The sequence below is a fragment of the Cryptomeria japonica genome, chromosome 4 (genome assembly GCF_030272615.1).
Source record: "Cryptomeria japonica chromosome 4, Sugi_1.0, whole genome shotgun sequence".
NCBI classification, from domain to species: domain Eukaryota; kingdom Viridiplantae; phylum Streptophyta; class Pinopsida; order Cupressales; family Cupressaceae; genus Cryptomeria; species Cryptomeria japonica.
The window spans coordinates 722,750,481-722,822,569 of record NC_081408.1 but is presented as its reverse complement, the minus strand read 5'-3'; the positions used below and the strand labels follow the sequence as shown (position 1 = coordinate 722,822,569).

Sequence of the window (72,089 nt, the reverse complement as noted above, 5' to 3'; positions counted from 1 at the left end):
ATTTAATATAGTTGAGAAGTAATGCTGGTAAATGATATTATAATCATTGGATATTTATTATTTATTAGATAATGGTTTTATTAATATTGCTTTGTAATAATAAGACTTTGATATCTAATCATTTATATAGCCTTTCATTATGTATTGTGGCTTTAATTTATTTATAGCTCTTGGTTTTTTATATTTAATTATTTGTTGGGATTTATAGTTAATTTTTCCCATGAGTGTTATCATATTGATTGATTTATTATTTACCTTTTTGGGTTGATTAAATATTATTCTACCTACCCTTTCTTGTGATTGGTGGAGTTATTGGGTAAGTAAATTTACTATTATTTTATTCACATTTACCTTAGATTTTGTGATGAGTTGGTAAGAAATATTATTTATCCTAATATTTTGATTGACTAACATATTCTATGGTTTTGGGTTTAGATTTCTATTTATTTTCCTTCCTATGAGTTCATGGGTGTTGGCTTCTCAGATGCACTTTCTAGAGGTAGATTTTGATTTCTTGTTGGAGTTGGATTGCTTGGACTTGTTTGGATTTCAATCTTCTTCATCAATTTTCCATTCAACATTTACCAAGTTGGAGGATTCTTCCCCTTGCATTTTGAGTTTTGAAAAGATTGTCTTCTCTACCTATTCTTGAGATTTTTCAGGAAAATATTCATATAGTTTTGTACAATTAAATTTTTTAATTTATGTTATATGCATTATATACTATAGTTGAAACTATATTAGATTGGGGGAAAATTTGTATTATGTTGTGTGCAGTCGTGAATGGACAACACTGCATATATTCTTTGTGTATCATTGTCTTGTATCTTTGGCTTCCTGTAAGTTTGGATTGTGATTGTAGGAATTTTGTATGTTATTTCTTGCATTAGTTCAAAGATTTGATCCTTGTGTTGAGTCACTTGTTATAATATGGATTGTCGGGAGTCTCTGTGTTTTGTCTGAGAGTGCTCATGCTTTACCGAGAGTTGTTTCTTATAATCATTTACATGCCTTGTATATTTACCTTTGAGCCTTATAACCTTATTGATCAGCTCTATTTGGTGATTGCATTCCTCATCATTGTATTTTTGAAACATTAAATTATTTCTATGATTTTATTTTACTGCCATAAATTTATTTTTCCGTTTGTGTATTCAAGTATTTTCACTAAAACAACATATGCGCCACTTTACTGGTCTTATGTGTTGTTTAACATGTTAAATGCATTGTTCTGTATGGCATTTCTGATACAAAGTAATGATGATGCATTGAATCCTTTTGTATGCACAAAAACATTATGTATATGGGCCGAATCCCTTGGAAAATACACTGCAGGAATCTGCAATGACTTGTATATGCACTAACCAGATAAGTAAATGCACTATTCATTCTATTTTATGTGTTTGAGTCTTTCTTCTAGTTTTTTGAGTATCAGTCTAGGTTTTACGATTTCTTAGTTGTTCCAATAGTCTGTCCAGAGGCTATGTTGTGTTCTTGATTGCTCTTGGATGTCCAAAGTAATATTTTGATGCATTACTTGATCATTTGTATTTTTGCAAGAGAAGTAGTACCTTGTTATGTTAATGAATTCTTCTCTCTATGATGTTGTGTGGTCTATGTGACCTATGTGGTATACATTGTTGGTTCATTTGTATTTATGATGCGCTATCTTCATTAGCCAGATTATATTTTGTGAGCTTTATTGTTTGAGTTCATGTGTTGTTGAGGCCTAGGTGCATGATTAGGGGGAGTGGGCTTATATGAGTTTGTCGAGGTCATGAGGAATAGACTACTAGGATAGAGTTGGGGTCTAGACCGTTTGGATATCTCATTGGAGGTTTTCCATTGTAATTGATAAGTGATAACATAATAATTAATATTGGATGGGCTGGGTAGAGTAACTCATCTAATCAAGATAATAAATGTGTTTTGTAATACCTATCTCATGGATCAGAGACCAAAGTGAGGTGGTAGATCTAGTAACTGGGTAAACTATACTACCTTGATTTCCTCAAAGATTGAGATTGTTTCGCATGTGTATCATAGATGTGGTATCATGTGATGACACTCTTTCCCTACATGTTGGTACTAGTTCCTTATGTCTTGTTGTTGAGTAACCTCAGGAGGTCTCTTGGTTGTTTGATATCTTTTCCTTGGTTTGTGTTAAAGCTGTTTCCTCTTGTTCGGAGTTATCTTAGATCTAGAGTGTGTGTGGGATGTTGTGCTATCTCCTATCATGAGGGTTGGTTCCTTTAGTTCCACATGGTCGGGTGGTTGGTGCCTTTCTTCCATTGTGATGTTCTTTAGTGGATGCTTTTCTTGGATACTTTGTGTGGATGTGGATCTCTTATCTCTTTAGCTCGTGGATGGATATTCTTAGCAGCTTATTGATCATGATTCATTAGACATGTATATGTAATTGTATTTGAGAGCTATGTTCATTGCTATGAAAGACATTGTATTCATGTATCTAGTAGATGTTATTAGGGAAAATGATGTATCATGTGTATTTTGAGAATGTTTAATAATGGGATTAATGGATATTGAATCTATGGATGTGTACTTAGTGCTATGCTTGAGATGACATAATTAGTTCATATTTCTATGATTTAATAATGTGGTAATTGGTATTGAAATGGTTATTTGATGTCAAAAGAAATGAATGGTTGGGATTAGGAACATTTGGTATTGGTTCTTGAAATGAACCTTATGGGATATTTGAGTATTCATAAATTGATATAATTTTTCTTGGATTAAGTAATGAATCATATATGGTTGTGTGAAAGGAATTGATGATGGTAAGTTAGATTGCACTTGGATTCTAGAAGTAAAATGCTATCATGATTAGGAATTTTTTCGTGTGCAGTTTAAGTAATGGCGTTGAGATACCCTAGGGAAGATAGATGATTATTGATGTATTGTATTTCATTTCCGCTTGCGTAACATGATTGGTGATTATATTCGTGATGAGTAGTTGTGTATCAAGTTAATAGATGTAATAGATGAGTGTTGATTCTATGACCCAATAGGTTCACATTATGCTTGATAGTTCATACAATGCATGCCCATTCCATTTAATCCAAGTAAAATTCTCTCACATGGTTCACATGTTAATGCAGATTGTTACAACAAATGATAAAGAAGATGAGAAAATTGAGCAATTACACTTACCATCCCAACATGTGAACACTATCATTTCTCAATGGATGAGAAATTTCCTTCTCTTTGACAACATGTTGAACACTGTTTCATTTTCTTATCTTAAATGATTGGTAAGTGATTCAACATCCCTGTGCAAACTGCATGGAGTATAATTTGACACAAATTTACTACCACCAATGAAGGGACAAACTCTGGAACAAATACAAACAACAAAAAATGATTTACTTATGACAACATCTAATCTTATGCAATGATTGATTCCTTTCTCATAGATTAATCTTCACACTGACTATCATGAAGAGATTATGAGAAAAACAATTTTCAAAACCTATCTTCAATATCAATTATATTGGCTTACTTATTTGCCAAATTTTGATACATTATTAATTTACACAATTCTAAATCTTATTTGTATTAGTATTATGTTGGGGGTGATTGAAATAGCATGATATTTTTAATATCCATAATTGCAAAATCTACAAGGCCTTATTTGTAAATATATATAATCTTTTGTGTTGGAAATCTAATTGAATGTTTAGATAACTGCAACATGATTAAAGATGGCAAGGATGAGCCATGCTTAATCTGTTAATAATATGTTCTACAAAATCTTTAGAAGTGTACAAAATGAGATGCTCATACAAATTTTTACTTGTAACATATGTTCTACAAAAGCTTAACATGTGTACAAAATGAGATGTTCACACAAATGTTTACTTGTAACATATGTTCTACAAAATCTTTAGAAGTGTACAAAATGAGATGTTCATACAAATTTTAACTTTTTGGAGAGATATTCCAAGTTAGGAATGCATATGTTTTCTCTTACATAGATATTATCTCTTATACAATTATTTTATTTTACATCATGTTGGGTCAAAATCATCCTATTTTATTTTATTAATGAAAGAAACTTTAAACATTTCTCCATTTCTCTTGTCTTATTGATACAATAATCCATTTTCCAAAACTTTTCCAGCAACAACTTCTAGATGGTTCTCCTTGCCTTTTATATTCTTCAATTATTTCTATCATATATTCTAGTAGACTGACAATATCTTCATTTTCTCTTTATGCAGATCTCACACTGAATGAATTTTTCACTTTCTTCATTTTCAACATCTCCATAAGCAGCAACTATCCACATGCTTCACTCTTAAGCACAATGTACTTTCAACGTTACTTCTTCCGTTATAACCTTTCCTTCCTATGTTCTTGTAGGTTCATAGCCACAACTATGTTCAAACAATGTCTGCAATTGCTATATTCTTGTGGATCATATCGTTTACTCCAATTAACTAAATATCTACAATACATTAACTATTCCAAACAATGGTTGGAGTAGATTAAAATTTGGATTACATTTAGAATATTAGACCTAAGGTTAGAATTAGGGCTAGTGTTAGAATTAGCATTATGATTACAATTAGGGATAAAGTTATTTATTTAGCATTGGATTAAGGTAATGATGGAGCTAAAGGTTATAAATAGAGTTAGTGTTATGATTAATCGGAGAGTTTGAAGTAAATTTACTATTAGGGTTATAATTGTACTTGGAATTATGATTAGAGTTAGGGCTGTAGATAGAGTTAGGGTAAGTCTTATAATTAAAAGTATGGTTAGGGTTAGAATTATGTTTAATTTAAGGATCAGAATTGCGGATATAGTAAGGGTTAAGGTTAGAATTAGGATAAGGGTAAAGTTTAGGGTTAGAGGGTAAGAGTTGACTGGAGGGAAAGTCATGCCATGGATGACAAATTAAATAGGCACATCGAGATAAGAAATGTTGAAACACTAGAAAGGGCTTATAAGGGAAATTAGAGTTGTAGTGAGAGGCATGCCAAACCAACACAAGAAATTATAATATCCTGGATAAATTTGCATTCATTTGTATTTATATTTTTTATATTTTAAAATCGATTTGATTACATTAAATAAAAAATTATCATTAATAAATGCAATTTTAACATTATGTAATTTTGTACCCTCCAATATATCATTGAAAGTATACATTGCTATCGGCGTAACCCTCGCACCTTGTTTTGGTGCAAGTGCTAGTGTTAGATTTTGTGTACTAATGTCTTTCTTTTTTCTAAAGGGAGTGATTTAATAATGGATAAAATATTATATTATGTGGATGGGTGAGTATTACATACAATGTAATATTAATGTTAGAAATTTAAAAAAAGATTATTGTCAAATAAAATTTTTTCTATATAATTTGTATTAAATATATGATTGCGACGCATAATTTTATCATGCTATGATAAATCTATCTTTGTGTGTATGGAAAATATCGTGACCTTACATTTATTATATTTAAAAATAATCATATTACTTCTTGTCTAGAATAATTGCAATGGTGTTGTACTCATGTCCCCATAATGTCATCTCTTTATGTTGTTGCTCCAATGCATTTTATACTTAAATTTAAGCTGCTTGACTATTTCCACATAAATATTTAATTAAAGGAAAATGATAAATTGGAATCTTCTTCTATTTTAGTGCACCCACTAATGTTTAAGAATTGAAAATAAGCTTTGATAAAATAAATTAACTTTAAAAATTATTATTGTACAATTTAAAATGAGTATAAGAACATTGAAACCACTCGCTCTCAAGTTACTGCTTAAAAAGTTGAACAAAAGTTGAACAGTGACTACTTCTCGAATAATTATTAAATCATTTTTTCTTTTAATAAAGCATCACAATTAAATACTATAATTATACCCGCCCACCAAATGGTCGCTGTCCAGCTATCAGTTTTCACGAAATAGTTAAAAAAACGTTTGACCGCTCAGTGGACTGTGTGAGATGTCAACATCCAAGAAACTGCGTTTGAAGTAGAGCCTCGAAACTGGGAAGCACCCACAGTTCTGGAATACAGCTCTACGGTGTCATAATGCGCATGCCTTTGCCAGCTGTACTCAACAATAAAATCCCACGCTGGAACTCCGCGTTCAATAAAATCCCACGCCTTATCTCGCTGTAAATACAGAGCGCGGTCCAACTCATCCACTTTGACAACTCTATGTGAAACTTCTCGCTACTTTCCATTCCTTACCTCACCCTGCTTATATATCAATCCCATTCACTTCTTCACCCATCACCATTCAACATTCGCATACCTCTATCACTACTACAACTTCTCTTCAACTGAGTTTCCAATGGATCTCTTACCATGTTTCCTCCTCTTAAGCCTTGGACTCTCATTCTCCCACCTTGCTTCTGCAAATTTTTTCAATGACTTCGACATCACATGGGGAAACGATCGTGCTAAGATACTCGACAATGGCCAACGCTTGCAGCTCACTCTCGATCAGTCCTCAGGTACTTTATCTCATTTTCTTACTGCATATATATGTGATTTCAACAGTATGCTTAACCGATCCTTATCTCCCCTGCCTCTGCCGTATTGAAACAGGTTCAGGGTTCCAATCCAAGAATGAATATCTCTTTGGCAAAATTGATATGCAAATCAAGCTGGTGCCCGGTAACTCGGCCGGAACTGTTACTGCATATTATGTAAGTCTGTCGCTTCGATTCATTGTTTTGGTACTGAAATTATTAGTGGGTGGTATTAGTATTGTTGTGGGATGTTGAGTATGGTCTAATAATGCTTCGGTGCAGCTGTCATCACAAGGGGATAAGCACGACGAAATAGACTTTGAGTTCTTGGGAAATCTGTCTGGAGACCCCTATATTATGCACACCAATGTTTTCTCTCAAGGAAAAGGCAGTCGTGAGCAGCAATTCTACCTCTGGTTCGATCCCACTGCAGACTTCCACACTTACTCCCTGCTCTGGAATCCCCATCAAATTATGTAAGTTATTAATCTCCATGCGACTTCAAATTAACTAGTGAATGTCCTCTTTAACCTAGCCCTCCAGTTTTAACAACATTATTGTAGTTATAATATGTATTTCTGATATTGTGCAGGTTTTCTGTGGATGGAACTCCGGTGAGAGTGTTCAAGAATAGCGAGGATTTGGGCGTTGCATATCCCAAGAATCAAGCGATGAGAATATATTCGAGCCTGTGGAACGCAGATGATTGGGCAACCAGAGGCGGTGCAGTGAAGATCGATTGGAGCAAATCCCCATTTGTGGCATCTTATGGAAATTTCAAAGCAGAGACATGCTCTGCCTCCTCCGATTGCTCTGTGAATTCATGGTATGGTGCACAGGCATTGGAGTTAAGTGAGCAGGAGAAACTTGAATGGGTGCGCAAGAACTACATGATTTACAATTATTGTACAGACAGTAAAAGGTTTCCGCAGGGCTTTCCTGCTGAATGCACTCGCCAGACGTCCAACTGAGCTCAAAGGATCAACATGCGCCAAGTCTCATCAAATTCCTTAATTCAAATTCTTTTATTCTTTCATGTTTTTTGTAGCGATTTCCAAGCCCAAGAGGCTATATTTGTAACAAATGTGATCCAAGACAATTTAATATATATCTCAAATTTGACTTGTTATCAGAGTTTCGAATTTCTTTTTTACTGTACACGGCTGCGTTAGTTTCCGTAATATCTCGGGGAAGTCGGACTTGTTGAAGTTTCTTGTCGTCCACGTCTGAGGTGTCATATTTTGGTCATTGAAGACACTCGTAATCATCATTCCATTAGAAAACAGAATTGCTTAATGACACTCGAATTTCCTGTTAGTGTTTTGTACGGGAGAGTCAATATTTACTCCAAACTGCCTGGAATGAATCTGCACCTTACACCTCTGTTAGTTTGAGCTCATTTAATGAACGCCAAAGGGAACTGGCTGTTAAATTTGTTCTTGATAAATTTTATGCTACGGTGAAGAATACGAATATTGAAGAAGATTGCAGGTCTTAAATGTTTGACTTAATTCAGTTTCAGTTCTGTAATTTCTATATCCTAGTTATTATCAATTAATAAACTAAAGGGAACTCACAACACTTGCTGAAAGTTTATCAAATAGGATAGCAAGTTAAGTGCAATTAATTTTGGGAATTTCTATTGTTAAACACATTTCAGTTGGAGTAGGAGTACATTTCAGATGGGTGACATCTTGGAAAAGATCCAATACTAAAATTTTATCTTAATGCAATAAGTGCTAAGTGTACCATTCATTCTTATGAGAGATGGGTTCTTGTGAACCACTACCCATGAAATATGGGTCAATGAGTTTGACTCGAAAAACTACACTTGAATTTTGATAAATATCTCAATTACACCAAAAACTACGACTTTATACTTTAATTGTGATTGTTGTTCTTTGCTAAGGATTGTTGCATTGTTTCAAGCATCTAGATAACTAATGCAACTAAATATTGATTACGTCAAAAATCCTTTAAATACTTTCAATGATAGTTGTATAAATCATCGAGATAGTGAAAACTAGACTATAAACAATCCTCTAGGCTTTTAATAATCAAAGATCACCATAAAATTAATAGAAATTTTCAACAATAGGTTGTATAATCAAAGTAAAGGAAGTGTAAAAACTTTAAAAGTTTGCAAGATTTCTTGATTTATGAGAATGAATGGTTGACCTTCTAGACTAATTGATGCCTAATCTTGCAACATAGAGTCTACCCTAGGTGGAAACCCTAATGATAGTGTAAGAAATTACTTTTCAAGTGAAATTGATTTACTTGGCTTTACCTTGCAAAGATCAAACTCGCAAATGCACCTTATCTTCATTAATGCAAATCTCTACTTAATAATCCCCGAATAATTTTAAAGATCCACATAATAGTTTGAATTTGGTGCAAGAGCACGTAAGTAGACAAGCAATCCACATTGACCAAAAACATTTTTTAATTTGTTGCGCTTAGTTTTGGTTTGTTTTGAATTGTCTTGGTATCTCTCCATGTTGATCTTTGCAAAGTTTCATTGTTGACTTTGGCCCATGAGAAGGATTGCAAGAGGTTATAGATTGGAAAAAAATATGAAGAAATCTCTATTCCTCTTGTTGAAGATTTTATTCACATTATCTAGACAAAGCTTACACAAAAGCTGGACTTTTGCACACAGAGATATCCATTCTTAGTAATTTGCAATGTTTTTCTAGCATTCCAACTCCTTATGTGTTTATGAGGAGATTTCTTAGGGTAGTTAGATTAGATAAAAATTAGGGGATGGTGTACTTCTTTCTCATGGAATTGTCCTTGATGGAGTACACTATGTTGAACTACCCACCTTCATTCTAGCAACTAAATTTGAACCATTGTAAATATCATAATGATCACCTTTGCAACCACACTTTGAAAAAAAGGCGCCACAAATTCACTTGCTCTAAGATAAGTCAAAATGTGATGTTATATACCATGTTAACTTTATTAAATTGACCATAAACTAAAGGAAACTACCAATGATCTTATTTAACTTTTTAATCTTAGGAGTATCCAACAACAAATGAGAAGAGAAATAAATGGCATAGGAAGAAATTATTCTTTGGCACATTTGAAATTACCATGTTAAAGAGAGAAGCATAGTTTACAATTTCAAAATAATAAAAAATAAAATTAGCCATCATCCAATTCTACAAGTAACTCAAGGAAGTGATTAAGAAAATTATATAACTAAATATCTCATTATACATTAGGGCTGAAGAATTTTGATCCTTTACTCACAATCAATCAAGAAAAGAACCATTCTAGTATTATGTAGTTAAGCAAGAACTTAAGCAAATAATCAAATTCTTTATATCTATTTTTCTCTGTCTCCTTATATCTCCCCCTTCCTCTATTTCTCTTGATCACACTGTCACATATGATCAATGCTTGATAAAATTGGGTGACTAATCTGTGAGTCAAAGTTTGTTTCATAATTATTTCTAAGTTAAAATTTTATGCAACCCAAACATGATACATGACCTTTGTAAAGCACAGTATGCATGACCAATCTAAACACAAAATTGATATTGTATGTGGAATAAATTGGTGATGTCTAGATCACTAGGAAATATATGTGATTAAAGGAATATTTATATCTAACCTTGTTTATATGTATTGATAGATAAAGTGTTCTTGCAGGAATTTGGGACTTGCCTTGTAAACTTGATAGTTGATTTTGGAATTATGATTCTATTATCACCATGTGTTGAAGTATCATTGATTGATATTGTCTTGGAATGAGAGGGATTATAAAAGAAATAAATGAGAAACAAATCTAAGCATTCTTGATTATGAAATAGAACCGAAATTACTGGACGGAATCAGGTGGGCACTCGTGTGCATTTGTTCATATAAGATTTTACATCCACATAATCTACCAAAGGTGTGAAGCCCTCTTTTATTCCATGTTGAAAGAAATAATACATTGAAATTGTGGGAAAGTTAAAAGAATGAAAGAGTGTGAATATTGTACAATTAAAGAGGAGGGAAAAATTTCCTGTTCGAAGGTAGAGTTGATTGACTCAGCGTTTGATGTCTAACGGGTGCATTCAGTAGGAAGGCCCAGTGGAAACCTTTTGGTGTCAGAACAGTAATCATATACCATATAGTTCTTGCGCACCCATTCAAGTTGCTGCTGCTCACCCGAATCCAATGCTGCTTGATTGTACCATGCATTTGCAGAGCAGTCAGAGGAAGAAGTACTGCACACCTGTGCATTAAAACTCTGGTATGAGGCGACGAAGAGGGCTTTGCTCCAGTCTATCTTCACAAGCCCACCTCTAGTTGCCCAATCGTCTGTGTTCCACAGACTCGAATATATTCTCATGCCTTGATTCTTTGGATACGTCACACCCACATTCTCGTTGTTCTTAAACACTCTCACGGGAGTTCCATCCAAAGAAAATCTGCTCAATACCATCACATCAAAATAATTTATGTTATTGAAACGGGCACGGTAATACTTCAGAGCCTTAGCCCGGAGGGATGTTAAGCACTTAAATTGAAGGGGTAAGGGTAAATTTAGTATTACTTACAAAATTTGTAAATAACAATAATTCACAAAAATATTACATTGGATTTATCCATTCCAAATTATTTGTCAAATTAAGATTACAATTTATAAATTTTTTAAGTTAATGTAACCAAGAACTCTATTTTTGTTAGTTTTGTGTCCTCTCAATTGTCGAAAACTATAGAAGGGTTAAAATAGGAGCAATTAATTATTATTTTTTATCTAAGCAACAATAGAATGAGGGAAAGCTTCTATATCAAGGAATGTATAGCCTTTTATTTAAAATAGAGGCAAACTGGATAGATTTTCCACTGTGAAAGGGGATGAAATTGGGCTTTTAACACCCAAAGGAAAAACCCCATTTCTAGAAATTGTAGTCTTCTTGCTTCTATGCTAAACCACATAGTGTAAACCTCCCCTTGTTTGATTGACAATCATAATGGAGTCAATATCTATCACATTGCAAATATATCTCTAAGTATGTGCTAAAAGTAGATTGGCTCAATGACAAGTTGGTGAATCAAATATTTTATAATCAAAATTTAATTCTCATCATTACAATGAGAAACATAATAGTATTTATAAGAAATGAACTAGTACACCCAGATTCAATGGAGCAAGGAGGAGCGAGGAGTGTTAGGGTTTCTAGAGGTGTAGGTTCTTCAAGGTACGATGTAGAGGATGGAGGTGAGGGCGATGATGAGGATGGTTAGGGGATTTAGGTGGCTAGTAGCTTGGTTTTTTCTTGGATAGTGGTTGTAGCTCTTTCAGTGCTCCTTGTTTGGTTTTCTGCTTGGAGAGACATTATGTCCCTTTCGCTTTCTGGGGTCTCGATATCTACTCATATCGTGCCTCCCTTATGCTTATTTCATGTTGGGTCATTGGTTAGGAAGTGGCCCCTAATAGATGATGGTTTTCTTCCCTATTGGATTGGGCCCTTGTCTTTCCTTTTCCAATAATCAGTGAATCTTTCTTGACAGTATGCAAGGAGAGTCATTGGTGGGTGCAGGGTTTCTGTTCATCTCTTTGCTTTGCTTCCTATGTTTGGTGGGTGTCGAGAGTCTCTGGTGGTTGGGCCTACTTTGTAGGGTCTATTTTTGGTGACAACCCTCCATTTTATGGTGTTTAATGTGTGCCCCTATGTGGTCTTCTCTTTGCTTTTGTTGATTGGGGATTTTAGATTCTATTCAGGGCTGAGTGTGCCTAATTTTCTCTCACTCATTGGTGGAGCAACTTCGTTTGGGGTTGGTTCTTGTTGGTGGGTTGCGTGCTGCATTGGGCTCCCCTGCTCAGTACTGATCGTATGGAGGTGGGATTTTGTGCTAGGATGGATGGTTTCTGTAGCGTCCTAAAATTGCAACACTTGCAATTTCGACTGCATTTGGGTCTTCATGATGGCGACGCAACGTTGAACCTGAATGGAGACCCCGAAACCTGTTTGCGACATCAAAAACTGCATATTTCTGCACCTTGGTCTGATCCTCCTTGCACCTTGCTGTCCCGGGAGGTGGGACCATGGCGCCCAGCGCCCTGGTCCCTGGCCCTATTTTGGGCCCTGTCTCTTATTGGGCATCGGGTCTTTAAGTTTGCAATTTGGAAAATAATGTTCCTATGTCGGCCTAGGGTCAGAAAAATCAGTCTCCTAACCCTAATTGACAAGTATATAAACTACATTTCCCCTCCCGGAAAAGAGGAGGAAAAACATATGTGTGCAAGAGGTGGAAGTGATATTCAAACATTCAAACATTCAAGCATTCAAACATTCCTTCAAGCAATTGAGCATTCTAGGTCTCCATTCAAGGCTAGGTGTTGCATTCAAGGCAAGGATTCAACCATTGAAGAGGAGATCACCTACAACATACAACATACAACATCATTACAACTTTGCATGTAAGAATACAAACATTCTTACAACAAGGTATCAGTACTTGTTTACATTACAAACATTTACATTTACAGCATTCTCATTTCTTGGTTAATTCCAAAACTGGGGTTTGACCTGAAGGCAAACCCCTAATCCCTAACCCCCCAATCTTCCTCTCTTTTCTGTGTGTAGCTTGCAGGTATGCGGCTGTAATTGAAGATCTGGAATCCTTGTGCAGAGACGAATAGATCCCCCTTCGTTTCGCGGATTTTTCGGAGGACCATGTGCACTCCAGGCGCCATCGTCCTGTCAACTTTTGCTCAAATTTGCAGGACATCATCGTCTCGACATTTTACTACTAATTTTAGGTCCGTAGCTTCATCCTGTGTCCCTATCTCCGTCTACAAGCGAATCTTTCTTACTTTACATGCACTCCTAGTTCAATCCTTCTATCTACATCCTTTACAAAAGAGGGTATCCTTACTGTCTCAACCCTTGAAACTCATTTAGAATTCAATCTTGCATTGTGTGGGATTGGATCTTGTGAGTTTCAACCCCTCTTTTGAATGTAAAGTCTCTCCTAAGTGAAAACCGTCAACCCTAGTGACCTCCTTTCTCTCTCCTTGGAGTGGGGGAACACCTAGGGTTCGATTTTCCGCTTTACATTTTGGTAAACCCGACGTGAACATCCTAATTCTGATTATTCATGGTTAGATCTGAAAAAAAAACTTTGCTTCCTTAATTACATTTTTGATCTTTTGCAAATTTTAGAGGTTAATTGCATAAAAACCCTAAAATTTTCTTTTTAGTAATTGAGCTTGTAAAATGTTTAATTGTTAATGCTTGTTTCAGATCTACCCTTCTATTGCAAATTGTCAATTCATATTTGTTCTTTAATTCTGAAAATTAAGTGGTTAAGCGTCAAAACCCTAATTTTTAAAACCCTCTTGATTCAACCTTTGACCAATGATTTCACTAATCAAAACACCTCCAAATCGGCTGTAAGTTTGGATTCCGCAACAAAATCATAAAATCTCTCATCCCTGAAAATTTTGAAAAAAGTTGCGAGGACCGTGTGCACCCCGAGCGCCATTGTCCCTGACATTTTTTCAGAAATTTCGGGAGCTAGATCTTACTATATTTTTCTGCTAAAATCCAGAATCTTGGCTGATTTCATCAATTCTAACACTTTCAAAATTAAAGTCAAAGTTGGTCTAGTGATTGCTTGGATTAAGGCTTTTAATCATTCAAAAATTGTTGAAGTTGAAATTTGTGTTAAAATTGTGTTTCTTACTGTCCTAAATCTGAAAAGTGTGTTGGCATTCATTCGAAGTTTTAGTGCTTTATTCAATTTTTTTGCAATTTGTGACTTTTGAAATTAAGTGTTTAATTGCAACAACTTTGATTTTCGCTTTCAAAATTGAATTTTGCGTGAAATTGAGTCAACTTTTAAATTTCAAAGCTTGCATTGCTTTTAGTATTCCCTCTAAAATCCTAAAATTCAAAATTTCAGTTTCCCTCTCTTTTTCAAAATTCAAATTTTGCATTTTTCAACAATCTTGGTAGGGTTCAATTTTGAGATTGCAACTTTAATTTGGCCTATCTACAGATCTTAAAATCACTCAATTTTTTCAGATTAGCTTTAAAATCATCATAACTTTCATCCCTGAAAATTTTTGAAAAAAGTTGCGAGGACCGTGTGCACTCCGTTCGCCATGGTCCCCGACATTTTTTTCGAAATTTCAGGAGATTGTCATGATTGCATTTAACAGCTTAAATCTAGGAGATTGGCTGATTTTATTGAAATTTGCTACCTCTAAATTCAAAATCTTCTCTCTCTCTCTCTAGTGCATGAGTTTTACAACAATAAGCCCTACTTACACTATTCCCATTAGACGAAGTCTTAGAATTAAGTCTTTCCAAGGTTTAATTACCGAGGAGATGGAACCTAATTTGAATGGCCTTTTTAATGAGGACATGGGTAATTCCTCTAATCCTCTTAATGATGAAGAAGCTCTCCATGAGGTTTCTGTAGAACAACTTTCGAAATTGGATAACCAATTCGATGATTTTCAGCAATGGATGTCTCAAGAATACCTCGATAGTGAAGCTCTTTCATTGATTAAGGGTCTAAAATGTATGGTTCAAAGTGATAAGAATGGAATTGATATTTTGTGTAGTATTGCACACATTGTGGATTCAAATGTGATGCCTATGAAGAGTTGCACACATTGCATGAAGGTTATACACAACCTCCTACTCAAGTCAATCATTCTATTCCTTTGACAACTTCTATTGCTAGTATACCTACTTTTACATCAAACATAATGACTACTTCAATACAAAACTTTCCACCTATGATCACCAATCATGGGGGCAATCCTTCTTCTTCAATCAACCCTCTTCCTTCATTCAATCCGACTTCTTCATTCATTCCTTCAATGAGTGTCCCTATTACATCTCCACAAATGAACATGATGTAAGGGGGCAATTCGTTTAATCATTCCATTCCTCCTTGTAGTGTTCCTCCTTTCCAATCATCTCCTATGACTAACTATCATAGTGTCCTGCCACCTTACTCTCAATCAATACCTGCTTTCAATAACATAATACCTCCATCACAATCTAACACGTCTAGTATGAACTCTTCGACTGAAGCGACCATTAATAATCTTGCACAAACTGTCTCTTCTTTACAACAACAAATTGCCTCTATGAATCAATCTAAGTTTAGTGTGCCCACATTTGACGTTGCGAGCCCACTTTCTCTTGACATTGTTCGAGCTATCCCCCCTAAGAATGTTGAAGTCCCGCAATTGGAGCTTTATAATGGTAAAGGTGATCCTCTAGCACATGTTAAGACCTTTCAAACAATATGTACCGATTTTGCTCATGACCAGAGGTTGCTTGCAAAACTGTTTACTAGGACATTAAGAGATAAGGCTCTACAATGGTATTGCTCGTTGCCTTCCTATTCTATTACTTCTTTCCAACAATTTGCAAATGCTTTTAATCAACAATTTCAAAACAATATAAGTCCTAAAGTTACTTTGATTGATTTAATGCATTGTAAACAAGGTGTTAAAGAAAAAGTGACTAATTTCATTGGTAGATATAAGCATTTGTGTGCTCAAATTTCTTTTCCAGTACCTGACAATGATATTCAAAGAATCTTTATTTCTAATTTACAAAAAGATATTAGAGAAAAACTTTTGTTTTCTGAGTTTACTTCTTTCCAATAGTTGTGCGCAACTCTTCACAATTATCAACTGACTGTGAGTCAAATGGAACAAGCAAATCCTATGGCTCCTAGTGATAAGGGTGAGAGTAGTCAACAACCATTTGGGAAGTTTAAACCGAACAGAGAGTTCATTAAGTTCAATGAAAACATCATTAACAACAATGTGAATGCAGCATCAAGTGTGCCTCCTATTTCTAAGTTTTTCAAGAAAGAAAGAAAGTTTACTCCTTTGAATGAATCATTGCATAGTATTATGAATAAGTTATTGGAACAAAATGTGCTTACTCTCCCTCCTATAAAGCAAATAGATCCTGCAAAGATTAATTCACCCTATTTTGATAATAAATCTTTTTGTCAATTTCATCGTCAACCTGGGTATGATACTGAAAAATGTTTTGCTTTAAAGGGTAAAATTCAAGATTTGATTGATAATAATACTATCTCTGTTTCAAGTGTGAATGATAAAGGCAACACATCTGTAGCTCCTCCTAACCAAAATCTTAAGATTTTTACTGATCCATTACCTTCCCATACCTCTAATGTGATTGAGACTAATGATTCCTCTTTCTCACCTGATAGTCTTGTGTCTATGACTCCGAATGTGATTAACTTTGTAGAGCAGCAGAAAATCCTTAAAGAACCTTCCATCACATTTGATTCCAGTGAAGCTATCAGGGCACTTGATGGTCCTTTATATATAGTTGCAAAAGTCAAGAATACACCTTGCTGTGGAGTGCTTATTGATCCTTCTTGCATGGTTAATATCATTACTGAAGAATTTCTTTTTACTTTGCAATTGAATCAAGTGATCTATGACGAAATAAATGTGGTTGTGAAACTATTTGATGCATTTTCTTCTCCTGCAATTGGTTCTATTACATTACCTATTGAGGTCCATAACAAATCCCTTGATGTGAGCTTTGCTATTATTCCATCATCCGAACAATTTTGTGTGAAGCTAGGCTATCCTTGGCTATCTTCCATGGAAGCTATTGCTTCTCCTATTCACAAGTGTTTGAAATTTCCCCATAATGGTGAAGTTGTTACTGTCAATCATAGTCTCTTTAAACCAGCTGAAAGAACTTCTAGCATTCCTATTGATTATTTTTGGCCTAAACAATTTCAATCTCTTCCACCGCGAAGTGATCATCTTTTCAAATCTTATCAAAAGTGGAAAAAAGATATGATCCTATCTCTAAGTGAACCTAGAACACCCAAACTTGATATTCCTATCATTCTTGAGAAGGAAGTTCTTCCTTTGAAAGATAAAACTAATGTCTTTCCTCAAGAAGATTCCCAGCCCATCCCTGTGGATGTGACTATGTCTATGTCTAATAAACTCCCTAAAGGTAGACCTATACCTCCTCGTCATGATGGACTTGGTCTCCTTCCTAAACTAGATATTCCTCCTTTATACGGAGTAGTTCCTCCTCCTTCCTCTTATAAAGAGAAGAGACCTTCCTCTTCTCCTATTATTCAGCCTAAGAGACCACAACCTAAACACCCAAGTGATAAGGATGAGAACATTCCTCCTCCTCAATCTTCTCAACTTCCTACTAAGACTAGATGAAATTGTTCTGCGCGTGAACGCCGACGAAAGCGTTGTCTTAGAGCTCGTACAGCTGCTTCTCAAACTTTGCAATCCCCAAAGACACCTTCAGCTAGTATTATTCCATTTTCTCCTCAGCCGAAAATTGAGCGAAAATCTCCTAAACATAAGATGCATGATGGTTTTGATCCTGTGCGAGTTAAAGATCCTATTTTTATAAATCTTGATGATGATATAGATGAAAATGTTATTCATGATGAAAATGTTACTCCTCTTACTTCTAATAGTGAATATGAATATGTTGATGTTGATAACCATTTATCTAACGAATTTTCTAAAGCACTTATCCTAGCTCCTAGACAAGAACAACGTGGCTTGGAACATGAACATAGCCCTTGTTTGGATCTTGTGATAGCTCCATTTGCTGTGTTGGATGTTCCTCCTCTAGCGTGTTCCCTACCTTCCCGAATTATTGATCAGGAAGATCGGGGGGTGGATGACGTGCTAGACTAGTTTCATCAGCATAGCAGACTCTCTCCTCCTCTCTTGATCTCTTTTGTTACTTCTTCTATGTGTTATTCTCATTCTTCTATTTGTTGTCCTTAGTGTTGTCTACTTGAGGATGATGCAAAGCATTGAGATCTCTTTTGGTCTCTCTCATGTTGACTCGAAAGACGCATGTGTTCCCTTCTTCTAGGTGACCTTCCTTGATTGGGGAATGAAGAAAAATTATGCATACATACATATGATATACATGAATTATCATACAGCATACTGACCCCAAGGAAAGCGAAGTCACCTTGTGCTTTGTGTTTTGTGTCTATTATTCTTGGGCTTATCTCACACTTGGGGGCTAAATCCTTGTGATAACGTGCTCCTTTCCCTTCTCATTTCCTATATGTATCACTACCTTAAAGCAATCACCCCCGATGAGGCGTGTGCGATCGCTTTAACGTAGGGGGGCATACACCCCGTTCATATCTCTTCAAGATACTTGAAAATTTCTTGGCAAATTTAGCTTTGCCTTGAAAATTTTTGATATTTTTCTTGCATGACTCATAGTGAGGGAACCTTACTACTGACAGTCATGGTTCTCCCTCTTGATCTTCCCTTTTACTTTCTCAATCGAAGTCATAAGATCCTTAGTCCACTGGGGGCTTGGTGTATCTTGCCTCCTTGACTTGGTGAAAGTCTTTCAATGTTGTTTCCTTGTACTTTACCGGAAGTATGGGCGTATGCTTATACTCCCGCTAAAGTGGGGGCTAAATGTAGCGTCCTAAAATTGTGACACTTGCAATTTTGACTGCATTTGGGTCTTCACGATGGTAGCGCAACGTTGAACTTGAATGGAGACCCTGAAACCTATTTGCAACATCAAAAACTGCATATTTCTGCACCTTGGCTTGATCCTCCTTGCACCCTGCTGTCCCGGGAGGTGGGACCAGGGCGCTGGTGCTGTCCCGGGAGGTGGGACAATGGCGCCCAGCGCCCTGGTCCTTGGCCCTATTTTGGGCCCGGTCTCTTGTTGGGCATCGGGTCTTTAAGTTTGCAATTCAGAAAATAATGTTCCTATGTCGGCCTAAGGTCGGAAAAATCAGTCTCCTAACCCTAATTGACAAGTATATAAACTACATTTCCCCTCCCGGAAAAGAGGAGGAAAAACATATGTGTGCAAGAGGCGGAAGCGATATTCAAACATTCAAATATTCAAGCATTCAAACATTCCTTCAAGCAATTGAGCATTCTAGGTTTCCATTCAAGGCTAGGTGTTGCATTCAAGACAAGGATTCAACCATTGAAGAGGAGATCACCTACAACATACAACATACAACATACAACATCATTACACCTTCGCATGTAAGAATACAAACATTCTTACAACAAGGTATCAGTACTTGTTTACATTACAAACATTTACATTTACAACATTCTCATTTCTTGGTTAATTCCAAAACCGGGGTTTGACTTGAAGGCAAACCCCTAATCCCTAACCCCCCAATCGTCCTCTCTTTTCTGTGTGTAGGTTGTAGGTATGTGGTTGTAATTGAAAATCTAGAATCCTTGTGCAGAGACAAACAGATCCCCCTTCGTTTCGCGGATTTTTCGGAGGACCGTGTGCACTCCGGGTGCCATCGTCTCGTCAACTTTCGCTCAAATTTGTAGGACAGCATCGTCTCGACATTTTACTACTAATTTCAAGTCCGTAGCTTCATTCCGTGTCCCTATCTCCGTCTACAAGTGAATCTTTCTTACTTTACATGCACTCCTAGTTCAATCCTTCTATCTACATCCTTTACAAAAGAGGGTATCCTTGCTATCTCAACCCTTGAAACTGATTTAGAATTCAATCTTGCATTGTGTGGGATTGGATCTTGTGAGTTTCAACCCCTCTTTTGAATGTAAAGTCTCTCCTAAGTGAAAACCGTGAACCCTAGTGACCTCCTTTCTCTCTCCTTGGAGTGGGGGAACACCTAGGGTTCGATTTTCCGCTTTACAGTTTCCTGTGGTGTTGAGGTTCTTTGGAGTGGGGTAGCTTTTCCTTCCTCTCTCTGAGACTTCCTCTTGGGACTCCTCTCCTAGTTGGGAAGGGTAATTGAAATGATGTTTACTCTACTTCTTTTAGTGTTCCTATGGAGATGGACCTTGAAGGTGTTTTGTTATTTAAATATTATTTTGCTGATGGCTTTTTTTGGGGGTCGGATTTGGTATTTTTTGAGAATGATAGTGTTCTTCTTGGAGGCAATTCTTCCCATGTTGTGGCGGGTGGTTTCCAGAGGAGTGCTGAGGGTTGGTTACCCTATGGGCGTTTAACCAGGGAGGGCTTTGTTTTTTTCATCCTCGTGATGGCACTAGACTCTTTCTTATTTCAGAAGATGTTATTTTTGACAATTTTTGCTTTTGTCTTCTACTACCCCTGTCATGTAGTGGGCATGTTTGGATCAATTAGCTTAGAACTTCTAGATTGGTGATTGAGTTGGGATCTTCTTGTCACTGAGTTGAAGGCTAGGGTCTCTACCCTATATTTTTTCTATTTGGGGATTTGTCTGCCAATATTTTTGTTGACAGCTGGTCTATTGAGGTGACCCTTGATGTTTTGTTAGCAGGCTACTCATCATGAAAAAGGTTCTGGGGTGCCTTTCGAAACCCCTTGTGTTTGTTTGTGCTAGTCCATTCCATGATGTCTTATCTTGTTACTACTATAGAATGGCTAGGAGTTTCTATTTTAACTAGGTTCATGGGTGTCCCCAGATCAGTGTTCTCTAGTATCCCTAATCATAAAAGGTTGTAGAATGTCTTTCAAATTTGCTTTTGATTTTTTTATCCCTTGGCTAGTTTTCTCTTAGTTTAACGGGGTTTTTCAAGAGGATGGTTTGGGGCACACTCCTAAACCCCTCCATTTTCATTAGGTGATTTCCTGTGTTTGGGATATTGTTTCCACTAGTTGGGGTTATGGTCAAAAGCCTCTTTTCGAAAAAGGTTTTGCCTCTTTTGTGTTTTTGCTTGGTGTGCATGTCTCATGTGCCCTACGTAGCACTTTTAGCATTTATGTAATGGTGCAGGCCTATCTTGCTTTTTATTAATCAAAACATAATAATATTTTTTAGATGTAGAGTTAGGTTTTTGGTAGAGACATCATTGTGAGAAATTAATAATAGGAATATAGTCATCGATAGAATGCACTCCATTTTAATGTAATCCATACAGAACAAAATTGAAGGAGAACATAAAATCAAAATTAAAGGGACCACAAAAGACAAAAGTATTAAAAAAATGATCTATTTCTCAAAATGTAACCCTAATGTACACATGTTATTATTTTCATAATATGATATTTTTTATTAATTTTTAAATATTATTTATTTTAATTGGTAAACTAAGAAGTTTAGCATTAAAGAAGCACATTATAAATTAAATTGAACAAACATTATAAAAGTTCCAAACTCAGCCCATGCCTAATTAATTTTTTGTTTTACCTATAATATAATTGTAATTTTTGATAGCTTAATTTAATATTACCTATTTAAAAGACTAAATATTAATATAAATGCTATACTATATCACTACATAAGGTAATCATTAAGAATAGCACAACTTTTATAAGGTTTATTATTCTAATTAAAATTTGATAGCCTCTTGAAGAATTTTAGATTTTCTTTAAAAATATATTATTTGACATTGTTGATTATAGCTATCAAAACAACATTTGATTTAAGTATAGTTAAAAATATTATAGTGGAAAGAAAAATCTTCAAGGTATTATCGAAAATGGATTAAAACTATTACTGTTTTTCACTTAATTTTTTTGTTATTGTTATGTTTTATTTTGAATTCTATTTTTTAACCCTAGAGTATAATCTTGTATCCATCCACCCCCTCTCTCTATATAAATAATTTTTAATTAATAAAATACTTACAGTTAAATTCATAAAATAGATAGAATTAAATTGCTGGTAAAATTTTTAGATACCAACTTGCCACCTCAGAAAGAAGGAAAATAACTTATATGTATAACGAAAACCCCAAGCCCCTTCCCCACCCTACAGGGAAAAGGAAAATAACTTTTAGTGTTGTAGGTATAACGAAAGCCCCATGCCCCTTCCCTTTCCCTTCTCAAATAGGAGCGTGTTGTTCAAAATAGACCTTTGACCAAATCAACTGCAACTTGTTTCTGATCGCTCAAATCTATTGCAAGTTGTTCTCCATTAATCAATTCTCGTGGTAATCATGAGACTACAACGTGCCATGGAGTTGTGTGTCTTTAACAACCTGGAATTTACATGAAGCAGCTAAAATACAACTAGAAAACACTTTCTCTTACAATTATCATGGGATGTGAGCTCTGGTATCAAAACGTTGAAAAGATGAGGATAAAAGGGAGCTTCCAGACAAATGAACCGGCCACAGAAAAAAAATCCAGATTGTTATCCCTGTAAAGCCAAACCTTGCACGTACCCAAATAAACCCCAAGGCGTGACAACTCATTCATACAAGCGATTGGTAGCTTTCAGCCATCACAAATCCACTATCTTCTTAACACCTTACCTATATTCGATTTTCTCATTTCAACTCTGTTATCAATGGCCCTCCTAGTGCTTTTCCTCATATTTATGGTCTCAATCTCCCACCATGTTTCAGCAGATTTTTATAGCAATTTTGATATCACATGGGGTAGTGATCGCGCTAAAATACTCAACAAAGGGCAACAGTTGTAGCTTACTCTTGACCGATCCTCAGGTATAACGAAAAACCATATTTTTCTACTCATATCATCCTTTCCTTATTGTATATAATTCAAATTCTATGTCGAACCTTAATTTAGATGTTATATGATACGCTCGGGATTTCAATCCAAGAAGGAATACCTGTTCGGAAACATTGATATGCAAATCAAGTTGGTTCCTGGTAACTCGGCAGGCACTGTAACGGCATACTATGTAAGTCCGCTTAATATATCATAGTATTCGTATTAGTAATGACATAGGACATATTATCCTTCTTAGCTGAGCATGGCAAATAAATTCATGTGTTGAAATATTTGGTGCAGCTTTCGTCCCAAGGCAATAACCACGATGAAATTCACTTCGAGTTTTTGGGAAACCTGTCTGGAGATCCCTACGTTATGCACACAAATGTTTACTCTCAAGGCCAGGGCAATCGGGAACAACAATTTAACCTCTGGTTTGATCCCACCGCCGATTTTCACACTTACTCTCTGCTCTGGAATCCTCAACAAATTATGTATGTAATACAAGCATTACTCGTAATTTTATGGATATAATTATCTATAGTTCTAATATATCATGGTGGTCGTATTGTGCAGATTCTCTATGGATGGAACACCCGTGAGAGTGTTCGAGAACAACGAGAAGTTGGGCGTTGCATATCCGAAGAATCAAGCAATGAGAATATATTCGAGCCTGTGGAACGCAGACGATTGGGCAACCAGAGGCGGGGCAATGAAGACCGATTGGAGCAAAGCACCCTTCGATGCCTCTTTCCTCAATTTTAATGCATAGGTGTGCACAAAGTCTTCTGTTTGCTCTGCAAATTCATGGTGGAGTCAGGCGGCCTTGGATTTCAGTCAGGAACAGAAACTGAAATGGGTGCTCAAGAATTACATGTTTTATGATTACTGCTTGGACAGAAAAAGGTTTCCGCAGGGCCTTCCTGCAGAATGCACCATCCAGAGAGTTAATTGAACAAAAAAACTAAATAAAGTCTTAGTCGACAGAGCATATCATTGAGATCTATCAAATATTCTTTAATTTTTCTGTCATTGAATTCTATCAATTCGTTTGAGATTGCAATAACTAGACTGGGATATCACGAATTGTGATCACTTGAAATCAAATAAAACGTACCCACTTTGTGTAAGAATCCCATGTGTACTCATTACAAAGGAATGAATATTAAGGTTGCGATGTAGTTGTGATTGCTACTTAAAATTGTGTCGTCATCCTTATTTTTAGAGGAAGAGGTTACCTTTAAATTATAATTGGAAAAAAGTTGACAAAATGTCATTTTTATTTGTATATAAATGAGTGTGTGTAAAACAGTCACCAAAGCTGTTGGTTTGTGAGAGATTTAGGTTCGAATACCAATAGCTACTTTCCTCTAGGTCTGTATAATAATTACATACGTTAATAATGATTCCAAAATTAAATATATATAATAATAACAGAAAGTTTATATCTTTAAATGATATGAAAGTGAATACATAAAAAATATATTATAGGAAATTTTCTTGATCTATTATATAAATATATTAAATAAATTTTTTGATCAATTAAGGTAGTAAGATTTTAATCCTAGCCCTATTTCTAGGTGAGGTCACAAATGAGGGGCCTCAACTTGACATTAACACGCCCACCTATGCCTTGGCCATCCATTTCTCCTCCTTGTTTCTCCTCCACCATCAACACTAGCCCTAGCTCTAGGTGGGGCCACAAATGAGGGGCCTCATCCTTGACATTAACACTTGATTGTCCACCTTTTCCCTAGCCGTCTATCTTTCCTCCTTGTCTCTCCTCCATCAATAGAACTGGCCCCAGCTCTAAGTGAGGCCACAAATGAGAGGCCTCATCCCTAACATTAACACTGACCGTCCATCTTTGCCCTAGCCATCCATTTCTCTGCCTTGTCTCTTCTCCACCACCAACACACACCTCCTCCTACACATCTACATTTGGCATTAATGGCTAGCTGATATACCTCCACATCCTCCATCTTGTTTCATGTCTACCTTAATTCTCCTATCACTAGCAAGACATCCACATTGATAGCCCATCAAAGGCATAAGTTGCACCATTAACAATGCAACCACTTAACCATCACACTATAGGATGAACCACGAAAGCTAATACATAAATGATTAGTATAATATTTATCTAATCAAATATGAAAAAAAGGGAGAATTCATATCTACAAGTGGTATTAAACTAGCAATTGCACCCTAGTGTGCAATGGGTACATCAAAAAGGTGTGGAAAGCTAATCATAAATTTTTTGGTCTATGTTTTGCATACTAAGATGGGAAGCATCTCAAAAGAGAGAGAGAGAGAGAGAGAGAGAGAGAGAGAGAGAGAGAGAGAGAGAGAGAGAGAGAGAGAGAGAGAGAGAGAGAGAGAGAGAGAGAGAGAGAGAGAGAGAGGTAAGGAGATAGAGATTGGGGATATAGATAGAGAGGGAGATAGAGATAAAGATAGGGGATAAAGAGAAAGAGGAGACATGGATATAGACAGATGAAGAGATTGATATATAAATAGGGGTTTAGTGAGGGAGATGTAGAAAGATAAAGATAGGGATAGTAAGTGATATATAGAGAGAGAAATATAGGGGTATAGATAATGATATGGAGATAGGGGGAGAGATTAAAGAAGAAAAATGGAGAGATGGAGATAGAAGGGAAAATATATATAGATATAGAGATCTAGGAAAAGGGAGAGGGAGAGAGAGAGGGAGGGAGATGGATTTATAGATAGAGGGAGACATGTCTAGCGATAGAGGAGGGAATAGGAAGATAGAGGTAGAGATGAAGAGGGACATAAATAAATAGAGAGATAGAGAGGGTTGGAGAGATAAAGATAGATACGGGAAGATAGATTGGGTGAGATAAAGAGATATAGAGGAAGAGGGAGAGGTAGAGATATATATAGATATGCCTATGATGAGATTGAGTGATTTAGAGCTCAAGATATAGGGAGATATAGGGGGGGGAAAGAAAGACAAAGAGACAAATAGAGTGGGGAGATGGAGAGGGAGATAGAGATAAGGAAGGAAAAATAGGGAGTGCTCATGCATATGTGTGGGTGAGAGAGAGATATAGAGATAGAGATAGGAAGGAATAAATAGGGTGTGTGTGTGTAAGAGTGTGCGAGAGAGATATGGAGATAGGGATATAGAGATCCAACGATGATTGAAACAAAATTTATAAATTACGAAATGTGGCTCGGAGAGGGAGAGACATTTAGGCAGAGAGAGATGGATAGATAATGCGACACAGATAGAAGAAGACATGGACAAAGAAATAAGGAGATATAGAAGTAGAGAGGAAAGAGATGTAGATATAGAAGTCTAGGAAGAGGAGAGAGAAAAAGAGAAATAATGGGAGATAGAGAGAATGAGAGAGGAAAAGGGAGAGGCAGAGATAAATGGGAGGGTACAAAGAGAGATATATGGGAAGAGAAAAGTAGAGAGACAAAGAGATAGTTAGGGGATAGAGAGGGAGAGAAGAAGGGAGATGTGTAGAGAAATATAGCGATAAAGAAAGAGTGATAAGTAGAAGAGGGAGGTAGAAGAGGTGGGAGAGAGGAAGAGAGATGGGTAGAGGAGAGCAAGAGGGAGAGAGAGATAGAGGAAGGAGGGAGGGGGTGAGAAATGGGAAAGGAAGAGGGGGAGAGATGTAGATAGAGGGTAATATATAGAGAAAGAGAGGGATAGGAAAAATATAAAGAGTAGTGAATGATATGGATAGTGAATATATAGAGTACTGAGAGGGAGATAGAGAGAAATTGAGATATATAGAGTAGTGAGAGGGAGATAGAGAGAAATTGAGATATATAGATATAGAGTATGAGAGATGGACATAGAAATGGAGTAATGATAGAGGAAGAAAGGGAGGGAGAGAGATGAAGAGATGGAGAAATAGATATGGGTTTAGGGAGGGAGTAAGGAAGGGAGATATGGGGATAGATAAGAGATACATGGATATAGACATGCAAAAGAGCAAGAGAGAAGAGGAGAGAGAGAGGGAAGTGGGAGAGAGATGGGTAGAGAGAGAGATATAGAGAAAGAAAAGGGGGGAGAGAGGTAGAGAGAGAGAGAGAGAGAGAGAGAGAGAGAGAGAGAGAGAGAGAGAGAGAGAGAGAGAGAGAGAGAGAGAGAGAGAGAGAGAGATAACTCAATATAGAGAGGGAGTGGGAGAGGAATAGATGAAAAGATATAGATAGAGGGAAATGCATAGAGATAGAGAAGGGTATAAAATGAGATAGTGGGATAGGGAGATAGAGGTACAAAAGGATATAGATAGAAAGATATATAGATGAGTGAGGGGAAGATAGATAGAATTAGCGATATAGAGATATAGAGTTTGAGAGATGGAGGGAAAAATAGAGTGATTGAGAGAGGAGGAGAGGGAGGAGGAGAGAGGAAAGGGGGAGAGAGGGAGAGATAGCTGAATAGATAGAATGGTAGAAATGACCCATAAAATGCCTATAAATTTATGTTTGTAGTCACAAGATTTATAGTTTGGAAGTAAACTTGAATTATAGACATGTAGTTATTGATTGGATATATAGATAAAAAGGGAGAGGGAGAGATGGGAAGATAGAGATAGAGGGGGCAAGAATGAGAAATAAAGGAGGTGCATTAAATTTTGAAAATATAAAGAAAAATTGAAATGCAAGAAAGAGCCTAAGTAAGTCCAACAATTGGAGAGTGAATTATCCAAATTATTATTAAAATAGAGTGTACACATCCTTAAAAGTAATAAGAAAATATTATATAATATATTAATATTACTATTATTCTAAAAAATATGTAGATATTATATATATTATATTATATTTATGTTTAATTTTAATATTATTATTTAATAAAATATTATGTAATAAAATTTTAAAGTAATGGCATGTATTATATTTCATATAATATGTAATAATGAACATAATTTTATTATATATTTCATTAGATTTAATAATATATTTAAAAATAAATATATGTTTGCAGCCCTTTCTTAGCATCACAGTTTCCATATATATTTAATAATATATTTCATTAGATTTATATATGTTTGCGGCTCTTTCTTAGCATAATGGTTTCCATCTTATTGTGGTTTCGGCTTCAAATGCCCTTGACCAATAGTGGGTTTGCATGGTTTTGACCTTTTGTGCCCTAGAGAGGCCATGGTTTTGCTCGTGGAGGTGGGGGGTTCCTCTCTTTGCCCTTTCCCTGAGTTGGGATCTCTCTGTCAAATCTTTCGATGCTAATTGTGGGCATGACTTTCATGGTTCATTTTTGGACTATCTTGTCCGTCCTTGGAGGTATATTTTGGAGGCTATGACCCCATTCTTCCTATCTTCTGTGTTTACCCTATCTTTTGTGGTATTCAATTTTAGAGGCTGGTTAGGAGATATTTCCCCCCTTTTTTTTCTTTGTTTATTTTATTTGGGTGGTGTTGTCTCTATTTTTGTGAAAGGGTTTTTTGTGTTTTCCCTTTTGGCTGAAAAATGTGGCCATTTTTAGTCTTGGCCCAGTTTTAGTTTTTCAATTTTTTGTTAGTGGTGAATATGGGGGGAGTGAGATTCTTTGGCTCTTCTTTTAGCTATTCCCATTGAGATGGACTTCTCTATGAGCAATATATCTTTTGATCCCCATGTTGGTTGGCTTTGGCCGGATGGCTTGGACATCCTTGCTTTTATCTTTTGGTGTTGTTGCAAGAAGGTTCTTTTACTTGGTGGTGATCTCACCCTTGCATTGATGTTCAACAACTAATTGATGGTTTTTATTCTAATTTTCCTATAGAGGTGGTTTTGTTTCCTATAGTGGAGACAAGTATTGTAGGAGAAGACATGTTTTGTGATAAGGGGGTTGTTGTCACCCTTTGTTCAAGAGATGCCTTTAGTTTTGTCTTTGAGCTCACATTGAGGTGGAGCCTTGGGACGTTGGAGGTTTCTTGCTTCTACATCGAGAAAAAGTGGTGATTAAAAGGAAATGCTATTTAATGATTTTCTCATTATTTTTTGGGCTTGAGATGGTTGTATTCTTGAACTATTTGGTTTAATGGTTAGAGTCTTGTTGCTAGAACAATTATTTTCTGTTGTTGTTTGGCTGCTATTTATCCAATAACCATTTTTGGCAGCATTCTATTAATGGCTACTATTTACCTATGATCTACCTTCTTGCAGATTTATGTTTGTGACTTTTGGATCCCACCAAAATCCGTTTGTAAAGAGTTTTGGATCCCTTCAAAACCTATTTGACCACTAATCAAAAACAAAATAATTAGATAATAGACATTTACAAAATACAATAAAACTAGATATATTAAAAATAATTACAAATAAATATCAAATAATAATACTTAAATATAAAAAAATGGGAGAGTACGCAACTTTCACATTGTTCCCCAAACTATATGGCACTTTGTATGCATATGGAAATTTCACCATTAGTAATAGATAACCGCAATAACTTGCGGTTACATTTAATTCTTTGCAAAGCATGACCAAAATTAAAGGGAAGAGAGGCCATTAAAAAAAAGTAAAACTATAAAAATGTGGAAGACTTAGGAGCCATTCCCAATGCCTGGCCAGCCAGCACCCAAAAATAACTTCAAAACGTGGAAGCTATGAATATTCCTAATTTACAGCCATGTCTGGTGTTCCCGTGCCTTTATCTTTAAAGCGTAGGGGAACTCAAAACATTTGTTGCCATCTTTAAAATTCAGATTCGTTTTTGACCAAAAAAAAATAATAAATGAAAAATTTCTATGGGCTCTAGAATAGCAAAATCCAGTCAAACCTAGAAAATGGCGGAATGGCCTGGCATTGAATTCATTCAATTGGTATTTTTTGGTGGATAACAGGAGGCCGCATTTATTTTTATCCAGTCATATCCCAGGTAGAGAATTGCTCATAATATTGGGCATTAGACTTCATACAGAATCTTGTTTTGAAATAACTAAATCAATTTACAATCCTTTAAAAATCTCCTCTTCCGTCTGTCTAAAACAGCCGACAAACACTATAAAATACAATTTTTTTGTGTTTCCGAGAGGCAAGGGAACCTCCACATTGTCCCCAATGCCAATCTCTTCAAATGGACGTTTGAAGTCTGCACAAATTGACTCGACCGATTAAAACTCGGGGCCACAGATTATTTAATAACTTGCTAAAAAAATTCAACACTTGTCTGTAAGAAGACAATGCGTTCCAACTCATCCATACAACTCACATATTGATTCCCTAACCCCATCAATTCCTCCCTTGCATAAGCCTTCCCCTATATATCGATTTCTCTAACACCATTCAGACTACTTTGCTAATCTGTGTTAATATTTTGATGCTGGCGTGTCTTCGCTTCATTTAATAATGATCTCCCCTCTCCCAAAGCTTTGGATTCGAGTGAGCAGCAGAAACTTGAATGGATGCACACAAAGCTATACGTGATATATGATTACTGTTCAGACTCGCAAAGCTTTCCAGCAGGCCTTTCTGCTGAATGCACTCACTAGACTTCAAACATGAATTGCCCGTCCACAAAGCAGAGAAGACTAGCTAGATTCTTCAAATTCTTTATTAATGTATCATTCATTCTTTCATATTTTTACAGTAAAGGGCCTATGTGAGCCACTGATTACGTTCTAACATTTTCCTGTCCAATCGAGCGTTTTCTATTAATTTGATATTTCAAAAGTTGTACAAAAACGATGCTTCAAATATGATGATTTTTTAAACAGCAACTGTTATACCATTGGGTGTTAGTTTTGAATTTAACGTTTTCTCATGGCTATCAAACATTTGTTATTTTAATAATTAATGTTTGTGAAATTAACTTCATACTCGTGCACGCTAATATTGTGTGAACCTTATTGTAATTCATATTATTGCATTGATTTAATTTAAATTTTTATCGAGGAAAAATTAAATTAATTTTTTTTCAATTTTTTTATTATATTAATGATAAAGATGTACATATTGTAAAACACAATGACTAATATATCAAAAGAATAGGTTCTTAAGTCGAGTAGAGTATACACAATGATAATTAGAACAAAATAGCAGCTCCTTATGCGAGTAAAAATTCATGACTATGCAAAGATGTTATCAAAACAAAACCATTCGCACCAACCTAGTCGGAACAAAAGTTCCCCAAAATAGAATAGAGGATTAATTAGTCTTCCTCATTGGTGGCTTGCTCACCAAAAGGCTCCGCAGGATGTTGCTCCTGCACAACCCTTTTCATAAACATAGTCATCCATTCTATGCTTGTTGTTGGCTCAATTGCAATGTTTTTATTTAAGAAGGAACATCCATGTGCCCCTCAGCTACAATGCTAAAGGATGGTGATGGCCTTAAAATTGTCAAGAAAATGATTTCAAACCATAGGAGCTCCATGATTGAAAAAACAAGAAATGTCTAGCATGATGGGTATACCCACTCTCAAACGAGCTACTGCTAACACAATCTCCAAATCTCTAAGAAAAACAGTTTTACCTAGTATGTTGGCTAGCTCCAACACTATGCACTGGAGCTCTCCCAAATTTAAAAGGGATACCATGAACCAAGATGAAAATTTTGTGCTCACATGGTAGTGATCCTTATCTATAATAAATTCATCAAGCAACACCATTTTGATCACCTCCAACAGGCACCCATTTGGTGCTAAGAATACCACATTCAAACGTTGACCCATGATCTGGCCAAGATAGGCCATTTGCCTACAACCACTAACAACATAAATAGGTGTTTCCATTTCTTCATTGTGACTAGTTTTATCTAAAGTGAGAAGCCAAATGCACAAAAACAAACCACCCAAGCCTTTAATAGATAGATGTGATGTCTTCTGACGTGAGGAATTGAACTAAAGAGTGTGTTCATCTAATTTGAACATTGCAAAAGTACAAATTTCAATCTTTTCAAATGAGATGAAATACTAAGGAATCTAATGACATAACACCAGTCAAACTAGTTACTAGAGTTGAGTGGCACTTGGCTATGAGAGAGAAATAAAAGTATGGCAAATACTAAGGAAATCAAGGCAAAATTGACTGATGTGAAGGTTGATAGATGGGAAGTATGAGCTCCCACCTCGAAAAAGACCATTAAACTCATTCCAATTAAATCATAAAATGAATGTGACTCTAGGGTACAAAACCATCACACTTTCCAACAATGATGACGACACCTTGATAAAGGAAGTGACATCATCTATTATTAGGTTGCAGAGACTGTCGTTGTTGAGTTGGCGTCATGGTAAATATGATTAGCCATTTAGTGTGGAAGGCACTCAACCACTAGAAGAACCTCATCAATAAGAACATGGAGGTGTCAGCTAGGGGTAGATCGTTGTTTGGCACACTAATCACCATTAGAGAATCACTTTCAATCTTCAAATGATTAAATATTTGCACATCACAGAGTTTAAGCCCATGGAGAAGGGCTTGAAACTCAACCTCATTTTTGGTTCCCTAAACCAATGGGAAAGAAGAAGTAAAGATAGTTATTACTCTTTATGGTGAAAGTGGATAATAATAACATTGAAAGACTAAAATAGATTCAACCACAAAACCCTAGCCTAACAACAACAAAGATCCACCATAACATATGAAGATTACCTAAGACAATGTAAATGAAAAAAAATCACAAAGATTATACCATCACATGTCCAATAGGGTTTGAATCTCCATTCTTCCTATCTTGATTGATCTTGCTTGATATATTTGCTCTCAGATTTTATGTGTGCACAAGAGCTCAACAAAGAACGGAAATGTGGTTGCAAGTAGACTTGATCGCATATGAAAGTTCAAAAGCATAGTTGGGTCAAATAGAATGATTAGTTGATTAGGGTTGATAATGAAGGAAGCATCTCCTTATATAAAAGACACTATAAGAAATGGAGGGATAAGATTAAGAGGTGCAAAAGATAAATGGTCAGCTAGGGTTAGAGGGAAGGTAGAGAAAATAAGAAAATAATGAAAGGGTAGGTAGTGTAGAAATTAAGAGATGAATGACATGTTTCATAGGTAGAAAAGGCTAATGAATTAATTAAATAAATAAAGATTTATTTAATTAATAGAGGAAGTGGGATCAATTAAATAAATAAAAGTATTTATTTAAATGAGAAATATGGCTAGAAGAGGATAAATGAATGAATGAAATAAATAAAGATTTATTTAATTAATAGAATAATTAGGCTTAAATAATTAAATAATAAAAATATTTATTTAATTAGATGGGACAATTTTAGGTGTCTACAATTACCATGTGAGTCTCGATGTATACACCTTGTACCAGAAAGGCCAAGATTTCTCTAAGAGGAACCATTAAAATTGAGATTCACCCATTTAACTATTGGAGGTTTCCATGTTGCAAGAACTTGGAGAGGACCACAAACCCTATTAACAAAGGAAAATAAATTTTAAATATTACATATAAGTAGTTTATTTTCAATTAATCAAAGAAGGATGGGCGTGAACCTTTTAGATAATTCATTAAAAGCAACTATTTGGGGTGCATGAGGAGTGCACACCCAGTCAAAATACTATAGGAGACAAAAACAAATGCCAAAAACCAACAGACAACGAAGATAAAACCATTAAATATAGAGACAAAAAATAGACTAAAAAACCATGTTGCACGTATGAGTGTCTTTGTCATCATTGATGTCAAGCTTGTGTTGTGTGGATTGGATGTTAACGATCATGTTGATATGCATATATTGTTGTATCTACGTTGAGTATTAGAAGAGATGTACAGTGGAAGTGTGTGATTCAATATGTCTTGATTCGAATGCCTGGTTTAAATGATATTATGCTATAGAGTTATTTGTAGACATATGTTGTGGTGATCAGATGATGTTAGATATTGATTTAAGTTGTTTCTGGAATTTTTAATTTTCCCTACTTGGTTCAAAAATTATGCTATTATCAAGTTTTCTCTAGTGAACTATGTTATGATCCGAAGTGTATATTTGTATTGGATATGCTACAAATTATCATGTAGATCAAATGTTATTATTATTAAGGTGATGTACTTCTTTTGTGGCGGACCGCTAATTCTGCTTTTGGGTTTGAGATAAAGACAATTTGGATTTAAAAGTAGATTAGTTTGTATTCGCTTATGCATTTTCCTCTGAGAAGTTTTGTGTCAAGTTTTTTGGTGATTATTGGAAGGTGTGTCGACTTGGTTTGAATCCTTACACATCTTCTTTACCTTTTAGATGATATATTTTGGGTTGGTGCTATGTACACATTACATCTATCTTTTGGTCGACCTAGTAGAGCTTATTGTTGATCCGATTGGTATATAATGGACATAACCATTGTATTTATGGTAGAAAGAGAGTGAGAAAGAGAGTATGTATCAGGATGGAGTAATACGGTGTGATGATTGGAGTGCGAATATGATATGTAACAGTGGTCTGAAAGTTGTACAGAGTAGACAGATGAGTATAAAACTATGAATTGTTATCCGAATTTTGGTAGATGCCATTTTCTATATAGTTTAGTTTATTATTATTGTATTTGAACAGTTATTTTGTATCTTTCCTTGAAGAAGTGATCTTCAGTTGTGTGAATCCTTATTTTTTATCTTGCCTAAGGTGTGTGCTTTATTTTTCAAATCTGGAGTAGAAAGCTCTTTGGAAGAAAGCCTTTTACATTGTAAATAGTTGATATATATTGTGAGTTATATTCTCACTATGGATTTTCCCAGTTTGGGTTTTCCACGTAAAAATATTGATGTTCTTATGTGGATGTGGATTTGATTGTTTACTTGTATGCATAAGTGTTTGGATGAATTTTATTGTTCAACTCAATGAGATCAAGTTTTTGTATATGCTGATTTACGCTGCCCCCCCTCCAAGTCCCCCCTACTCTCAACTTCAAGTACAGTGTTCAACAATTTATATCAAAGCATTAGTTCATGAAGAGATAACTTAACTATTGAGGTAGATCTTCGATTTTGATCACTATGTTTGAAGAATAATTGAATGAAATGGATGATATGGATAAGAATGACTAAAATGATGTAGAAGCCATTGTTGACATGGAAGGTGAATTGAGATTTGCACTGGCAGACCTAGATGATAGTAGAGAAAAACATAAAAAAGGCGGTTGAGAAGATTTCTTTTATAAAAAGTTTTCTTGATAAAGGAAAGAAGTTCATTGATGAATTTGAAACAAAGCTTGATGATAAGACTAGAAAATGTTCAAGGTTGTAAGAAGAAATTGAAAAACTTAAGGAGGAACTGAAAATTGCAAAAGAACAAATTGACAATGGATTGAAACTCAAAGGTGGTAATAAAGTGTTAGATGTTGTGTTTAGTTCTTAGAAAAAAACTAAAGACAAAAGTGGACTTGGATTTTCTGAAGGTGAATGTTCAAAAAAGGATAACCGTGAAGACAATATTGATGATAATTTGTAGAACTCTAGCAAAGATCATTAAAAGATCATGAAATCAATGGGATATTCCCAAGAATCTATAGAAACAATAATATCTTCTATCATACCTTCTGGTTTTACCATAGAATGATTTGTCATTTGTAAAATTATTGGCGTTTGTCTTAAACCTTGCAAAGCTAATCTTTCCTTGGTCTCATTGTTAATAACATTTATAGTTGCGCCTAAATCCACAAGAGTATTTGGAATTACCATGTTACGAATACGTACCTTAATCATTGGGCTTCCTGCATCAACACATTTAACAATAGAGATTCTCTCTATCATTAGATCTACAAGTTGTCTGATGACTTGGACTATCTTAGGATATTACTTCTATTGTTTCCTCCCACATAGTTATTTGTTTGCCTTATTATATATCAAAACATCTTGGATTGTCTTCTGAAGAGGAATTTTGATATTAACATTTCACAATTCAATCATAAAGTCAAAGTAGTTGGAGGGGCTATGGACTTTGATGGTTGTTCTTAGAATTAGTTGGGGAATGGAGGCCTTGGTGGATTTTCGATGTTATCCTCTTGGAAATTCTCAACCTTGTAATGGTTGGCCCTTGAGGGTTTTTTCTTTACCTAAGTTGTACACCCTCAACTTCCAATGTATTAAAACTAGATAGGTTGGGTACCTTGCAACTTAATTATTATATACAAGTTGTGCTTCTTTGTTTTTTGGGTTTGGTGTGGTTTATGCAGGCATTGGAGTTTTTTTTGGTGGTTGTGTTGGTTGGGACAACTAATTGTTCAACAATTATGGCACAGGTGGACGGATTTGTTGTTGTTGTTGATATGGATTGACTATAGGAGGTAGTGGATAAGGTGGAAATTGTTGTGGGTATTAAGGGTATTGTGGTTGTGACCTCTAGGGTTGTGAAACATGTTGATTAGGCCATTATTGATATTAAGGCATAGGTTGTTGCAAACCATTATACCATCCAGATTGATTTACAAAGGAGGTAGGTCGACTTGGCTTGGATGTAGAATAATTATTCAACATTCCAAGTTGCATGGGTCTAGGTGCCCAAGGATTTCTAGGTTCCATAAAGTAAATAGGTTTTTCAATATATTCAACTTATGCCATATCTATAGGAAGGGGCCTTAGAATAGTATGCCTACTAGCTTCTTCGAAAGATGAAATCTTTTTTCTATTATAGGGGAATTCCTTAGTACCATGTTTCTTTTTGCAAGTTGGACAAAAGACTACCAAGGCTATTTCAACTTCCTCTTATTTTTTATGAGTGTAAAGTGTATACATCTGGTTACCTATATGACTTAATAGATCAGATTTGAGGTCTTTGAGTAACATACCAAGTTCCCTTTTAGTGGTACCTGATGTTCCTCCTCCTGCCAAATTGCTCTTTCTCACATATCCTGACATTGTTTATCCAGATCATGAATACGTCCTACATGTTTCACAAATATCTTCAAAACACAGTTTAGAAATATCACCCCGACTCATAAGATTCAATATTTCCATACACTCATCTCGAATTCCCTAAGAAATAACATCTTAATGGTATTGTAATTCAAGCCATTTATCTAGACTCGCTAGAGATTGAACAAAAATCACTCTAAATAATCTTTCATTGTTTCCTCTTCCTGGTACGTGTTGACGTGGTGAAAACGTCACAACAGTACGTCATACGAAAAATTTCATCTCGTACATCTTTAGTCTTGCAATAAATATGGGACAAGGAACTTTTCCTTCATTTTGTCCCATGTGTGGACTGATTGTGATCCAAGACTCATAAACCACCTGAGTGTTGCATCTTTCAAGGTGCTAGATTAACCCCTCATGCAAAATAGGGTTGTCACTACTTTTGGCATGATTCACAAGGCTATTTTCAAGAGAAGATAACATATGGAAAGGCCAAGGAATTATGTTGTTATGCCTAAAATGGTTTAATATCGTAAAGTGGTAAGAGAAAATATTGGCATAGCGGCCATCAAGAGTAATGTACCTCATAATCATTTCAGTCATCTCCGCCCAAAGTGATTGTAGGTCCTCTCTATTATAGTCACAGTCCTTCATCTTTCACACCCTTTTTCTCTCGCTTTCTTTGTCAAAGAAAGCTGCAATGGCTTCTTCTGTCGCCTTCCCCTCTCTATAAAACTTCATGCCTTCCATCTACAATCCAGTTATCTCCACAATGAAGGTTTCATCAATTCTAAACTCTGCTCCAAAAGACATGAGGATGACTTTCTCCCAACCATTCACAAAATCTTCTGTCACTTTTGGGTCACTGCCATGAAGCCTCTTGAGATATGACACAAGGCCTCCATTTGTAAGCTCCATCCATAGCTCTTTGTTCTTTTCCCATTTCTCATAGGAAATACAATTTGATTTTCTATGCATCATTCCAATAATCATAGCTGTTAAACAAAACTTCAAATTCAAATAAAAACATATTAGGATCTTTCATGGTCAATCCCCTAAATACTAGTAAGGCAGAGTGAGGGATATTTTTCATTGGGTGATCTTCAATAGGGTCAACAATAGGGAACTCAAAAGTAATAGGATTATTATGTGCAAATATTCCCCCATTGTTGTTGTTATTGTTATTGTTGTTGCCCATATTATTTTCAAATGCTCAAGGAGTGTAAGTGATTGAAAATGGTATTTCAACAAACTTTCCACTACATAGTTCAAAAGACTCAGTGAATTGTTTTGCAAATTCTGGGGTAATAGTGGTCAAAGACTCTTATGGGAATTCATGAACTATATGAAGGTTATTGAGTGGAGATCCAATAATTGTGGGCTCAATGACACACTTTTCCAAATCACGCTTGAAATTCCTTCCCTCTAATCGACTTATTTGGTGTTTATAATTTTTAGATTATGAAATTTATCCTATTTGATGCTTCTCCAAAAACATACCTTTACTATGTCTAAGTCGATGCATACATCTAAATGATCTATAATAGTGTAAACCAAAGTTAATCACTCGGGCAAGGTCTACAATTACGCAAAATTTCATCTTGATGCACTAGTCCTAACTTAACTCACTTTGATTTTAGGCCTATAACACCTTTCCTCGGCATTGATTGGGCAAAATTGTGGACGAAAATTAAGGGTAAAATTGGTCTTTATGATTGACTTAGATTGACCTTGTATAAGTTTCCTTAGTTTGTACCTAAATGCATCAATACAGGGATTGTAGACTTGTGAAAGGTATTGTGGCTATTTGCCAAAGAGATGAAGATAATGACTTAAATGGGGATGAAATGCATATATAAAAACAAATACTCGAATTCAAGTACTCGAAAGAACAATCAGCAACTGCATTCTTAAAATAAAACCAAACTTAGTAAAATCTCAATTTAAAAAGGGTACCTTCAAACTCAAGTATTTAATTATGAATCATCATGTTTGAAACAAGCAATCACATTTGAAGTGAACACACAATACAAATGAAATATCTTTTAACTCCTAATACATATACAATAGCTCCTAAAACTGCAATGACTTATGTAACACTATTCTTGCGACAAGAGCTGTTATATCATGGCGACATGATCTGCAATATTCTGGCGACAGGACAGTGAGCATCTATTTAACAGTCTTTATTAATTTCGTGTGCATGAAGCTTCAAAAGAGATCACAATTACATTGCATATTTAGAAGAATTAATAGACATATTCGACAATTACGAAACTTACATCACAATCATTAAATAAACAAATATCATACCCCATACAAAATTAACAAGGAAGAGATTCAATCGGTGGCTAAGGAGTGGGCCCTCCTCCCAGATAACTGATTGGAGAAAATCTAAACGATTCACAACAACTTAATCAGGGTGATAATAATTTCATATCGATATTGATTTCTAATAAAAAAGTTAAAAGTTCATACAATAAGAGTACATATTTATATCCTAATACAAAATCGAATGCCCAAATATGCATACTAGCAGTTTTAAAGTTTTTGTCTGGAAAACCATTACCAGCTATATGCTAAGAAAAGAGTAAATAACAAAATGTAGAGCTCCAAAGAAATCTCTATGGCTTCTCCTCGTGATCATGAATTCCCCTGTTTCACAAAACCACTCGAATTAATACCTCAGAATTGGTTAATTGGTAGAGTAATTTGTATTTTCTCAATCCATATCAATTGTTTAATTATTTTGCAAACATCATAGCAACTTAGAGGAGAAAGGCCAATATGCTAGCTAAGGTAAACACAAAAGTAAGTGCTTTCATGGTAGGTTTTTAACCCATTAAAGACAATTAAAAAGCTTAAAATATGACAAGGGAAAAAAACACTACATAGACAAAACACTAAAGTGAACCATCGCATCAAGCTCTATTCCCTTCAAGCACCTAAATCTAACATAAATTAAAATACAATGAGACTTTTAGATATTATTTTTTGATTCTTTTGAAATTAATAATTTGAGATGGAATTTACAAGTAACATACAATTATTGAGACTAGCTCTTCTCTTCTCCTACCGCCTTGCAAAGCACACCTAAAATTGCAAGCGAGAGGAATCATCAAAGGCGCCGTAAAAAGGAAAGAAAATGTAGAAGCGTTGGGAGCAGCACCACCGTCATTCCCGATAGGTGGCCAGCAGCCAAAAGGAATTTCAGACTTGAAAGATGCATGTGTGGCAGAACTTCTTGGAAGCTTCGTTCTACCTTGATATCAATTCAAAACCCAAGGATTCGTTCTCAACAAAAGTGATAAACTAAAAAGAAAAGAAAAAGCTTGTCAAACCCGACACCGATAACTCTCTCAAAGTTTTAATTGCAGTGCTGAAAAACCATGAATCCCTAACAGTCTAAAACAGCTAATAAACGCAATAAAATACAATTATATTTTGCTTCTGACAGCTAAGGTAACATCCCCTTTGCGCATCTTTCCAAACAGACGCACCCAGCGTGAAGAAATTTGACTCGACCTTATAAAACTCGAGATGGCAGTTTCACCTTTAAATACCACTTGATTGCTGCGAATCCACCGCCGCATGCAAATTCAACGCTGATCTCTATAAAAGTGAAACGCGTTCCAAGTCATCCATACAACGCACATATTAACTGCTTTCTGCTAATGAATTTTTAATTTTAATCCCATTCTTTACACAAGCCTTCGTGTATATATAGGGGATGGATTTCTCTACTGCCATTGCAAGCACTTTGCTCATCTGTATTGATATTTTAATACTAGCGCGTCTTCACTCCATTTCACAATGGAACTATTGCTATGTTTCCTCCTCCTAAGCCTTGCACTGTCATTCTCCCACCTTGTTTCTGCAAGTTTTCATGATCAATTTGACATCACATGGGGAAGGAAATGGTCGAGCTAATATAGTCGATAATGGCAAATTGCTCAACGTTTCTCTCGACCAGACCTCAGGTATTTATCTTATACAAATTAACGTTTACTTCCTGCAGGTGAGTATTCTGACCTGACCTTTTATCTTTTCATTTGTCTGAACACAGGTTCGGGGTTCCAATCGAAGAGAGAATTTCAATTTGGCAAAATTGATATGCACATTAAGTTGGTGGAGGGTAACTCGGCAGGCACTGTTACTGCATACTATGTAAGTCTTGTCTATTGTAGCCCTCAAATTAGTAGCCTGATAGTTTTGGTTATAAATAAGAGACAGCTTATAAAATATTTGGTGATGCTCTGGTGCAGCTGTCATCACAAGGGGATACGCATGACGAAATTGACTTTGAGTTCCTGGGAAATCTGTCTGGAGAGCCCTATATTATGCACACCAATGTTTTCTCTCAAGTAAAAGGCAATCGCGAGCAGCAATTCTACCTCTGGTTTGACCCCACTGCAGACTTCCACAAGTACTCTGTGACATGGAACCCACATCAGATTTTGTATGTAGCCACAATATTGATCCTCGGCTTTACTTGACCTTTGCAATCTTATACACATGCTCATAATTATAATTATTAATGACTATTACATCGGTGGTAATGTGCCGGTTTTCTGTGGATGGAATTCCAGTAAGAGTGTTCAAGCACAGCGAACATTTGGGTGTGCCATATCCAAATAATCAATCGATGAGAATTTATTCGAGCCTGTGGAATGCAGACGATTGGGCAACCAGAGGTGGTGCAGTGAAGATTGACTGGAGCAAAGCTCCCTTCGTTGCTTCTTACAGAAATTTTAATGCTCGGACATGCAGTAAGTCTATTGATTGCTCTACAAATTCTTGGTATAGTGAGGCAGCATTGGATTCGGGTGAGCAGCAGCAGCTCGAATGGGTGCGCAAGAACTATATAGTATATGATTACTGTTCGGACACCAAAAGGTTTCCACAGGGCCTTCCTGCTGAATGCACTCACTAGACGTTCAAATGATTTCAAACATGAATGGCCTGTCCACAGAACAGAGAAGATTCTGCCAATTATTTCGTTCTTTCATTCTTTATAGTAATAAGCCTATATGAGCCACTGATTATTCTGTAACATTTTCATGTCCAATCGATCGTTTTCAATTAAACTCATATTTCCAAAGTTACACAGAACTCATGGTTGAAATGTGGTGTTTTTAAAACCTTAAATGATATAGCATTTGGTGATAGTTTTCAATTTAACTTTTTCTAATGGGTATAACTATCAGTAAAGCTACGAGGAAAAATTTAAAGTGGTGTCAGAAAATAGCACATAAAAAGAGGTACATAATCTATGTTAAGATCGGATTCCTAATATAACATAAAATGAAGAGATTAGGCCAGGTCTTCATGAAGCAGCTGAAAGAGTACCTTGGATTTAGCTAAGGGTAGAGAAGCCTATAATCAATGGCATTTCATCTATCAATATTTAAAATACTCTATATTTTAAATCAATCAGTCATTGTATTCTACTCTCTCTAAAATAAATAAATTAGATAAAATAAAAATTAGAAATTAGATACAAAATTCACTTAATAATGAAAGAAAATGGTCAAAAAGATTGTTAGAAATCTCTTTATTCAAAAGAGTAGTCAAAATCATAGAATATAACTCATAAATTGAACTGATCCCCAAGCCATTCTATGGAAGATTCGAGTGCACAAAATAATGCTATAGAATTGAGTGCCCACTTTTTAATTCAACATTCAACAATCACTTGAAGAAATCACCTATTGTCTTCAAAGATTTGAGATGTTGAAATCTCTATTTATTTTTGTCATTTTTGCATTCCTTTAGCCCAATCTAAGTGAAGTGCTAGTTATTAGATAGTATTTATATTTTTTTTTATTCTCCAAATGTTTTAATCTTATATTTGTTGTGCATGGTAGTTGATTTTTTTAAAATATAGTAATTTTGATTATTTTTAATAAAGAAATATAATAGTAGTATAAATATTTCAATTATACATTCAACAATTACAATCCAATTTGAAATCTACAAAAAAAATTAGATAAAGGTACAAGGTTCCCCAATAACTTTGAGAAAGTGTTTTGGCCTATGGTAGGTACAAATAGAACTAATCTATTTCTTACATCCCCAAACTAACAAATTTATAGAAAAATACTATAGTACATCTTATCAAGTAATACAATTGGAAGAAGCATTATTGTTAACTCCTTCCATTCAATATGACTATGATAGATTTTTGTATAGATCTACCACACATATAAAAATATTAGGTATGTTTATCTTTCCAACCTCTATCATCCATCCTCTATACATCTATTGGTTTCCCTCCTTATTACAATCAAACCTCTCTTATAACCTCATCATCCCTTTTGAACTAGTTCTTTTCAGATACCACCCAAGTCTTCTCGACCCACCTACTCTCTTAAGGAGACATTCCTAGACCATTTTCTACTGTAATTTTCAATTAAAAAAACTAGACATTTTATGATCTATTCCATCCCACCAAATCTCCACATTTATCTTCTTTGGAATTGCAATTCTTTTTCTAATTGTAATGTCATCAAAAATAGTTGGAAAGTATGTATACCTAAAATAAACCATGTGCTAACAGTACACCTAATATCACCATTTTTTACACTTAACATTCTATTTTAATGGAAATCTTATCATATAAACATGAAATAACTAAATACATTGTGATTGTTGAATGTTGAACTAAAGAGTGTGATTGTTGAATGTTGAATCTTATCATATAAGGACTTATCCTCTAACATTATCTTCATCATTCCATTAATTTAATAAATCATATTTATTTGACTAAACTAGAATTATGCAATTATTTCCTCGTAATTGATTAAATATCTTAAGTCCGCAAATCATAATCTAATCCCCAACTATAGGATAATAATTTCAATCCACAATTCAAAATTTAAATAAATATAAGTAACCAATACAAATTCAAACTAATATATCTCTAGCCATATTCAATCATAACTCACATTAACTTGTAATCTCCATCATCCATCTAATCAAGTCAATACTAACCCTCCTTACAATCATTAGCATTAAATTTCTTCTCTCTCTCTAATTGAAATTTACATATTATATCAAGAAACCATTTTTTTCCATCCTAAACTAATTTTAACCATCCATTTATCCTCGATAGATATATAAATCAAACCAATCTACAATCCATTCTAAGGAAGATTTGGGTGCACAAAATAATGCTATAGGATTAAGCAAACTCTTTAGTTCAACATTCAACAATCACTTTGATAAATCACCTATGGTCTTCAAAGGTTTGTGATGGTAAAATCTTTATTTATTTTGCCATTTTTGTATTTTGTTAGCCCTAATCTAAGTGCATTTTTTTATATGAGATAATATTTATATTTTGTTTTATTTCCTAATGGTTTTAATAATCTTGTATTTTGTTGTGCACAGTAGTTGAAAATTTATTAAATATAGCAATTTTCATTCTTTCTAATAAAGATATTTAATAGTAATATAAATATCTCAATTATACATTCAACATTTACAATCTATTTTAAAATCTACAAATAATTGTTGGATAATGATACAAGGTTCCTCAATAATTTTGAGAAAGTTTTTTTCTCTATGGTACACAAATATAGCTAATCTATTTCATATGTCCCCAACCTAATAGATTAATAGAAGTGATGAAAAATACTATAGTACATATTATCAAGTTATACAATTGAAAGAAGAATTATAGTTAAATCCTTTCATTCAATGTGATTGTGATAGAGTTTTGAATGATCTACCACACATAAAAATATTAGGTATGTTATTATTTCCAACCTCTATCATCCATTGACATAACCAATTATATTCTATAATAAATAATAAGCCTTTTATCACAAAAGGAAGGCAATAAAGTTATTTATTTTTTGTGCATATTCAATAGCAAGTGTGGAACATATTAAAGTAGGTTGATACAAAGTACACATACCACCATAACAACCATCAATTATGACACACTTTTCAAGTTAGTCAATCATTCTAGCTTCACATATAGAACAAAAGATTAATAGGATTTTACAATAATCTCTATCTACTTTAGTAGAATCCCTATTATATCACCAAGCAAGTATGATACAGTTTCTTTAAGTTGTCACCAAAATATTTTGTATAAATATATTAATTGATTTAATTATAGCATTCTAGTATGATTAGATCAATTCATTGATGCCAGAGTCAAATAGACATCTCAATAAGAAATCCATCTCCTCTAGATCACTAAAGCAAGTCAATTTTTTTCTTAAAGAATATGGTTTATAAAGTGTAGATTTCAAAATTGCTTCCATATATTTTGTAACAATTACATGCAATGAGGCCATTTCTCTTTAGGGAGGGATAATTGATTGAGGAGGATCTAGGTCACCAATCCTATCACAAATTTCAAATATTGTTCTTAAATCATTATAGTTTGATTAGTAAGTCTCTTTGTTAGTCAACACTCATATTTCATAGGTCATAAGTGCTAACTTGACTTATACAATTTATAGAAATTGAGAACCTTGATAAAGTAGTTATGGCATAGTTTTGTTCCTACCATCATTTAATCTTTCCTCTTTGTATATTATGTGTATAGATGTTCTCTGTAGTTAAGCATTCAGACACATTGAAAACATTAACAAATATATTATATAAAGTTATAAGCATCACAAATATGTGTTCTAAAAAATATTGTATAGAAATAACATAGTACAACTGTGTGATTTAGTTCTACATGCGTTGTCAAATATTTTCTTTGTTTAACCTTATTAATATTTTTCATATATATACATATACATATACATGTATATGTATATATAGATAAATGTTTGTCATATGCATAAATTATTTCTACACATAACTTGATTGAGTCTATTTAATAAGGTTGTCCATTGAGTTATTTTTGGGAACTATATCAAAATGTTAACTTGTAAATATTCTCACACAAGTGACATTCCTACAACTACATCCTTATGCACCTTACAAAATTCCCTAGAATCTCTTATCCAATTGACCAATTTGCAACCCTATTGCGTGTAGGAAATCAACTACCTTATTTTGTGAAAGGAAAGAAGTATGTATTGATTAGATTAATAATTAGGTCACTTTTCCTAAGAAAAAAGTAAAACTATATTTAACTGAAATACTAATCTAATTAATATTATTTAATTAATTTAAATTAGATTATAAAGAGGAAGTATGCTACATATACAAATAAGGTGCAAAATGGCATCCTAAATTTTAGATGGTAATAATTTATATGACAAATTTAAAACTTATAATAGGAAGAGGAGAAAAACAAGACTCGTTTTATCTAATTATAAAAGCATCCTCTAAATTAAAAAATAAAATTATTCGGTGAATTAAAAGTCCTAATTTAAAATAAAAAAACCAAATAATAGAATATACTGTAATAAAATAATAATGATAAATAATTGAGATTAAAATAACGTTAGAAATACAAATGCAAAGATTAAGTCATTGAATCTTGAAAGGTAAATCAAAAGCAACATGTGCATCAGATCTGAGGAGGCGTATGCCATTATTATATTTTGCATCTTTATTAACATTTCTGTTGGTCTCTCAATCGTCTCACTCTGGCTAGAAACGCCCACAGTAAACACTTGCGGGTTTAGCTGCCGATCCACAAATCAAAACGTCTTGCAGAAGAAAAGGTAGTTCATATTAATTCAATTGATCGGGATTGCAACCCTTACAAATTAATGGAGCTTTAAGAGTAGACTAGGAAAAATGAATGAATAAAAGAATTTCAGACCATAAATTTTGGTAATGGCTAATACTTGAACTCAGTTGGAACCCTGGCGGGCGCATTCAGGAGGGAAACCCTGTGGAAACCTTTTACTGTCTGTGCAATAACAGTAAATCATATAGTTGTTGCGCACCCATTGAAGTTTCTGTTGCTCATTCGATTCCAATGCTTCTGCAGCGTACCATGAATTCACAGAGCAATCAGAGGAGGCAGAGCATGACTCTGCTTTGAAATTTCCATAGGAGGCCACAAATGGGGATTTGCTCCAATCGATCTTCACTGCACCGCCTCTGGTTGCCCAATCGTCAGCGTTCCACAGGCTCGAATATATTCTCATCGCTTGATTCTTCGGATACGCAACTCCCAAATCCTCGCTATTTTTTTAACACTCTCACTGGAGTTCCATCCACAGAAAACCTGCACAGTATCAGAAATACGCATTATAGCTATAAAAATGATGTTAAATGTAGAGGGACGGGCCAAAGAGGACATTCACTAGTTGATTTGTAGTTGCAGTTGCAGGGACAATATTAACATTACTTAAATAATTTGTTGGGGATTCCAGAGCAGAGAGTAAGTGTGGAAGTCTGCTGTGGGATAAAACCAGAGATAGAATTGTTGCTCGTGATTGCCTTTGCCCTGTGAGAAAACATTAGTGTGCATAATGTAGGGATCTCCAAACAGATTTCCCAGAAACTCGAAGTCTATTTCATCGTGTATTCCCTTGTGACGAGAGCTGCACCAAACAATCACCATTTTATTAGATCATACTCAACTTCCCACTACAATACTACTATGATCACTGCTAATATCAGGACTACAGAATGAATTGAAGGGATAGACTTACATGGTATGCAGTAACAGTACCGGCTGAGTTACCAGGAAACAGCTTAATTTGCATATCAATTTTGACAAAAAGATATTCGTTCTTGGATTGGAACCCAGAACCTGTTTCAATACAGAAGAGGCAGGGGAGGAGATAAGCATAGGTTCAGCATATTGTCAAAGTCATTGTAAAAATTAGAAGAAACAAGGTGGGAGAATACAGAGAATGAGGTCCATTGGGAAGTCAGGACAAGAGTGTTAATTGTGAAGACAGAAAATACTTTACGTATCCTACTATATTCAGAACATTGGGTCAAGAGGTTTTAAAAAACCATCGTTACAAAGAATAGAAACAGACGAGAATAGAATGCAGAAAATAGAAACAGCTCCGGAGAACAGAGCGATCTGCAGAAAATAGAAACAGCTCCGGAGAATCAGGGATTTCTGTGATCAGCGCTGGATGTTTCCATATGCCCCCGCAAGGTCAGCGTGGATGGTTGAACGGTCAACTTGTCCCGAAGTAATGCAAATCGAGCAGAGCTCAACCCCTTAGTGAAGACATCTGCAACCTGATCTTGTGTAGAGATGAATCGAACAGCAAGACCTTTGTTAGCAACTTTCTCACAAACGAAATGATAATCAATCTCAATGTGCTTAGTCCGTGCATGAAAGACTGGATTAGCCGTGAGGTACGTAGCACCAAGATTGTCACACCATAGAATAGGGGGAGTAGGGGGAGAATATCCAAGTTCAGAGAGGAGGGATTGAATCCAAATTAACTCAGCATTGGCTATGGCAACTCGTCTATATTCAGCTTCAGTACTAGACCTTGAGACAGTCTTTTGATTTCGAGCACTCCATGAAATCAGATTTGGGCCAAGGAAGATGCAGTAACCGCTAGTAGAACGACGGTCATCGGGGCAGCCAGCCCAATCTGAGTCAGAAAAGGCATTAAGAGTGAGAGGGCTAGACTTGCTGAGTTGCAGTCCATAAGAGAGAGTTTCCTTTAGGTACCGCAGGATACGCTTGACAGCATTCCAATGATCATCAGTGGGCTGTTGCATAAATTGGCATACCTTATTGACAGCGAAGGCAATATCTGGTCTCGTAAGGGTGAGATACTGAAGAGCACCAACAACACTCCTGTATAGAGTTGGATCGCTGAAGGCAGAGCCGGTGAATTTAGACAACTTTTCATAGCTGCAAATAGGAGTGCGAACCGGTTTTGCACCGTCCATCTTTGTCTTCTTGAGAAGATCAAGTGTATACTTCCGTTGAGATAAGAGATGTGAAGACAGAAAATACTTTACGTATTCTACTATTTTCAGAACATTGGGTCAAGAGGTTTTAAATAACCATCGTTACAAAGAATAGAAACAGATGAGAATAGAATGCAGAAAATAGAAACAGCTCCGGAGAACAAAGCGATCTGCAGAAAATAGAAACAGCTCCGGAGAATCAGGGATTTCTGTGATCAGCGCTGGATGTTTCCATATTAATAATGAGTAAAGCGTAGAATGATGGCTGATGAAGATCCCTGGGATAGATATAAATAGGTATGAAGCAGTCTCAGCTAAGGAAAAGAGGAAAGAAGGGAAAGTAACAGGAAATTTCAGAGGGTAGTTGATGGGTCGGAGAACGCCTGTGTATTATAATAGTGACGGTAGATTTGGTGTTAGCAAAAAGAAACGAAGATTGCATGTGGCAGATTGGCACTTGAAGGTCCAGCTAGAAGAGCGTGTTCCGCGTACAGCTGGCCAGGCTGTGAGCATTATAAAATAGTTTGTTTCTTGCAGTTTTTGAGGCTACTAAAAACTGGAGCCCTCATCGTCTCAGCACTTTCTACAAAGCTGGATCGTCAAAATATCATCTCACTTAGGCAGGTAACAATTGATAGTGGAAGCAACCATTCCATGGACGGGTCTAATGGTTTGAAACCATTTGTAAGCTAATAAAAACATCCTATAGTAAAGAAGTTAAAACATGTCCAGGAGAGAATGCAAAATGTTGATGTAATCGAGATTAAGATTTTTTAAATTGAAGTAATTATTGGTTACTGTGAGATGTATTATGATGTTAATTTTGAATGAAAAAAATGATTTCAGATGTTTTTAAGGTTTAGATATTAATATAAAGAGTTTCAATGTCAATTGATTGTGATCATATTCTTGAAAATTTAGTATGAGAAGTGAGAAATTTGGATCAAATATGGTTTTATAGAAGTGATAGTAGTGTATACATGACCTAGTATAGTATGGTAAAATGTTATAAAAATTGATCAATTTTGTTTTATAATTGAAGACATAAAACAAATCTAGAGATGACTACAAATTTAGGTCAAATAGTGCACTTTTTGAAGTCAATTGAACATCGATACCATATATCCATGACATCAACACAAAGCGGCATGAAATAAGATGTCTTTTAGTGCATGATATGCACTTTTATCTAGTATAATATTTGATATAATAGCTGTAAGTTTTGATCAAATTTATCGAATAATAATTTATTTATCGGGAAAGAGAGAAATATTTACATCATAGGTGAAACATTCCATAACAACAACAATATTATTTATCCATCATAAATATTGGAGCTATGTACACTTATACCCCTATTTAAGTAGATCATGTTTATTTTAATTCTATTATTAGCTCCACCTCTAAATTATCTAGGTTTCCTATTTGTTAATCGATTGCATATATTTAATGAGTTTATAATGAAAATATATTAATTTTATTTAAATTTTTTTAACATTATAAATTTAACATGACAAAGAATTTTCCCTTAAGGTTTCTTCCCCTTCATTAGGGTTTCATGGTTAATGTTTCTAATTACTTACCTTGCATACAAGATTTTTTTATATTTTTATGTTTCTCATGTATGATCATTCATTTCTTTACTTCTTTTAGGGTTTTTTCTTATCATTACCTAATCTTAGATGTTTCACACCCTATCCACCTTTTCTTTGGTTTTTTACATTAGGTTTCATATATTTGATTGTTGAATAATTTATTTATTCTTTATTAGTCCTAGGTCATTCTTATATCACTATTTTGATCCTTTCTAGGGTCTTTTGTCGAACACGCAGTAGGATTGAGGAGGGCAAGGTGAATTGATTTGGAACTTCAACAACAATTATTAATCAAATTATTCAACAACACTTTAACCATTATCACATCAAGCATAAACACATAACACATGAAAACCAAATTTACATGGAAAACCCAAACAGGGAAAACCCACGGAGAATATAACTCACAATATGGATAACAATGTTTACAACATTTTAGGCTTGAAACCAAGGAGTACCAACACTTGAAGGACTTGCATAATGAAGGTGCACTACCTTAGGCAAGATACAAGAAGGACTTGTACAACTGAAGAGCACTTCTTCAAGACAAAATACAAATTGCTACCAAAGGACCCACTATCAATCAACAACGATTGAAATAGCTGAACTAAAATTGAGAAGGATTCTCCTGATCATGAAATTGTTCTTGGAAAATATTCTAGTGATCAATAACATGGAAAACATATCTAATAATCTTCACTGTCACAACATTATGTCTTGTAGAATATATGAAGTTCAAATCTCTTCTCAAATTGACTTTCTCATCACCACAAACTCAAATCTATTTGTAAATCATTCACATATAATTATCACACAATTCACTTCTCATCCACACTCAGTTTATCCATCTACACATCTTAAATATGAGATGCAACATTGAAATCCTAATTAAGGCTCAACCAAAATAGAATAAGAAATATTACACAAAATAAGCCACCCTTACCTAAAATACTTAGATTGGTCCATTCTAAGAGAAAGAGGGAACCAAAACATATTATAATGTAGCATTCCATGAATGATTTGACAATCCACAAATGCTCACACATACTCCAAAGGACATTAAAAATGATAATATGTAGACATAATCAATTAGTCGGCCACATAACCAATTCCAATGCAAAATACTCCATGCAAATATCCACACACCAAGGTGAGACCCAAGTAAACATCTCAAGGCATCTTCCAACACATAGCCAGAACAAAGGAACATGATGTAATAAACTACAATGTAATTAACAACATCTTTAGAGGGCACCAAATGCATTCCAAACCACCCTAAATACAGGATGATAAAACCAACACCAAAAGAGTATTCAAATCAACATCCATCCAGATAACTAAGATCTGACAAAGCATATCCAAACAAATATCCATTCAGATAACCAAGTTTGACATCAATGACAACCATCCAAGCTCATGCTAACAAAAATCTCTAACACCTTTGTTACTTTAGTTTGTATCACACCTAGCCTTTATTGTGCATCATTGATACATCCCTTGATGCATGGATTCTCATATACCATTATCCTTACCCTCCATCTATGCATATATTATTGATTATGATGTGTCTATATAATTGTAGCATCCAATCCTTCCATCATTGAATCTTTTATTTCATTTTTTGGCCTATCAATGCATTTGTCTTTTCCATGGAGGTGGCATTTCATCAACTATGTGATTTTTCCTGTTCAATAAATATTGTTATTTCAGCTATATATTGATCTTAACCTACAAGTTTGTAGGTTAATATTTCATGACCAATCGAAGAAAACCATTATCAAGATTCGTTGGTGTACCTAGGCCTTATCATAAGAGGCAATTAAGGTATTCTTCTATAAATGTGTTATGTTTATGTTTATGTTGATTAATTTATTAATTTAATATTATTAAGTTGTGGTTTGATTTATCTTTCTTAAGCATTAAATAATGAATTTAAACTTCAAGAGGGCATTTTTTCGGTCTTTTAATATCAATTTTCTTGTTGTCTAGGTAAAATTAAAACTCTAAAGTAACGACTTGTGAGTTTGGTCCATGCTAGAATTCTTAAAATGTGTTTTAAAATAATTATTCATCTATCCAATATCATTTCCACATTTAAAAGGTCAACCCTATGGGCACAAATTTAAACCTTGCATTTTCAAAATTTAAAGTCAAATTCAACCTACTCTTCCATATTCTTATCTTGAATAGATACATGTTTGGATGATAAATTAGAATACTTTGTTCTGAGACACATTTGTATTGTGTTTTATCCTTTAGTCATGTTTCTAAGTTTGGCCTAGGCGAACATGTCCCCTTCCAACATAATGACAACATTTCCAATGTACTTAAAAGTAATATTAATCTTCAGAAATTTAAAAAAGAAAAAAGTAGATATGGATCATTTGGGTGACTTATAAACTAGAAATACAAATTGTGTAGCATTAAATCCACACAAATAGGAAGAAATTTTGACTAGAGAATAGGCCTAAACTTGCACATTAAACCTAGGACAAAGTATGTCTTAACATAGAGTCCAAGGAAATTCATAAATAGAGAGGTACCATTCACATTTGTTATAATTTATACTTTTATTTCTATGATTTTGCACACTCCCTCCTTTTACCTTTTGCATTTTTTTATATATTTACATCATTGTTCCTTTTCCCACACGTTACATGATACATTACCTTATCATACTCCTAGAGTTACCAGTTTTAAGTTGAGGCAAATTTTCCTCCCTATTGCCCTTTCTTCTGGTAACATTTACTTGAAAGTTTTTTTATTCTTAGAAAAATGTTTTCACTAATGGTGCCAACAAGCATGTCCCCTGAGAAGATACTATCTGGTGGCATTTTGTCAAACAATTCTTATACATTGTTTGCACTTCCACATTATTTTTATTCATATTGAATTTGCATGATGGTATTTGATTTTAAATCTGCCTTCTAATATGTTGTGTATAAGTCCCTTCATTATTACTCGATCATGTCTAAAATAGTGTGCAAAATTTTGCGTTAAAATGATGGAACGATTCACATTTTTGAAATCAATGTCTTCCACAACCATGACAAGGCTTCATATGCACACAATGTTTGTGAGATTGTACGTGCTAGGTATGTGAACTATTGGTGAATTATAATATTGTCAACTAACTTAAATGAACATGTAACTTGAATTGCCTATCTAATTGAAGCTTGCATTGGTAATGTACAGATGGGGATCTGCCGCAAACTTGGTCTTCCTCACATTTTGTTTTTCGACAAACATCATTCTGATAACAATGATACTACTGGGCAGATCTGCAGTTGTAAATTCTCCGACTGGAGTAAATATATATGCTGCTAGCTTTCTAATCCCACTTTGTGTCATTGTTTACACACTTGCAGGAGGACTGAAGGCTAATTTCTTAGCTAGCTATATACATTCAGTTATTGGTATGCACTTCAAAATTTCAAATAGTTTGATTAAGCATTTTTAGCCATTATTTTTCATGTCTCACTTTACTCTTTTCTAAAATCCTTCTATCTCTAAGCAATTATTCTTTTTAAAAGAAATTTATTACTTACTAATCTACAAAATGCTAGGTGGGTATTGAGTGACCAAACTTGTTCATTTTTCTTCACTCCTCTTCTACAACATAAAGTGAGCTATCTTTCCCCTATCTTTCCCCTTAAAACGATATGAGGAAAAACAACAAATTCACCTTCAAGAGTAATGTGGCATTTCTTCCCACTAATATTAACACATCAATAAACCCTTAGTCCAACATTGAACATGTAAATGAATAATTGCAATAAAAATAATCATTACAATCAATAAATATAATTTCAATAACTTGTCTAATTTAGTATTTTAAAAACCCTGAGATCAGATTCAGATGACTAGATATGGATATATGACAAAAAAATCGAGGACTCAGTTTTATTTTTCATATCAAGTAATAATTCAAATAATTGGTTCATAAACACACCTTCCTTAATATTATTATGTAGAAAGCTTATAGACATCTAATAATGTTGTTGTAAATTTAAAATAAGACCTATCCAAGAGAGACAAAACCAAAAAATAAAATAAATTTGTTACAATAGTTGAAAACTACACACCACTTGACCATCTCAAGATATGGATCCTAGGACATTTTCATTAGTATACTTTCTAGCAATGCATCTATTGTAACACAATTTCCAAGTTTAATAAATATTAAGGTAGATGATACAATATTCATAACAATTAAGATTCAATTTGCAAGAGTTAAATTGAAGACAAAATGGAACACACTTTAGTTTTAAGTGGGCCACATACAAATGCATGGCTCAGGCATACTTGTTGACTCACCTTTCAATCAACTAAAGAAATATGGGTTTCTAGCGATATATTAACCATTAGAATAATCTCCTTTGTCGACAATGTTCTTTTGGTTCTATAAGTTAAGATGCCATGTTTATAATGGAATGGAGGCCTTGAACTTGTGTAAGCTGCTTAGGTACATTACAAGATGCCCTTATTTTGAGTCATATTGCATTGAGAAAATAGAGCAAAACAATAGTGCTCTATTTTATGCATTAATACAGTGTCACGTGATTTATTGATTCAAGTAGATGCCATAATCTTGTCCAGGATTTGATATATTTTCGTTAAAATGAATGAATTTTTTTCCTCAATAATATATATCCTAGGGCCTAGCCAATAGAGTACTTTCACCAGAAATTTTGTTGTGCAACTTATATTCTGTCTAGCTTCTCACCCTTGTCTCATAGACGTATATGTACTCTCAAAGAACCATACTCATTAGATTTGGACATTCTTATTGTTTTCACTTTCAATAAACATCTTGATATATTTGGTTACAAGTCTCCACCAAAAGATGTGTTTGAATATCTTTACATTCCTTAACTATGAAACCTATAAAAGATTTTGGGATTTGGTTTTTTATCATTTCTTCTCAAGCTATTCTGTTTAGAAACTTTTAATTTCTAGCCATATGCTTTTCTTTGAATTACCACTGTGTGGTTGTTAATTATATTAAGAGTATTCTAATAAAGAAAGCCAATGCTATTGCTATTTTTTCTTTAAAATATATAAAGACAATATTACAAGCTTGCATTCAAACAAAAACGCTTCCTTAAGAAAAAAGAAACTGGAGAGTATTAATTATTTTCCATGAAACCAATAATTCTACAATTCTACTAAAGGTAAGAAGCTCAAGAAAGTGACCACATGAATTGAATAAAAAGGATTTAGCTTTGATATTTGTAGGCCCCTTGGTTCTGACTCAAAATGACCCTTACAATTTATCTTTATTTTCTAAACTCAAACATTAATCTAGCTGAAATACAAAAACTTTGACTTTGAGGATTCTTTACAAAGTATGGCAGAAGGTAAGGTATTGGAATTAGCGTTGACTTCCAAATCCATCAATACCCTAGTTAGGAGAGATCTATCTTAACAACATAGACTTGATATAAACTCCTATCGGCCGTACACATTGCACCTTACCCAGGTGCAACCGCTAGTTATATTCAAGCAAATTGTGTGTATTAAGAGATTGGTCTTGTCTAGCATAATTTTTGCATCCCATTTAATTTTGCTAGTTTGATTATTGAATTATTATGTATTAATTTTGGTATTAGAGAATTTCACAGGAGGCGGTCCTCAGCCGGAAGAAATTGAAGCTCCTTAAATGCTAACAGTTGGATGTAATGTCTTTCTAAAATATATAATTAATTGGGTGGGATCGCAATCGTTTAAAGTATAGCCTCTTGGGCTTGTAAATCGGTACAAAAAATGGAGGAATAAAAGAATTTATGTAGGTTGCTTCTTTGAAATCAGTTGGATGCCTGGCGAGTGCATTCAGCAGGATAGCCCTGTGGAAACCTTTTACTGTCCGAACAGTAATCATAAATCATGTAGTTCTTCCGCACCCATTCAAGTTTCTCCTGCTCGCTCGCCTCCAACGCCTCTGCAGCGTACCATGAATTCACAGAGCAATCAGAAGAGGCGGAGCATGACTCTGCTTTGAAATTTCCATAGGAGGCAACAAAAGGGGATTTGGTCCAGTCGATCTTCACTGCACCGCCTCTGGTTGCCCAATCATCTGCGTTCCACAGGCTTGAATATATTCTCATCGCTTGATTCTTCGGATATGCAACGCCCAAATCCTCGCTGTTCTTGAACACTCTCACCGGAGTTCCATCCACAGAAAACCAGCAGGGAATCAGAAATACACATTAAACTACAATAATGATGTTAAAACTGGAGGGCAAGGCAAAAGAGGACATTCAGTAGCTGATTTGAAGTTGCAGGGACAATATTAACTTACATAATTTGTTGGGGATTCCAGAGCAGGGAGTAAGTGTGGAAGCCTGCCGTGGGGTCGAACCAGAGGTAGCATTGCTGCTCACGGTTGCCTTTGCCTTGTGAGAAAACATTGGTGTGCATAACATAGGGATCTCTAGATAGATTTCCCAGGAACTCGAAGTCTATTTCGTCGTGTTTATCCCCTTGTGAGGACAGCTGCACCAGACCATGAACATTTTATGACACCGTACTCATAGACAATAAATACTCAATTCCCTGCTGCTGCCCACTACTGATTTGGGGACTACAATAGAAATATGTATGGAAGAGTAAGAGAGAAACTCACATAGTAAGCAGTGACAGTGCCGGCCGAGTTACCAGCCACCAACTTGATTTGCATATCGATTTTTCCAAAGAGATATTCATTCTTAGATTGGAAACCTGAGCCTGTTTTAGTACAGCAGAGGAGGGGTTCAGGAATCGGCATACTGTTAAAATCATATATATGGAGTAAGAAAAAGAGATGAATATCTTAGCAAGCAAATGAGATGATATACCTGAGGACTGATCGAGAGTGAGCTGCAAGCGTTGGCCATTGTCGAGTATCTTAGCACGATCATTTCCCCATGTGATGTCAAAGTCGTTATAAAAATTTGCAGAAACAAGGTGGGAGGAGGAGAGTACAAGGCTTACCAGGAGGAAACATGGTAACAGATCCATTGGAATATCAGGACAAGAGTAGAAAACGTAGTAGTTGTAATAGTGATGGAGGTATGGAAATGTTGAATGGTGATAAGGAAATTCAAATGAGATTTATATATAGACAGGGTCAGGTAACAATGGAAAGTAGCGAGAAATTTCACAGAGAGTTGTTGAAGTGGATGATTTGGAGCGCGCTTTGTATTTATATTTTATGGTACTCGAGTTTCGCTCCACGAGGAATTCTAGCAAGAAGAAGAGCGTGTTTCTCGCATTGCATACGGCTGGCTTAGCTGTGTGCAATATAAAATAGGTGTATTTCATAATTTGGAAAGCCTAGTCAAAATGATTGTCTTGGATGTTGCCCTCCTGATGTAATGAGATGTTCGTGTGGGCAATGTTTATCCAGTTCCTACGATGCACCGACATCTTATGCATACAATACATGTTACACATCTTATGTATACAATACATGTTGAATATACATATAACTGCATGCCGTGCATCATAGGATCCTATGCATACAATACATGTTACACATCCTATGCATATAATACATTTTACATAGACATATAATTGCATGCAGGTGCATAGTAGGGGTTGGGTAGACAGTACCATTTCCACGTCGGGTCCCTCCGTAGTAATCCAGGCCAAATTTATTTCTTCAGCTAAAAGTGAGGAAAAACAGCTAACAGAACGTCAATTTCTTCCCTTATTGCCTCGCGATGATGATCAATGGAACTGTTACATGCCAAGAATAATCACCTAAGCTCTAAGGGTCTGAAACATAAAATTCATTATGACGATAAAGGTTCCAAGATCACGTTCACTACTATTCTCAGATTGCTAAATAAATTAGCGAGGTAGTCATTAATTCTAGAAAATTTCTGTTCAATTTATCTTTTTTCAAAAAGACTTTTGATAAATGATGTCAGATTTTAGATTTTTATATGTTTAGTGTAATTATGAAATTAGGTTTTTTTTTATTGAAATTATAAAATTATTGTCACAATAAATAACTATTTTCATATTTTGTTCTTGCCTTAAATATGCCGGTACTCTCTTAAGTCACATTACTTGACATATATTGCTAGTATAGTTATTATGTATTTCACTTGTCTTGACAATAGTGACACAATTGATTGTTTTTTTAAACACCAAGAAATTGCACCTAATCAAGCCAAATTAAATGCACAACCTAGTGTTTGCTTCCTACAATCAAAGAATTAACCAACACAATGACATTTAGTTAGGTCTACTAGTTTATAAGATCCTTGTGTTATCCTTTGTTGTCTAAAATTTCATTTGCATGTATGTTTATGAGTAGTGATTTCTTTGACATGCATGTGATCATTCTAGAATTCACACATGCCTTAAAGTAGGAGGAAAATGCAATTGTGAAATTTACATAACCCTACCATTTAGATTTACTTTTATCTCCATTTTGAGATAATGCCTTAATAGATTTACATATTGACAAACAATGTAATCTTATGTGAATTTGGGTTTCTTACATTTTGATTTTACCCATCTATTTGCACAAATTCCTTTTAACTTATCTCCCACCTTATCCACATAAACACATAAATCCTAAAATATTTGTCTAGACTCTACATTATGAATCTATTATGCCTATACATACAAATTTCCCTATCATTCTATTATCCATTTGATTTGACTATATCTATGTCCTAATACATTTCCCAAAAGATGAAGTTGACCCATCAATCATGGATATGACCCATAATTTTTTTAAATTCAATTTCAAAATTTGGCTGAATGTTGCCTATCTTTTCCCCACTATAACTTGAGTAAAAAATTATGTACTTGTATTTAAACATATTTAATTGTGCTTATTTTATAAATCATCAAATAACATTGAATACCATTTACATGTATAAAAGAGACATGTTATAAACATTTTGATTAAAGTACCTAAACAGGCCTAGTTTTGCATCACATCACTCTAGAGCATGTACATGGCCAGGGTATATTATTTTTATCTTCTACTTAATCTTTCTCCAAATTGAACTAGGATAATATGTCTCTTAGAAATGCATTGTTATCCCTCCAAAGTTATTTTAGATACCAAGCCGATATTTCGAGTTAAATGGTATGGCACAAAAAGGTAAACCAATTCAAAGAGAAAATCTTCAAATTTAAAAAGATCAAACCCATAGAGAAAAATAAGTGGATATATAGAAGTCCCAAACCCACTGTTTCAACTTAAGGTAGAGTGTAAATCTTGCATAGAGTTAAGGAGTTACATGTATAGGTAAAAGATAGGGGAATGAGCCCAATAATAAATAACATTGTGTCATCTATTAATATATACATGTATTAATATAGTCTACCATTTGAAATAGACACAAAAGTAAAGCGAAATCTCATAGGTGTCTAAACCACATTATTGTCTTTTACCTCCACTCTTATGCGCATGTGAATTCTTGAATGACCATGTATCTTAAAGTATATAGAACACAAACATGTGGGTAACCTATAGACATTAAAAAATCAAAGGATATCATAGGAATCCATATCAACTAATGGACCTTACTAATTCTTTATTATCTAGGTTCATCATTTGACATGCACTTTCCATAGCAAAATACAAAATAAAGGAAAATTATATGTTATGGGGAGCTCATACAAAATAATGTGTGTGTGTGTGTGTGTGTGTGTGTGTGTGTGTGAGAGAGAGAGAGAGAGAGAGAGAGAGAGAGAGAGAGAGAGAGAGAGAGAGAGAGAGAGAGAGAGAGAGAGAGAGAGAGAGAGAGAGAGAGAGAGAGAGAGAGAGAGATCATGAAGAGCAATTATATGGAACATGAAAAAGAGAAAGCCTTGAAATAAGATAATGAATGCATCTTTTGAGGACATATTTTTTGTGATGGCACTAGAACAAAGTTTTGATGCAAGAGCATTCCTAGTTCTTGGCAATCTTGCATCAGCCAAAACCATTTTTTTTCAGTTTGTTTCCTGTTTTACAGTTTCAACGTTTCTTTTTGCATTTTCTTGTATTTGCTCACTAGATCTTGCGGAGCTAGTTTTTTCTTCTAGACATGATTATCTCCCTTACCCCACGTCCGTAGGACATTTGAATTTTTTTCCGACAAGTTATCGCTTTCGGATTTTGAGACAGTTTTTAAGCTTAGAACATCAGAACTGTTTGGACCTATTATGCTATTAGCGAATCTTGCAAATCCTTTCCGTAGCTTGTAGAGCTTTACTTCATTGTACCAATGTTCCTTGGCATGTGATTGACCTTTCCTTTGGTTTGCACTTCATTCTTTGGATTCTTCAAAGGATTTTCTTTGGTGGAGGTTAACCTGGTGGTTTTACACATTTCATTTTGTTCATTGGCATTTGATTCTTCTTGGGCCAACATGGATCCCTCTAGATCATATAAATCAATGTAATATAGCTTGTAGAATCAAGTCTTTAGAAATAGAAGATCTATCTTGAGATTAAGAGGTCCGGAGTTGGCCAATACTGTAATTGGAATATGCGTGTGTTCAGGCTAGGGATCCAAATCTTGTATCCCGCATGTCATCGATAAATTGTAATTGGTTTTCATGATACAATTCAAATAGTTATGCAGTGCGTCTATCATCTAATCTTGTTTCCATTGTGTTTTACTTCTGTTGCACAGTCCAGATTGATATCTTTGAGGTCCCTCCTAACCATGACTGCACCAAGTTTATATTAACAAAATTTTGGTGTCCTAATTTAATTAGATATTCTAATAAATATACACACAAATGTTATATTTGGTATAGAATTAGTAATCCAACTATAAAGGATGAAATACAATTTCAACTAATATTGAGTGTGTCCCCATTTGAAAAATGGGCCATTAATTTCATAGGAACAATTAATCCTCCTACTCAAAATACCTATACAATTTTCACTATAGCTGATATTTAATATATATTACCTAGTGGTTAAAAGTAGAATTGACAAATAATTGCACCATTTAATATTTATAACATTTATTAAATATGCAACCATCATTTCATGGTATAGATGTGTCACGAACCCTATTTTTCCATAATTATTTAATTAGGAAAATAATGTTTATTTTTCGCTAGAGAGAACACAAAGTAGAGGGTGCCAAGGGAGCAAACCATCATGGCTAGCGTGGCATATTGAGATGACTATGTTTTCAATTTGGCTAGCAAAATTCTTGATAAGGATTTGTATTTTTGACAATGGATGAACTACTGAAGGAATACTACCATTTGAACTAGAAGGACCTTGACCTCATGTAGGATAACTTTACTAGAGAGGACACAAAATAGAGTCAACCATGGGAGCAAGCCATCGTGGCTAGGGTTTCAACCCTTAAATTTCAAACCGTTGAAGAACCACACTATGGCCTTCATGAAATCCAATAAATTAAAACAAATTATGATTGCTCATGAGGGCAGCCTTCTTGTTTGATAGTGCCCTCTATCATCTGGTTTTTAAACAACCAGAGTGAAAGTAAGGCACCAATTCTTGCATAACAAAACCAATAATAGCTGTACCAGTACCTGTGTCCCTGCCCCCAGCTAGGCAAAATTTGACTAAGGAAATCCTACCCCAAGAACTGACATGGAAAGTGTACTGTGTCTTTACTTTTAAGGTCAAAATGGAACAAGAAATGTGAATCTCTCCTTGTGGGCCTTTGAGGCAAGAAGCCTTCTATTGATCTTTAAACAGAAATCCTCTCAGGCAGATACAGATGAGCAAGAGGTGGTACTGGCAAAGGTAAAGACTATTGAAGAAGAGGTTGTCGAGGCAAAGCATACTTAATCAGCACAATGATGTACAAGAAGATATGGTGGTGGATTAACAGACGATGGACATTGAGGATGATGTGGCAACAGGGCCCAGCACAAACTTGGGCTGAAATCACCAGGATGACCTCAATGAAAACAAATGGTTGGCTTAAGGACCCACCTCATCATGGACTCCTCTTGTTTTTTTTTGTTTTTAGTGTATAAGAAGTTTCTTTGTCTGTGCTTGGATTCGCTTTTGTATAATCTTGTTGTAAAAGTATATCTACCATTTTAAGTTCAGCTATCAAATAGTATAATATTTGACAGTTTGATTCCGGCATTGTAGCTCAGACACATGTCAAGGCTTTTAAAGCCATAGGTACACTTAAAGGTGAGGATCCCTGAAAAAGATCTTCAATTATCTATCCAAAAAAAAAAATTGAGTACAATAACCTAACAGAATAGTAACCTTCACTACAGGCCAAATGTTGAATTATGGATGTTGGAAGCCATAAAAGCAAAAAACTTTTATCAGAAAATTAAGTGACTCACCCAATACTGGGGTACAGTACTATTATAAACTATTTAGGTGTAAATTTTTATTTCCAAGTAAACCGGTTCAAGTACTAAGGGCAATTGGTATGGCATTTAAGCTTTAAAATTAAGAACGATTACCTAAAAACCCTAAAAACTGATTGAATGTTAAAGCATGAACTGTGGGTGCCTTAAAACCTTTAATCAAAAAAGTGTGAGTACCTAACCAAACACCATGGTTGGTATTTGATGTAAATCTAAATTTACAAAACAAAATCGAGTACCAAAGGAAATTGATATGACATTTGAGCTTTAAGATTAAGGACAATAAACAGTGGTGTCCATATACATGATATTATGCCTGACTGAGAAAATCTAAAATATATAATTAAGGACAAAAACTTTATAACCTTAACGTACTTATCAAATGTCATATCACAAACTATGGGAGCTTTAAAAAGTGCATCATCCAGCACTACAGTAATGGCATTTGGTGTAAACTTACAATTGCAATTAAACCAATTTGAGTCCTGAGGACAATTGATATGGCATCTAAACTTTAAGATTAAGGAGAATAACCTAATGACCTTAAATACTGACAAGATGTTACGTTATGGACCTTGGAAGCCACAAAAATCTTGATTCATAATATTCTAAGTGCCTCGCCCAATATTCTGGTGTAAATTTGCATTCTAAACCGATTGGAGTACTGGGCAACTGATATGTGACTTCAGCTTTAGGATTAAGAAAGATAACCTAGTAGCCCTCAATTATAGACTTGGACAGCAAAAACTTATTCTTAAAATTGTAAGTGCCTCAATCAACTGTTGTATGCATTTTAGACTAAATCTTAAAATTGCAATCAAACTGACTTGATTACTAACAGCAACTGATATGACATTGGAGCATTCAGATAAGGGACAATAACCTAATAACCTTAGAATACTAACCAAATGGTAAATGATGGACTGTGGAAACCTTGAAATTCGTAATAAATAAAAAAATTGCAAGTGCTTCACCCCAACATGGTGTATGGTGTTTTAGTGTATGTTAAATTTACAAGCAGTTGCTATTTTGGTGTAAATTTCCATTTACAACTAACCCAAGTCTAGAACAGAGAACAAATGACGAGAAATTTGAACTCTAAGCTTAAGGACAATGACCTAAAACCCTTATATACCGATGAAATGTTGAATTATGGACTGTGGAAGCACTCTTAATCAAAGAACTCGTTAAATGTCTCACCCAAACATTGAACGGTATTTTGGTGTAAATTTCAATTTACAAGAAAACCGGTTCTAGAACCGACGACATTTGATACTTTGGTCTAGGTAAACAGATTCGAGTATCAAGGAAAACTGAAACAACATTTAAACTTTAAGATTGAGCTTGATAACCTAATAGCATTAAATACTAATCCAATGTGCCTGATGCACATGCGGGCTGAAATGGTAAAAACGAAACGATAAGAAAAACTTACTCCATGGAAAAGCAGGTCCATGAGGGGAGAATCATAAACCGACTGAATCTGTGGCCTTGTCCAGTCATATCTTGGGCCATTTGTGACGGCTTTCTCTGCCTCAATGCTAGCTGCAGATGAAAAATTTAACAATGGAGAAAAAGAAGAAGAAGTATTATTATTAGCGCATGCAATTGTTGATGTCTGAAGTCGTGGACTGGAACTTCAGAATTGCCTTTATCAGAGCCATTATCTTTTATTTTCTGCTGCAACTGCCGGCAGCCCCGAGGATCGATCCGTTGACCTGCAGAAAAAAAAGAGTAAAAGAGAAAACGAAGAGCTCCTGTTTTCCGGAGCTCCCGAAGTAGTGTAATGAGAGGCTAAATGTCATTAAATCCCTGTCCGGAGAGTTTGTAATTTGTTTGTACTGAGAGAAATCTGCATTTGTTGTTATTTGATTGTACCTTTTGTTTGTACTGAGAGAAATCTGCATTTGTTGTTATTTGATTGTACCTAGTGTTGTCGTGTTTTGTTTAGCTGCGAATTGTGTGGGGGTGGTAGATGAGCTTTCCCAACGACCATGAATTCAATTCCTTAATTTGTTGAGGGATCGATGGAAAGGTTGTGTCTGCATGGAGGTAGATTGACAATGTAAGATATATGAGAATATTCGGTATAATTATATAAATATGTTATAAGTTAGCTTTTTAATGATTTAGTTTGAATAGGAGAAGATGGAAAAACTTGATAAAGTTATGTGACAAAATTTACAATAGAAGAAGTAAAATCAACAAAAAGTTAGAAATCAACAAGAAATCAATGGTGAGGTTGTCATGTGTTTTGGATGGTTTCAATTTCAATCTTTGATTTCTATAGATTGGTTGGTTTCATGAATGTCAATAAAAACTTTCATGTCAATGTCTTTAAAGACGACAAATCTAATTGAGATCTATATCATGTCAATTTCCTTCAAGACAACAAAGGGAAAATAAATAACACTTTAGATTAATTAAATTAATTAATTTAGATATATTAAAATGAAAATATGAAAATAAAATAAGTGTATTTATTTGAAAATTTAATGTAGGTATGTTGTGATGGATGTTTAGAGGTGATTCGTTCATGTGAAGAAAAATTAAGCTTAATCAAATGAATGCCTTAGAATCTAGAGGATTATTATAAGTTTGTTTAGTTCACTTCTACAATTGTAGAAACAATCTTTGTGATTGTGCATTTTAACTTAGCCCACAACTTTCAACTTTAGTATATAGATTTCAACTCTACCAACTTCTTATATATGTTTTTAAAGTTTGTTTTGGTGTTTGTGATTTGTATTAGCCAATTAATGGTGTTTAGGAACACATTTGGGGAGTTTGCTAGGCAATAATTTATTCTCTTTTTGTCACACCCCTAGTAACACTAATTTAATGGCTTTTAATAAATATGGAAGACAAGAAGGCATGCATAGTATGCCCTGCATGTCGGTGTAAGCAAATAATGCAGTAATGATGCTCTATGATACTAAATATAGAAGTAGGAATGAGATCTCTTATGTGTCTTCAAATGGATTAGGGATAGTCCTTAAATACAACTATGCAAGGTGCAACTAAAATGTTTCATACATTAATTCAACACACAACAATTACTTTGGAAGGTGTCGATGCAAGTCTATTTTTAAACTTAAATTTTGAATTTATGCTTCCTTTTTGTAAATCACATGATTGACCTAGGTCAATCTTGCAAATTATGGATTTGAACTTAAGTGGAGGATGGGTGAATGAAGGTTAGGGAATGGGAACTAGGAGCGAGTGTAGATGGAATCAAGTAAGGATGAAGTTATATGAGAAGTTTTATGTATAAATCATGTCACATTGACACTAGTCATTGCATATATTTAATAATTAAGTCACAATAAGCCCAAAATAAATGGAAAATGTGCATGTATGCAATTTTCACCATTATATTTTGTCCTAACTTTGACTTGCATATGAACTACTATTAATATTCTTGTCAAAGTAAGAAAACTAATAGATATGAAAGAAAATATCTCAACCTAGAAAATGATATGGATATGGATATCAATACCACTTTTTGGTACATCCACCTTGTGATGAGTGTTTTGTCTTAGAAAACTAGAAAAAATAAAAAACTTAATGAGGAGCATTTGATAAGTATTTAAAATAGGTATGAGTTATCTATGACCAAAAGAAAGAAGCGAGAAGATTGCAATATTATACAACCTAGGTCAAAAGAATTAATAAGTATTGTTTGGAGTAACAAAAGCAATGTGATACCATATGAAATGGCCTTAATTGTACATTGGCTACTACAACCATACTCATGAAAGGAATGTTACTAACCTTATATTCCCCCCCTTAAAAAATTTGCATGCAAATAATCCAATAAACTTGGAAGAAAGGAGAAAAGATATGTAAATGAGGTAAGCCTTGAAAGTTGCAAAAATCATAATAAAATAAATAATGATAGGAACACGGTATCCCTAATTTGGTTCATAAATCAAGATATTCGTCACTTTAAGACCCACTTGTATAAGAAAGATGATGTAGCCCATAATAGGCATTGGTAATTTGAAATGAAATTCTATAATGTATATAGCTATATTGATGAAAATGATGGCCATGTAAAAAATCTATCATAAAATGCTATACGAATTTATTGGGTCAATAAAGATACTATCTGACCATACACGTACAATGATTCATATTATTTGTTATTTGGTATGTCATTATCATAAAAGGAAATCACCAAAGAAGAGGGATGAGAAAATCTCTATCATGCAACATACCCAAAAAAGAATTTATATAACTAAATGTTGGACAAATAACATTATATCAGATCCTTCTTGTTTCTATTTATATGCATATGTGTCATATTAGCAAAGAGGCACTCAAACAACTAAGGAATATATCCATATTGTGAGATTGATTATACAAAGTAAAAGGATTTGTATAAATTTATGTTTTGATTGGAAGTAATTAACTTAAGGTTTTCCCCATCATTAACACTTTCAAATTAATCATATTATTGTTAATTGAGTCATATATTATTTAATACCATATAAATTTGTGTATGATTTCCACTGACTCTAAGATAACTAATGGATGAAATATCATTATAATACCAAGTACAACCCTCTAGACAGATCTAATTGGAAAGTAGGAAGAAGATTAATCAAGTTATAATTAAGTAAAGTCTATTAAAAACATAATTAATAGGTCTTGTCAACTTGGTAAACTTTGTAGAAATTCAAGGCATGAAACAAATAACTTTAGAAGTAGTGGCAATATAATGAGTACTTGGTTCACTCTCTTTCTTACTATACCCCTTTGAAAACTATTTGGATTTTAAATTTTTGATGGATAGGTGGGCATACCTTGGGCTACGCCATTTCAAACATACCTAGAATTTTCAAAAGAAAAAGGAAGATGGGAATGAACAGGTAAGTGAACCATGTAATGCAAATGACAAACAAACACATGCCACAAAGAGGAAATGAATTGATGAAACACAAAACTGATGAGAACACTTAGAAAGGTAGGATCGAACAAGGTAGGGTTTTATAGAGAATTTGTAGAGAGATAGGATGTATCATAATCTTAATTATGAATGATTCCCTAAAAAATATATTTAATTACTAATAGGCCACAAACTCCTACATACCAAATGCAATTAATGCCCGACAAGCATGATAAATGCATCATCAGATAGTGATCATGACTTGAGGTGAAAATACATCATCATCATCATCATCATCATCATCATCATCATCATCATCATCATCATCATCATCATCATCATCATCATCATCATCATCATCATCATCATTGACTAAATTAGGGATTAGGGTTTTTGTCTTTAGCATGTTAAAAAGAAGAACAATGATGCTCACAATGACAAGGCTAATGAGGTGAAGAGAGAGATTGAGGATTGGGGCTAATGCATTTGACATATCAAAACGATGAACACCAAATATTAAAAAAGAAACAAACAACAAGATTAAGAAAACAAAAACCAAAAAGGACCAAGACAAGAACAAACAAGAAAGGGGAATAAAAAATATGGGGAGTGGGGAACTCCCCCCCCCATCCCTCCACCCCACTTTGTCAAGGAAAGAACAAAATAATGTTTGGATGCAAGATACAACAATTATATTCTTCTCACATCACCATCCTCTAGCTTGGCTGAACACTTCTCTCTACACGTGTTTTTAAACATCCAATAATAACCTTACAAGGTGTTATAGAAGGAGACCTCACTTTTTATTTCCCTCTTTTGGGATCTTCCACTGACATTCCAATATAAGTGCTATTGAATAGAAACTATTCCCCAACACATATGCATTAAAAATATGTATTTTAAATCTACGTTTTCCTCCAATAAATAGCATTACAAATCCTCACAATGTCATATCTTATTCACACTTGAATCTAGCATTAAAAACTTCTCTTCTATAGCATTCTTTATTCTTTTAAAAACTTTACGTTTTCACGATTATTTTGGATTGGCAACACTATCTTATGTGATATTTCACCAAATTAGTTGACACTCATCTATTCCCCGCTTTCTTTTAATAACTGAAACTTTTATTTGATTTTTTTGAAATAGAATTTGATAATTAACAATAACAATTAAAAGGTTGGAGATTAAATACAAATTCTTCAATTACCCAACCAAGAAATTAAACAATCAAATTAGAGCTTGATTATGCGAAACTAAACGCCAAAAAGATTTTAAATTGCCTTCTATCATAGCTTTTGATCGAACGAACATCTTCTCATGAAAAGTAATCACATTATATGAAAATTTTGTTATTTTTTTCAATTTTGACTTAATTGAAATCTATGAACACATACACACATACATATGCACATATACATGTTGACATATATGTATATGTGCACATAACATATATTGTACACATATATGTAAAATGACATTTCATTAACTCTTGTCCAATATGAATGTTATTGAACTATTACCTAACACATATCGCATTAAAAAATTCTATTTTAAATTGACAATTTTCCTCTAATAAATGAGATTAGAAATCTTTATATATCATATCTTATTTACACTAAAAATCTTAACATTAAAAATTAAAAACTTCTAGATGAATTGTGTGTTCTTTTTAAGTAGGTAATAGTAGAAGAGAGAATCCAAATAGTTTTGGATCCTTTGTGCATCTCAATCTCCTAAGCTATCTCCTAATTAGCTTATTGAATGTTCACCGAAATTTTATCGTAAACAAGATTATGAGTATCAAAGATGTAGATATAATAGTTACACTTTGCTGAACTGTCCAAAAGCACACTTAAAAAAGAACCGTTCAAAACTTAGGGTGATTGTTCTTTTGATGACTTAAAATTAAAGTTAAAAGGAAAAGATCATTACTAACTACAGGTATAAACAAGAGCTGTGAGGCAGCATGAGTCCCTGCCTAGTGCCAAAAATAGGCAAAATTGATTTGTACAAATGCAGATGTTTGTGTAAAACATGGGGGAGGATGTTATTTTATTTTATAATATTATACAAGAATATTAAATATTGATATTAAAAACAATAATAACATTAATTGAAAAATAAATTCAATATTAACAAAAAAAATATTATATAAATTGAACATAAATACAATTAAATTCTGAAATAAATTAAATTTAAAAAATTAATACTATATAATTCAAGTAAAAAGTTCAAAATAAATTAAACTATATTAAAATTGATACAATTTACATTTTAACTTTTACATTAAAAAATACAAATAAAATCATAATAAAAAAGCTCAGGTAAAACCGGGAATAAATTGCAGGTAATTAAAAAAAACATTTTATACACATTTAATGCAAAACAACACGAGTTTTTTCAGTCAGCCCATGGGTTTTCCGTTTTATCCTATAAAGCTCATTAAACCAGGGATGTTGCCTCCTCCGAATCGAATAGTATTTGTCGGCAGTCCTTGAGCCAGGGTTTGGAGAAGCTCTTTACGTACGCACATCATGGTCTTGCAGATCGATAGTCTTGGTGAGGCCGCTGGTTGTAGATAGCATGTAAATTCTTTTCAGAAACACAGGTAAAAAAATTTAGAATTGTGAAATTAATCATAGTTTCGAAAAAAAAAATAACGGCAACAACCAATGATAAAAGAAAAAACTAATTTCATTTTAATTATTAATTCTATTAAATAGCAAAACATTAGAAAATGTGAGAAAAGCCAAAAAATAATTAAATGTGATTGGTTGTCACGGATTTCAAAGCAAATTAATAGGCAGAGATGAAAACATTAGTTTCCGCCTATAGATAGGCGGGACTAATAAAGAATGAAGGGGCATAATTGTCCTTTCACCAACTTTGATTAAATAAATAAACCTCCATCCTTAATTAAAAAGCTATCAACTTAATTTATTTTCTTATAAAATTGCATAAAAGTACACATTCCACACAAAACCCTCCAAACAAAAAATATCTACAAATGAGAAAAGAATTGCTACAATAAATTTCCGACTGCTAGAATTTAAATATAATGAAAATAAATAACCACTTGAGCTCATGTAGCCAAAATAAGACCGCAAAATGAGCATTTTAAAATAGAATTTCCCTATATAAGCTAAAACAGCTTCTGTACATATATATGGTCCATGCAAGAACTTAAACAAATCTGGTTGGATTCCTGTGCCAAAGAAAATTGTCAGTTAGCGGAGAGAAAGCAGGACCGTAAAAGACATACGCGGTGTAACGAACATCCACTGACACGTTGGATTCGAACCTGCGCTGAATAAATTAAAAACATTATTAAAAAAGTAAATTCATTCATTCGCAGCTCCTGCAGAAGTTGGGTTCGGAACTCAGAGAGACCAAAAAAAACAAGCAAAGAAGCCCTTTCCAAGCCATGGCTGTAGCAAATGCTATGTTTACGAGAGTGCATGCTTTAGAATTGTGAAATTAATCATAGTTTCGAAAAAAAAAATTAACCGTAACAACCAATGATAAAAGCAAAAACTAATTTCATTTTAATTATTAATTCTATTAAATAGCAAAACATTAGAAAATGTGAAAAAAGCCAAAAAATAGTTAAATGTGATTGGTTGTCACGGATTTCAAAGCAAATTAATAGACAGAGATGAAAACATTAGTTTCCGCCTATAGATAGGCGGTAGCGGGACTAAAAACAGGTATAAAAAAGCACGGTTGAAAGAAATTTGAAACTCTTTGGAAATGCTAAAAAATGAATATTGAGATACATATTCAATTGACCGGGATCTAATAGTTACAAGTATAGCCTCTTGGGCTTGAAAATCGCTACAAAAAATGAATGAATAAAAGAATTGAATTAATGGATTTGGTGAAACTTGTTGTATCTCAATCCTTCGAACTCAGTCGAATGCCTAGCGAGTGCATTCAGCAGGGAAGCCCTGTGGAAACCTTTTACTGTCCGAACAGTAATTGTAAATCATGTAGTTTTCGCGCACCCATTCAAGTTTCTGCTGCTCACTCGACTCCAACGCCTCTGCACCATACCATGAATTCACAGAGCAATCAGAGGAGGCAGAGCATGTCTCTGCTTTGAAATTTCCATAAGATGCCACAAATGGAGATTTGCTCCAGTCGATCTTCACTGCACCGCCTCTGGTTGCCCAATTGTCTGCGTTCCACAGGCTTGAGTATATTCTCATCGCTTGATTCTTCGGATATGCAACGCCCAAATCTTCGCTGTTCTTGAACACTCTCACTGGAGTTCCATCCACAGAAAACCTGCACAATATCAGAAATACACATTATCAACTACAAAAATGATGTTAAAAGTAGAGGGCCAGGCCAGAGAGGACATTCAATAGCTGATTTGAAGTTGCAGGGATTATATTAACATTACTTACATAATTTGTTGGGGATTCCAGAGCAGGGAGTAAGTGTGGAAGTCTGCTGTTGGGTCGAACCAAAGGTAGAATTGCTGCTCCCGACCGCCTTTTCCTTGTGAGAAAACATTGGTGTGCATAATATAGGGATCTCCAGACAGATTTCCCAGGAACTCGAAGTCTATTTCATCGTGTTTATCCCCTTGTGACGAGAGCTGCAGCAGATCATCACCATTTTATTAGACCATACTCAACTTCCCACAACAATACTACTAGTACTACCCACTACTCATTTCAGGAGTGCAGAGTGAATCGAAGGGGCA

At 34.5% G+C, this 72,089-nt stretch overlaps 5 protein-coding genes and 2 pseudogenes across 5 annotated transcripts in view; 3 read left to right on the top strand and 4 right to left on the bottom strand.

Moving 5' to 3' along the window:
- The first annotated feature begins 6,191 nt into the window (after window positions 1-6,191).
- On the top strand, window positions 6,192-7,639 carry LOC131875526 (xyloglucan endotransglucosylase protein 1-like). The gene is made up of 4 exons (XM_059220108.1): window positions 6,192-6,492; window positions 6,587-6,687; window positions 6,793-6,986; window positions 7,103-7,639. Exons 1-4 carry the CDS (start codon window positions 6,330-6,332, stop codon window positions 7,479-7,481), a joined length of 837 nt encoding a protein of 278 aa, XP_059076091.1. The 5' UTR covers window positions 6,192-6,329; the 3' UTR covers window positions 7,482-7,639.
- Window positions 7,640-10,570: 2,931 nt separating this feature from the next.
- LOC131875344 (xyloglucan endotransglucosylase protein 1-like) lies at window positions 10,571-10,954 on the bottom strand. Its single transcript, XM_059219443.1, has one exon. It carries the CDS (start codon window positions 10,952-10,954, stop codon window positions 10,571-10,573), a length of 384 nt encoding a protein of 127 aa, XP_059075426.1.
- A 12,094-nt stretch (window positions 10,955-23,048) lies between these two features.
- LOC131875523 (xyloglucan endotransglucosylase protein 1-like) lies at window positions 23,049-24,115 on the top strand (annotated as a pseudogene).
- Window positions 24,116-40,521: 16,406 nt separating this feature from the next.
- Window positions 40,522-41,816, top strand: LOC131875524 (xyloglucan endotransglucosylase protein 1-like; annotated as a pseudogene).
- Window positions 41,817-46,525: 4,709 nt separating this feature from the next.
- On the bottom strand, window positions 46,526-46,825 carry LOC131032087 (xyloglucan endotransglucosylase/hydrolase protein 22-like). Its single transcript, XM_059219442.1, has one exon. The coding sequence runs from the start codon at window positions 46,823-46,825 to the stop codon at window positions 46,526-46,528; it is 300 nt and encodes a 99-aa protein (XP_059075425.1).
- Window positions 46,826-55,843: 9,018 nt separating this feature from the next.
- LOC131875525 (xyloglucan endotransglucosylase/hydrolase 2-like) lies at window positions 55,844-57,221 on the bottom strand. Its single transcript, XM_059220107.1, has 4 exons — window positions 57,004-57,221; window positions 56,793-56,893; window positions 56,475-56,662; window positions 55,844-56,359 (listed from the first exon to the last, which is right to left on the bottom strand). Exons 1-4 carry the CDS (start codon window positions 57,164-57,166, stop codon window positions 55,975-55,977), a joined length of 837 nt encoding a protein of 278 aa, XP_059076090.1. The 5' UTR covers window positions 57,167-57,221; the 3' UTR covers window positions 55,844-55,974.
- A 13,908-nt stretch (window positions 57,222-71,129) lies between these two features.
- The window catches only part of LOC131875522 (xyloglucan endotransglucosylase protein 1-like), a 1,411-nt gene continuing 451 nt past the window's right edge, over window positions 71,130-72,089 (bottom strand). Inside the window, exons 3-4 of the mRNA XM_059220106.1 lie at window positions 71,788-71,981; window positions 71,130-71,665 (exon numbers count right to left, since the gene is read on the bottom strand). Of these exons, the coding sequence (XP_059076089.1) occupies window positions 71,299-71,665; window positions 71,788-71,981 (561 nt within the window). The 3' untranslated portion in view covers window positions 71,130-71,298. The remainder of the gene's footprint in view (window positions 71,666-71,787; window positions 71,982-72,089) is intronic.

Bases quoted from the DNA above. Each gene is read 5' to 3' on its own strand.
- LOC131032087 (XM_059219442.1), bottom strand. From the start codon at position 46,825: ATGAGAATATATTCGAGCCTGTGGAACGCTGACGATTGGGCAACCAGA.
- LOC131875526 (XM_059220108.1), top strand. From the start codon at position 6,330: ATGGATCTCTTACCATGTTTCCTCCTCTTAAGCCTTGGACTCTCATTC. The intron at 6,688-6,792 runs GTAAGTCTGTCG...GCTTCGGTGCAG, and splicing joins GAACTGTTACTGCATATTAT to CTGTCATCACAAGGGGATAA. The intron at 6,987-7,102 runs GTAAGTTATTAA...GATATTGTGCAG, and splicing joins TGGAATCCCCATCAAATTAT to GTTTTCTGTGGATGGAACTC.
- LOC131875525 (XM_059220107.1), bottom strand. From the start codon at position 57,166: ATGGATCTGTTACCATGTTTCCTCCTGGTAAGCCTTGTACTCTCCTCC. The intron at 56,894-57,003 runs GTATATCATCTC...GTACTAAAACAG, and splicing joins CACTCTCGATCAGTCCTCAG to GCTCAGGTTTCCAATCTAAG. The intron at 56,663-56,792 runs GTGAGTTTCTCT...GGTCTGGTGCAG, and splicing joins GCACTGTCACTGCTTACTAT to CTGTCCTCACAAGGGGATAA.
- LOC131875344 (XM_059219443.1), bottom strand. From the start codon at position 10,954: ATGGTATTGAGCAGATTTTCTTTGGATGGAACTCCCGTGAGAGTGTTT.